Genomic DNA, 72,089 nt, shown 5'->3' on the forward strand with positions numbered 1-72,089 from the left:
CAGTAGGGTTGGCAGTGGCATTAAGAGAGAGCCTAAGGGTAGGGATTTAAGAGAGACAAAGAGAGAGGGCATGAAAAACAAATATTTGAACTTTGAGAGAGAGAGATCAGGTCTCGACTTTGAGTGTGAAAATAGACCCAAATCTTTTTTAAGTTTATTATCGGTCGGGTCAATTTCTACAAGTTTCAAATTGCTTAACCCACCACCCGAACCGAACTTTTAGTTTTTCCTAGCATATAACCCGAATCCGGCCGACCTGCTATTTGGACCCGCCTGTTGGGCTTCAGGTTGGGCGGATCCAGTCGGTTTGGTTGGGTGACTTGATCTGCTGAACAACCCTAACCCTATCGTTTCAGAATTTGGATTTTATCCCCTAAAGTTTGGGAGTGTTTGAATTTTACACTCCTAAATTATGAAACTTTAGGGTGTAAAATCCAATCTTCCCTAAACTTTAGGGAGTAAGATCCAAACATTCCTAAAATCCAAAGGGTAAAATCCAAACTCTAAAACGTCAAGGAGTAAAATCCAAACACCTCCAAACATTAAGGGACAAAATCCAAATTTTGAAATTTCAGGGTATAAAATCCAATCACCCCCAAACTTTAGAGGTGTAATTTGTAATTCACCCAAAAATCTTTAGAAACTAGAAAGTTTGTATTTTGGGAAATGTTAACAGATGCCATAAGGGCATTTGTTAGTGAACCAGTTTAGAAAAGTTCGTATAGGAAGAAAAAAAAATTAATGTTTTGACAATTTTTTCTATTTCTAATAAAAGTTGTGTCAAAACTTTTTTAAAATGGGCACCCATTAACATTAAGCATTCTTCCAACTGTTTCGGTCCCCAATAAAAATTTTGAATTCAGTATTGCTATTAATTGGACCTTTTCTATTCATGTTTCCCATGTTAATGTCCCAATTATGCTCAATTTCTTAGTAGTGGTCCTTACTTCAATGAGTCTTGGAATTGAGTGCACGGGTCCATAAGTTTCATTCTATGAATCAAGTTATATATGTAAACATATTTCTAGGAAAAATTGGAATTCAAGGTAAACGTAATGCCCCATCTCAATTTGCCTAATGAATCTTCTATTTTTTGAACTAAACTCTTATTTTATACTAGATAATGTTCCACACGAAGCGCAGACACTTTGCAATTTCATTTGCAAATAATTTTTATGTTTTCAGTTGTATATAGTATTTATGTTTTCCCAAACTATTGTTGAATGCTTTAGCTCCCTTTTCTTAATCCATATTTATAATTTTTCTTATTCTAGAAGTATTTCCAAACTATTGATTGGCTTTTGTTTACTAATATTGATATATGAGATTATAATTGTATAGTTCTTAGGCATTCCTAGGAGACCATATACACAATGTTCATATTCAAAATATTTTTAGTATTTAATATATTTATGAAGCAAGCTCCTAAGCATTCAAACATAGTATAAGGAAATTCAGCCAAAAAAAAAATCTCTCTCTATATATATATATATATAGTATAAGGAAAATTGCCAAAAAAAAAAAAAATCTAAAAGATTTCGTACGATTTTTTAAATTCATATAAAATAACTTCATGTTAACTATTAACAAATTTTCTCAAATCTATTAAATTATAAACCTCATTCATAATTTAATATACAATTCCAATAGTTCACACTAATAAGGAAAAAAAATAATTTCATTTATGCATGCGCAATACAATACATTAGAATGAAAGTAAAAGTAAAAAAAAAAGGTACAAAAAGAATATTGTAGGGAATAAGTAAAAAAAATACAAAAAGACTAACGAACATAGAGAATAGATATTAAAAAAAAATGAAATAAGGGTTGACAAAATAGTATACAATGACATATATATCTATCAAATCAAAAGTCTCAAAGCCAATAAAAGGCTTTTCATGGGTTCAGCGTATTGGCAAAAATCCAATCACAGTCATCGTAAACCCAACACAAATGCTCCAACTCCAAAAGTCTCAAACAACCAAAGGCCCATATCTAATCACAACCCTCACAAAACCCACAATGACCTCTAACCTCTACATCAAAACTACAAGTTGTTTACATCCTTCCTAGTTTGGAGAATCACATATGGGCAGGGGTATATAAAGGAGTAGAAGTGCAAGAGGTGAAAATCCAAAGAGGAAAAAATAGTCTTGAAACAATGTACCTAAGAAAATAGAAAGTCTTTTTTTTTTTTTTTTTAATTTGGTGTTTATTTCTTAAACAATGAGTACTTATCATGGTGAGAGATAGACGAATAGTCTTGAAACAATGAACCAAAGAAAATAAAAAGTCCATATCTTTTATTGCAAGAGAATCCTTAGGTAGAGCGCCATTTGGCAAAATCTCATACTCTCTCAAATGAGGTCTCTCCTTATATATATATATATATATATATATATTGATATTGATTTGTTGTTCCTATAAATTCTAGAATGTTCCTAGTTTGATAAAATTGCAGCACAAATGAGTACAAAAGGTTTCTCAAGACTTTATTATGTGGGAGCAGTTTTTCTAAACCCTTGGGAAAATACACTTAGTCAAATAGATGTTGATGAAGTACTTTCATATTTCCTTCTAAGATTTGTAATCATTCTCAACTGATTAGCAAGTGCATTTGAGAAAAGCTTCATTTTTTACCAACCAAGGAGTTTTCTATCGATCCAGGGATGGAACCAGGAGGGGTCAAAGTATAAAAAAAAAATGGTATAGACCAAATTTAACATAAGCTTGTTTGATTGCATTGTGTTAATTAACATCATAATATATTCGTGCTAATTCTAGATTATTCTATAATGAACTATTACCAATTTTATATGTGGTGATTTTTCAAAATTTTATTTGATGGATTTTAGAAATTGGGACATCAAACTAGACATTGACAATACTGCATTTTCAATATGAGCTTCTAAATTATTTTGAATATTTCTTAATAAAAAAAATTCAAAATTGAACATTATTTTGCCATGATCTTAAAAAAAAAGGCCACAACAATTAATTATAAGGAATTTATCCTACATCTACCTTACCATTTAAATAATATTTTGACATAAGATTGACAAATTTCTCTCATTTCTTAAAAAGTAACACTACCAAAAAATTTATTACAGCAAACTCATTATATAATTTTTTTAATAAAAAAATAAACATTATTATTACAGCAACCACAACTAAAAACTTTTTAAAAAGTCACTTAAAAAACATAACATTAAGAGTTTCACAGTTCACACCATGTGAACTGAAAATCATACATTTGATAATGCCGAATTTGTGCTTTATTTTTGTTGTCAATATTAGTATGTCTACAAGTAATTCATGTTATTTTTGGAGCAATTGGGTTTCTTTATGTGCAAGTAAATCATATTATTTTTGGGCAATTGGGTTTCTTTAGACCAGAATTGTGCTTTATTATTATTATTATTATTATTATTATTTTTGTTATTATCCAGAGATTATTGTAATTATTATTCAAGCAACTGGGCAAAAGGGATAGCATAGAACATACACTTTTGGATTTCATGGGCCAATTTATAATTTTTTTGGAGGGAGGGGGCCAAGATTGCATATTTTGGGGCAAATTGAAAATTTTCTTTGTGTACACACATACTAAAAATTTTTTTTCCAAAGTTTTGGTTGGGTGGGGGCCATGGCTCCCTCCAGCCCAAGGCTAGGTTCGTCTTTGCATCGATCAACCAAGGAGATTTTATTGGTCCTCCTTGGTGGTTGGTAAATGTGTCATGTATGCTTCCTAGATTTCGATGATGAAGAAGTTAACTATTCTTGCTTAACTTTGGTTGATTAGTTCTAGGTATTTGAGTCCTTGCAATCACTAATAAGTTTAGGAAACGAAACCTTCATATAGAAGTCAATTACAAAATTTGCATTATTGTTTTTTTCACTTGCAAGATTTTCAAAATATTTCATAAGATAATCACGTTAAAGATATTTCGGTAAATTTTCATCTTAATATGGTTTTAGCATTGCTTATGTGTTTGAATTCTTTCTATTTCCATGAGATTGAAAAATTCCCCATGCAATAAGCTAACCTTATTTGAATGCTTTTCTTATTAGACACTGGTTAGCTCAGAATTTTCAACGTGTTATTTCAAGTTAGCACAGTTAAATTTTTTTTTTTTTTTTTTTTTCCATTTTTCTTTCATACATTAATAACTTGATAATAGATGATCATATTATGTTTCATCCATACTAATGCCAGGTTACCCTTTTTTGCAGATTAGAGACAAGAGCAACAAATATCATCTCATACCACTGTGAACTCCACCACCTTACAGGACTTGTGCTTTTGTGCAATAGAGTGGAAAATAAGGGTAACTAGATATAGTTAAATAACACATCAATTTTGGTTTCTTTTTAGATGACCACGTCTACATAACTTGCAACTTGTCTTATTAGCTGCTAGTTCTTGTGGATGTAGACATATTGTATTGTTTTACTCTTCCTTTTTCTCTCTATGTCCATAAAATTGTGTAAACAAAATATTTAACACTCCTATTTTACTGAGCCCACTGAAATATCATAAATTATCAATAATCATGCAGCTGACTATTGTTCAAGAAAAATAAAGATAACAGAATAGAAGATACAACATCAAAACTATTATTACTTAAAAAATACACACACACCAAGATTGGGAGGGATGTTCTAAATTTAAGAATCCAAGTGCCAATGATAGAGGATGATAAAGATTACAAAATGATCTCTTCTACCCATCATTTTTCTGCTAGACCTCATTTAGAAAGGTTTTGTTCCAAATTTTTGGTTATTTTAACAGGGAAATGAAATTGCAAATTTGATTTTGTTTCTCTCTTCTTAAATTTTTTTCCCATTTCTTTGGTTGTATTTTGCAATTCTAGGTATGTTCAATGTTGTTGTGACCTATACCATGAGTATTTCTTAAGTTAGTTATTGATAAGTTATTGATTCTCTCAAAAGATTAAACTTTTCAGAAATGTTAAATTTAACGCTCTTCTTTCACATGTAGGTCACTTAAGCTGTCATTGTTCAGTGGGGTGCAAAATGTGAATTTTTTTTAATGAAAGGTAAGGTGAAGATAGAGAATTGAACTCAAAACTTCCTACTCTAATACTATAATAAATCACTAATTCTCCCCAAAATTTAAGTTTTTATGAAATCATGAAATGTGAATTTGACGGTAATAATATATTCTTTAGTTTAAAGTGTCCATAAATACTTTTTTTTGGGTACATTAATTGTTATAAACTTGATTGACAAGAATGTGTAAATCAAGCTTCATGTGGGGGAAGTTTTATGAAAATAATGATCCAATCTCTGCAAATTACAGATTTATGCATTTGATAATATGGCTTGTGAAAAAACTGGAGATCAATATCTTGCCCGCTTACCTGTTACTAGTTAGCTCCACTTTACTCAAACAATTTAGGTGCATCTCCTTATGATTAAAAATTGTACTTAGATATCTGCTAATTGACAGCTTCTATTTGTTCATACCCATTTCTATTCAGCCAAGAAGCGCAATATTTGTGCCTCAAAAGGTTTCATTATATTAAGGAGGACCGTTATAATGTTGATAATTGCTGATTAGTTCCATTTTTTATTTTTTTTTTTTTTTGAGGAACATGATTAGTTCAAGCTCTATATATAAGGACGATTAGCAACAACCAAAAAAAAAAAAGCTCTATATAAGGACGTATTTTTTGGTGTCATGAGTCATCATAGCATGTTGTTTGTACTATTCTTGTACGTGTGGGCTAGTGGGCTTGATGGGAATGGGTCTCAACTTATTAGATGAGTTTGATAAGTTTGGGGCTTTGGGTTTGTTTTTAATTGGATCAGGTCAGCTAAAGAAGGGCTTTGGGTTGGATTGTGGGTTATTAATAAAGAGACTGAGTTAAGGGCTTGGTTATTTCCAGATGGGATGGACTTTTTTTTTTTTTTTGAGAAACCAGACTCACAGGTCTGATATATTGAACGAAAACAGAGCCTACAAAACGTCATTAGAAACCAGAGGAGCTATTTCGCTAGGAACGGATTCAATCCAGACCTTAAGCTCATTACCAGACTTAGACATTCTAGCAAGATAATGGGCAACTAAATTGCCTAAACGTTTTACATGCACAAAGTTACAAGAGCGGAAACTGCGAGCCAGAAGCAGGGAGTCCGACAAAACAAGGCCGAACTCGGGATGATTCGTTTCACCTCCACACAGAGCCGATGTCACAATCAAAGAGTCTCCCTCAAAAGTAGCGTCGAAAATGCTCAGTTCCAAAGCAAACAGGGCAGCTCTTCTGCATGCAAGAGCTTCAACCGTGGCAACAGTAAGGGGAAGGGGAATTCTCTCTGCAAGGGCCCCGATTACATTACCTTGAGCATCCCGGATGACCACACCCAACCCAGCCGCCCCAATTTCTTTGAAGATCGCTCCGTCGTAGTTCACTTTGTAGCACGGGGAGATGGGAGGGCGCCACCTGACACGCCCCACAGACACGGCAGGGGAATGGGAATTGTGCAGAACCTGAGCAGCCGAGAAGTCATGAAGGAACCGGATGGCCTTGGGTCTGACTTCGTGATAGCCAAACGAGTTATTCTGCAGGCGATCAGCATTTCTTTTCTCCCAGATCAGCCAGAAAATCACAGCAAGAAGATCCAGATTGGCACTACCACGGACCGAGAAAAACAGCTCAAGGAGGTCTGCAAATTTTGAAAGCTTATGCTTAAGCAAATTTTTACTTAGGCCATCAGCTTCCCAGATAATCCTTAGAGCAGGGCAGCCCCACAGAGCATGAATAGTATCCTCACAATCAGATTTGCAGCCTGGACAAGAAACCGATTGGACCACATGCCTTCTCCAAAGATTGAATAGGGTAGGGATTGCCTCATTGGCTGCCTTCCACAGTAGATGCTTGACCTTGTGCGGGACATGAAGGGACCAAATACCATTCCACATTTGACTACCCCTTGCTGAGTCCGAACAATTAGGAAGAGTAAGTCTCTCAGTTGAAGAAAGGAGCCTATAAGCACTGCGGGTTGAGAACACGCCCTGGTTTGATGGGAGCCAAACTTGTTTATCCGAGGAATTGTGAATGCTCAGCGGAATGCCCAAGATGATTTCAGATTCATGGGTTAGGAATTCATTCTTAATCAGATCCACGTTCCAGGTGTGGGAATCTTCGTCAATCAAGGCACTCACTGTAGAGGAAGGGCAAAGGGACGAGATAGGGGACACAATACAGCTGCTGTGCAAGCTTGGTAACCATTTATCACCCCTGATTTTTATGGACTTACCATCTCCCACACGCCAAACCGAGCCCAACTCAATAACCCGACGAGCTTGAGCAATGCTTTTCCAGGCGTAGGACCCTTTGCTTGAGCTGTTGGCCTCCATAATTGAGCAGTTCGGGAAGAATTTAGCCTTGAAGACCCTATGAAACAAAGAATCCTCATTGTTTATGAGTCGCCACACTTGTTTAGCAAGGAGAGAGTCATTAAATCTGCTGAGCTCCCTGAAACCCATCCCTCCCTCCTTCTTAGGAAGGCATAACTTCTCCCAACTGATCCAGTGGATTCTTTTCTGCTCACCCCGGTAGCCCCACCAAAATTTTCTGATCAAGCATTCGATTTCATAGATAAGACCTTTCGGCATTTTGAAACATGACATGGTATAAGTGGGGATCGCCTGGATTACCGCCTTGACTAAGATCTCCCGTCCCGCTTGGGACAATAATTTTTCTTTCCAACCCTTAAGCTTCTTCCAAATCCTTTCTTTAATCATACTGAACGATTTCTTTTTTTCCCGGCCAACCAAGGAAGGAAGACCAAGATATTGCTCATATCGCTGGACAGCGGGAATAGCCAACAGAGTTATGATCTCAGTCTGCATTTGGGCGGGAGTGTTGGAGCTGAAAAACAGGTTGGTTTTTCCCCGATTAATGTTTTGACCAGAAGCCCTTTCATACTTTAGAAGAATATCTTGAATAGTCCTGCAGTCAGCAATGGAGGCACGACAAAAAATGAGACTATCGTCCGCAAAAAGAAGGTGTGAAATCCGGGGGCCAGCCGGGCAAAGGGATACGCCTCTCAATCTGCCCAAATCTTCAGCTACTCGCAAGAGGCCATGCAGCCCTTCAGTGATTAACAAAAAAAGGTAAGGCGATAGCGGGTCGCCTTGACGGAGGCCCCTCTGAGGAGAAATAAGCCCCTGCGGTTGACCATTTAGCAGAATAGAGTAGGAAACAGATCTAATACACATAGAAATGAGAGCAATCCACCTACTGCTAAAGCCCATTTTAGCCATGATTTTATCCAAGAAATCCCATTCGACCCGGTCGTAGGCTTTGCTCATATCGAGCTTCAGAGCCATCAGCCCTTGCTTACCGGAGTGCTTGGACTTTAGGTAATGGAGAGTCTCATGAGCTATTAGAATATTATCAGTTATGAGGCGGCCTGATAAGAAGGCGCTCTGAGATTCCGAAATCAGCTGAGGGAGAAACTTTTTTAGGCGGTTAGCAAGCACCTTTGAAATAAGTTTATACAGAGTATTGCACAGGCTAATGGGCCTAAAATCCGTTACACGCCTAGGACATTTAATTTTAGGAATAAGAGTAAGGAAAGTGTGGTTAAGGGCATTTGGAAGGTTACCTGAGTTCAGCACACCCAAGACAGCATCGGACACATCAGGGCCAATTTTTGACCAGTATTGTTTGTAGAAAAGGGGTGGGAGTCCGTCTGGGCCAGGGGCTGTGTTCGCTTTCATTTGCCCAAGAGCGGTCTGGACTTCAGAAGCCATAAAAGGACGGAGGAGGTCCGCATTCATTTCCAGGGTGACCCGGGACTCCACACCTTGAAGAACCTCATTGAACTCAGTAGGATAGGACGAGGAAAACAGAGAGGAGTAGAACTCATTAAGAAGCTCACCCACATTGTTCTCACCCTCCACCCAAATACCTTGGTCGTCTTCAAGACCAGAAATGAAATTTTTCTTGTTCCTCTCAGTAGCCCGGCAATGAAAATATTTCGAATTTTGATCGCCATACCTGAGCCAATCAGTTTTGGCTCTCTGAGCCCACATGCACTCTTCTAATTCCAGCAAGTTGTTAATTTCCTCTCTGAGGACTTTGACCTGGCAAGTACCCTGGCCAGAAATAGCTTCTACTTCCGCCTTAGCCAACAACTTTCTTTTGTGGATTAGGGACCCCTTAATATTGCCAAACACATTTTTATTCCATGAAAGCAGTTGAGTTTGACAGTTACTAACCTTCTGAAGCACTTGACTCATGGGATCACCGACTAAGCACACATCCCAGGCAGCGTGGACCACATTTTCACATCTCTCATCCTTCGTCCACATCTCTTCGAAACGGAAGGGCCTTTGAGGGCGGTAGAAACGACAATGCACATCATCGGAGCATAACCAGATAGGTTTATGGTCGGAAGAATAACCGGATAAATGATGTAGCCGAACAGAAGGGAACAAGATCAACCACTCAGCTGAAGCCACAGCTCTGTCTAACCGGACCCAAACCAGAGGACCATCGAACCTATTATTGCACCAGGTGAAGGGCAACCCAGAAAACCCAATGTCTTTGAAACCACAAAAATCAAGGCAATCTCTAAAGCCCTGCATCTGTTTATCCGATCTTAAGGGCCCCCCAGACTTCTCATCCAGCCTTGTGATTTCGTTGAAATCACCGATACAAACCCAGGGAAGACTAGTTTGGGTGCTGAGGTGGCGAAGCAGGGACCAAGAATCTTCCCGGTTGACTGTCTCCGGGGCTCCGTAGAATCCCGTAAACCGCCAGGCGTCATCAATTCTTGGATTTACCACTGCATCAATGTGATGAGGGGAGAAGGTGCGAATATGAAGGTCAAGCTCATTCATCCAAAACAGGGCTAAACCGCCACTGAGGTTCCTCCTAGGAACAAGGAACATATTATCAAATTTTAGACGGCAACGAAGCTTCTCCATGTACAGCTTATTTTTTTTGGTTTCCATCAGGAAAACTAGGGTGGGGCCTTTTGCTCTCACAATGTCAGAAAGCTCTCGAACTCGCCGCCGGATCCCAAGCCCGCGGCAGTTCCAACTTAGACAATTCATGATGACTGGCGTGGCTGAGCATCAGCCAACGCCAAAGGAGATTTTGTTTCATTAGAGACCACTGGAAGGGACGCTCTGCGTTTTTTTGCATGGGGTTCAGACTCTTCAGAAACGGGCCTCACCCTATTTGAATCACCCATATTCTCATCTAAAGAATTATTATTGGGCTGCCTAATTAAACGAGTCCACGTACCTTGACTTGGAGACTTAGGCTTGCTCTTAGGTCCAATAACATTAGAGACGTCCTGGAGTGGGGGTCTTAAGCAACCAGTAGAAGAAGTAAAAGTGTTGTTCGGCCCATCTTCCCTCTTCGGCCCACAATCACGGTCCAATATAATGCAAGCAGAGGGACTATGCTTGGCATCTTCACACGCGGGAAAGTTCAAGGGGGAAATTTTTCCTACATTAATTACAGCCTCTGAGTGTTTCTCACACGGGGACACAAGATCCGCAGCCAATCCCAGTTCTCTGTCAATCAACAGTAAAGTCTTTTCAAAACTTTCCGGGTTACTCTGCAGAGGCTTAACGTGTACACTACTTTCAGGCGCCACAACCATGCTAGCCTTTTTGGGGTGGGTGGTCTCGGTAGGTGCAACCTCGACTGCCGTGCCAGAAGGCAGAGGAGTAGGACTTTTCAAAGTTGGTGGAGCTATACTTTGATGAGGAGGCGAAACATCTCCACGTTCCGGCACCGATGGAGAGTTCCATGGCTTACGGCCAGCAAGGTTCACTTCAGCTCTCATCCATGGGCCAAACTGACCTTTCTCAAGTGAGGACTTGTTCCTTTTGCTGAGCCACAAGTCACACTCCCTGTCTTCGTGCAGCAAGCTACCACACCAGTAGCAAAAGTTAGGGAGTCTTTCGTACCGGAAGGAAGCCCAGCCAACTTCAACGCCCTTATCCCAAAGTTTCCTCCCCCTGCTCAACGGCTTAGTCACGTTTATGGAAACACGAACACGTAGGGAACGACCAATCGAGGCATTCTCATTAGTTTCAGAAACACAAAGAACTCTGCCTAAGGATTTGCCTATGGACATTCCAAGTTCAGGAGTCATGCTTTTGATGGGGAGATTATGTATCTGGATCCAAAAAGCACACTCATTGAAAGAGAGGGACGAGATAGTTGTGGAGTCTTCAATCCTTTGAAAAAGAACCAAGTGCTTATCAAAGGTCCATGGTTCGTACTCCATGACCCTTTCCAGATCAACATCATTTTCAAATTCAAACACCAATTTATTATCACCCATCTCATGGGTTCGAAACGGTTTTCGAGTGCGCCACAACGGCCTGAAGGTTCTGATCACCGCCTCTTTGTTTATCGAACGGTGCGTTAGGAATTTACCGGCTAGCAGCGAGCTTGAAATCCCAGGTGACTTGGGAACCTCAAACCCCTGTTCCTCTTCCTCCGACAGAGAAAGTTTCTTCCACATGCTTTCCACTTCCTCCATATGGGAAACAACAAAGCACAGAACCAGACGGATTAATACGGACCAGGACCACCCTACCACTACCCCGGAGAGATGGGAGAGCAGAGGATACACAATCACCTAAACAGAGAAAGGGACGCACTATTCTACAGGTTCTAGAGAGAGCGCCGCTCAAACCCTATCACGAGAGAAACCTATACCTCTCAGATGGGATGGACTTGGTTATTAATAAAGAAGAAAGAACCATACTCGGCCTAAAAACTACTTCCTAAGAAAAAATGAATTGAAACCTAAATCTTTAGCTTGAGAAATTAGATATGAGATAAAAATAATAATAAAAAAAACTAATTAAAGACTACAACTTTTTTCTATATAAGAAAGAAAAAAAAAAAAGACTACAACTTTGGTAATATTCACTTATTATAGTGTAACGAGACCCATTACTTCACATGTAGGGTACTAGTTGAGGTCCACATGATTTTTTTAGACTTTCACTTCTTCTTCTTTTTTATTATAAATAATTTAATAATTAAGGTGAGAAATATTGTATGGTCTGGTTCAAATCTCAGATCCATGTATGGTCACTTGTTTAAGGATGTTTTCTCACTTGTAAACTCTTTTCAGAGTATCTCTTTCTATCACTGTTATAGGCAAGGTAATGCGGTTGCAAATGCCTTAGCTAAGAGAGATAGATTTTCATTTTCATTTTTAGTTTGAATGGAGTGTGTTCCCTCCAATGTAGTTCAATTTGTGCTAGCTAATTGTCCAGCTCATTGATTAATAAAGTTTTTGAGGTATTCCTTCTCCAAAAATAAAAAATAAATAAAAAATAAAATAAAATAAAATAAAAGAAGAAGAAGAAGGTGAGAAATAGGAACTCTAGATGTCTTCATTACAAATAATATAATATCAAGAAGTAACTTGCTATTTAACTACAAAACCCTTTGGTTAGACTTTCACTTTAGTGATTTGTGTGCTTTTGATGCATGCTACCTTATTTTGAACTTTAGTGGTTTTATCTATTCCTTTATTCCTTCCTTCAATCTATGTTTTCTTTATTTTGATGTGGCTTTTAAAGACGAAAGAAAGCGTTGTAGTTGGATTCTTAACCCCACAATTGCTTTTGCTTTGCATAAATTTGAAGTAATAATTTTAAAGGAGAACAAATGTAATGGCAACGTGAATGTGAAGGGGAGAACAAGCTAACAAGTGAACATGAAGGAGCATATTTTGTTCACAAGAAAAGAATCAGATTCAGAAATGTGAGGGATTTTCACAATTTGCTCCAATACCAATGAGCTTGGTCTGCGATCGAATGCTATAAAAGATTTGTGCCCCCTCATCTTTCACCAATTGATCGTTGGATGGATAGATAAGGCACATAGTCAAAAAAGTGGTATCAGAGCCCGGTCATAGGTTCGAGTCATTGGAGCCACATTGTGAGGGAGGGATTGTGAGGGATTTTCACAATTTGCTACAATACCAATGAACTTGGTCTACGATTGAATGCTATAAAAGATTTGTGCCCCCTCATCCTTCACCAATTGGTCGTTGGATGAATCGATAAGGCACACGGTCCGACAAGACATAAGAAGCCAAGACTTGTAAAAGTGAGGAAGAGCATATTTTGTTGATTGTTGAAGGGGAGAACAACCTGACAAGTGAACATGAAGGAGCATATTTTTTTCACAAGAAAAGAATCAGATTTAGACATAAGAAGCCAAGGCTTGTAAAAAGGAGAGCATATATTGTTGTCATTGTTGAAGGGGAGAACAAGCTGACAACTGAACATGAAGGGGCATATTTTGTTCACAAGAAAAGACTCAGATTCAGACATAAGAAGCCGAGACTTGTAAAACTGAAGGAGAGCATATTGTTGTAATTGTTGAAGGGAAGAACAAGCTGACAAGTGAACATGAAGGAGCAAATTTTGTTCACAAGAAAAGAATCAAATTCAGACATAAGAAGCCAAGACTTGTAGAAGTGAAGGAGAGCATATTTTGTTGATTGTTGAAGGGGAGAACAAGCTAACAAGTGAACATGAAGGAGCATATTTTGTTCACAAGAAAAGAATCAGATTCAGATATAAGAAGCCAAGACTTGTAAAAGTGAAGGAGACTAGGAGAGCATATTTTGTTGATTGTTGAAGGGGAGAACAACCTGACAAGTGAACATGAAGGAGCATATTTTTTTCACAAGAAAAGAACCAGATTTAGACAAAAGAGGCCAAGACTTGTAAAAGTGAAGGAGAGCATATATTGTTGTCATTGTTGAAGGGGAGAACAAGCTGACAAGTGAACATGAAGGAGCATATTTTGTTCACAAGAAAAGAATCAGATTCAGACATAAGAAACCGAGACTTGTAAAACTGAAGGAGAGCATATTTTGTTGTCATTGTTGAAGGGAAGAACAAGCTGACAAGTGAACATGAAGGAGCATATTTTGTTCACAAGAAAAGGATCAGATTCAGACATAAGAAGCCAAGACTTGCAGAAGTGAAGGAGAGCATATTTTGTTGATTGTTGAAGTGGAGAACAAGCTGACAAGTGAACATGAAGGAGCATATTTTGTTCACAAGAAAAGAATCAGATTCAGACATAAGAAGGCGAGACTTGTAAAACTGAAAGAGAGCATATTTTGTTGTCATTGTTTACACACAAAGAATACGTATGTTATTATCATGCAAACACTAAATCGCAGAGTAATATATACTCGTCCCTCTGCCTAGCTAGTACGTTCTCTTCAAAGATATCACTCTCATCTTGCCCTTCTCATAGTTTCTCCAAAAAAAAAAAAAAATCTTACCCTTCTCACAAAGATAGTGTTCATTCAATTCACAGTCAGGACAACTGAATTATGAAAACAACTAGTACAATCGCCTAAGGCCCCTAAATAAAATAAGGCCCCGCTTGTATAAATCTATATATATGTATAATATTTATCTATAAATTTTAATTAAGGAAAAAAAATTAAGTCCATTTATTGGTCAATAAAATGTATTAAAAAGACCTTATTATATCCTAAACTGCACTACACACAACCAATAGCATATTATTACTATAGCACATCACAACCACATGGCCCACTACTTGCTCACTCGCAAGTGTAGGAGATCGTAGTAATATAATTTTCTGAGTACCGAGATCAAACCACAAGGAGCGGGGTAAATTCAAAAACAATATAATTAAAAAAAAAATTGGGTGATAAAGAAAAGTACTTTTGCTTGGTGATTGTTAATAAGAATAATAATAAAAACTAATTTAAGTCAATAATGTAAATACTATGGCATCGATGTGAAATTCTTTGTGATTTAAGAAAATATATATTTCATAATTGATTATTCTTATACAATTAAAAACTTATGATTCGGTTGAATTGAGACAATTCAGGAATGCATAATAACCTAGATTAATAATGCGGTTAGAATAGTTTTCAGAAAAACCCATTCACTTTAAAATGTGATTTCTATTTGAAACTATTAGAAATTCATCTAAACAATAAGAAAAACATGATTGAACTTATTGAAAGCATGAAAGAACTAATACATCAAAAGAAATATAATTGAACAATCAAATATGTTATTGTCTAAAATCTTAGAGAGAATCACATTGAATATTCATACTGTATAGAAGAAACATAACCCCTAGCCCTAACAAAGAGTTTAGACTACCATTAGAGAAAGAAAAATACAAGGTTTTCTCCCTAAAATTCGTTCTCCACAGCTTCCATTCAAAACCCTCACGTCAAAGTGTCCAAAGAAAATAAAACTTTTACTATTTTAATTTTCGTCCAGATTTATAGCAGTAATTTGTGAGTTAATTTCAGCCTTCAAAAATTGTGAATTTTGAAAAATTCAAAACTGGAAAGTTGTAGATATTTAAGTCACAGTTCCAACCCATCTAACCTTGTGTCAATTGGATTTTTGAGGAGAGAGATACGCCCAAAATACTGATCAATACTCAAATTTGATTTTTCCTTTTCAGATTCTACCTCTTTGATTTCTTTCCTTATTTGAAACTTTCAAACATGGTAGAAGACCCAAGCACTCTAGCTGCACCTCCTTAGACATTTAAACATGGTCCTTTAGCTCTACTTTAATTCCAGTTTGGCCTCCATTCTCTCACAAACTCCTATAAACTCATATTTTTCACATGATTTCCTGAAAGTAGAAAATTACACGCAATGAATGACATCTTATTCAAGAAATTATGTAAAGAGATAATGCCCATATAAATATATAACAAGTATACATGGTAAGGCGTTATCACACCACCACCCCCCCCCCCCCCCCCCCCACAACTTAAATCTTGCTAGTCCCTAGCAATCCACGAAGCACCCATGTCTACTGAAAGTGAAAAATTAAAACTAAAATACAAGCCATTTTCATAGGCTACACGACTGCACTTCCCATGTGCAATAAGTCTTTAAACCCCTAGGTCACCCTAGTGGACGAGTTTACTCTCGTGAGGGTTTCCAATGACTCTACCCACAAAAGTCAAAGGTTTCCTGAAAAGTCCTGCAGCAAATATTAGTCTGCTTTATTATTATATCATACAAATGAACTTTTAATTTTTGAGTTGGGATACTATTCATCATATTAAAGAGTTTTCACTAGTTTCACTTTTGGAGTGTATGCGTGCATAGCCCATCCAAGTAAACCGGCTTTTTCAAACATGCATAGACCAAGAATAATCTAGATTAGAACCTCTACTCTAAAACCTCTCTAAAGTCATCGACACTCTAAAAGAACACACATAGAAGTAATGGCTTTTTTTTTTCTCTTCAAATCACATGTGAACAAAAAGGAAAGAATAAATTTTAAGAATATCACATGTGTATACAAAAACAATAGCTAAAACAACAGTAAAAGATCTCTTGGAAAGGATGTTGAATTCTTGGAAACATGAGGTTAACACCATTCTCATCCCTAGTTTTCATCCCAAACACATACCAGCCATGCACCTTTAGGATCGATCAAGTAGGACTTTAAGCTCAGTGGTAGTATAATCTTATGGCTAGGCAAAGGCAAACTGCTCTCTTTGAAAGATAAGGTATATGAATCAAATGCAGAAAATTCAAGCCAAACCCAACTCATAGTAGTAACAACCAACTTGAATCAAAATAACCTTTACTCAACCATATAACCCTTCTAAAATATATGAAAGATGTGTAGGACACCAATGATTTATCGATTGATTATGTATGTCTTCTCTTTCTTTCTTTTTTTCTTTTTTTTTTTTTCTTGGAAGAAAAGAGAGAAAATAGTGGTATCTAAATGCTTCAATAGCTCAAAACTTGAACCCCCAAGAGAACATCCATAATTAAAATTTTTTTTTGGTATTGTAGAAATATTTCTCATGGCTCAAATGATAGTGACAATGGTTATTGTCAAGGTAGGCTGAATATTTGTTTAGCTGGTGACAAAAGATTAATGGTCTCAGGCTCTCATCACCTAAAATTTCATATAAACCAACATGCCTAAAGACCAAAATAAGTAGAATTATGGTATATCTCCCCATAATGTTTCCAGTAGTCAACCAAAAAAATATAGGGATCTTTTACAAAAATTGAAGCATATGAGAGAAATTTAAGAGTTCAAACAAAGATATACTCTCACAAAGAAAAGTAAGGCTCAAGAACTCTCTAGATGAGTTCAGTTTCAGCTTATATCTATCTTGTTCATGATCCATGCATATCCATCATCCTACCGTCTACTAACCCGGCTATTGTGCTCAAAAGTTTCCAATTTTGCTCCTCATGAAAGAGTCTTAATATAGCAAATTATATAACCAACTCAGCATTATTCATTCCATCACATGATATAAAAATAAAACTTATAACTCTTCTACATTCAAATTCAAGATTTTTTTTTTTAAAGAATTGAAAAGTTGCAATAAAAAAAGAAAAAAAAAATCATGCAAGGTGCAGCAAAATGTGTAGACCTCTCCCCCCATCTAAAATATTGCATTGTGCTCAATGTATCAAAGCCAAAATAAATTCAAGTATAAAGGGAAGAAGTTACCTTAAGCATTTATTTATTTTTTTTTTTATTTTTTTTTTGAAATTTCTTTCACACCTGCAAATGTTAGCTCACAAAAAAAAAAAAAAAAAAAACAAAAAACAAAAAACAAAAGGCAAAAATAAAAAAGGAAACAAAAAGAAAAGAAAATTAAAACAAATGCGATACAACTTCAGAAGGCTCTATGAGAGTTTACTTTGCATCCCAATAGACGGGGATCTCAAGTGATATAGTTTCCTCCTCTGGTATAACTCCCCCTAAGTATGGTTTTAACCTTTGTTCATTTAATTTCAAAATCCTACCATCCCTAAGGTCCTCAACTACTACAGCTCCATATTTAAACATTTCCCTTACAATGTAAGGGCCATCCCACCTAGGTTTTAACTTACCTGGGCCCAAATATGCATATTTAAGACCATCAGCAGCGGCTTAAGCTCCAGTTGTGGTGTCTCTTCACTTGAATGCACGAAATTATTTTCATTCTTTGGTAGCTCCTCAAAGCAAGATTTCCATCCTTCATTAATTGCCATCATTCGTTGTTCTTCCAAAACTTGTGAGGAATCCAACAAAGAAAAATTTTTAGATACAAGAATATCACATTCTACATCATAAGAACCAACGGAATTATTAAGAAGAGTTTCAAGAGGATCTAAAAAAAAAATTCTTATTAAACTCTTCTTGAACCACCGCCCCAATGAAGTTCACATAAGCACATTCATCATCCTTATGTGGTTGTTTAGCCACATGAAATATGTTTAGCTCCAAAATCATGTAACCAAAAGTAAGTTGCATTCTTCCATTCTTGCAATTAATTAAAGTATTAGTTGTGGCAAGAAAAAGTCTACCCAAAATAATAGGGGTATGAACACTAGGATGTAAAACAGGTTGGTCATCTAGAACAATAAAATCAACTAGATAATAAAATTGTTCAATTTTCACCAGCACATCCTCAACAATCCCCCTCAGCTCCCTTACAAAGCGGTCAGCCAGCTATAAAGTTATTGAAGTAGGTTTTAACTCACAAAGTCCAAGTTTTTGATATACACTGAAAGGGATCAAATTAACACTTGCCCCAAGATCTAGCAATGCATGCTCCATGATGTAATCTCCAATAGTACAAGAGATTGTAGGACAACCTGGATCCTTACACTTTGGTGGGGTCTTATGTTCGATAACTACACTAACTTGTTCTATTAGGAATGCGGTCTTCTTCACATGATGTTTTCTCTTGATGGTGCATAGGTCCTTAATTACCTTAGCATATGCAGGCACTTGCTTGATAACATGCAATAATGGCAAATTTATCTTAACTTGATGCAAATGCTCTAATATCTCAGATGTGGTGTCCAATTTCCTAATTTTAAGGCTTGAGGAAATGGTGGAGGGATGGGGCATTGTTCAATGTCATCAAGCCCAAGTGACTCAGTTTTATCATTCTCTTTTTCAATTGGGGTCTCCTTAGATTTCTTAGTTACTAAAGGAGAACTTTTATCAATCTCTCTACCACTCCTCAAAGTGGTTACAGCTTTTACTTCCTCATGTTTATCCTTAGAGCCAATTTTTAGATTTTGTTTGATGGGATTAGGTTGAGTTTGGGAAGGAGGCTTCCCCCTCTCTATCCCACTCAATGAATTTGTAAGCCTCGTTATATTACTCTTGGTCTCTCTTACCTCTTCATCTAGCCTAGTGAGCATGGATTCAAATTTTTAATTTTTCTCACTTTGCCTTTGAATGAAAGTACTTAGTGCATCATCCAAGGAAAGTCTAGATGATGATGATGCATTTGGTGAATTAAAATTCCTTGGAGCAGGAGGATTAAACACTGTAGCGAAATAATTTTTCAATGTGTAAATAGTGCTGTGGGACCCATTTTTAATAAAAAAAAGTTACTAAAAAGTGTAATTTGTGGGTCTATGAACAGTGCATTTGAGCACTGTTCATGGAAAATCTGGTCAACAACTGCGGCTTGGGAAAAATAAATAAATAAAAAAGGAAAACGAAGAAATAGTGAACGTGGACACACAAACGCGCAATCCAAACACAGTCTAAAACTAATGCTAAAATATTTCCATTTCATTTGAGTCATTTAACCAACGTTGTTGACTTCAGCAGTCCCAAAATTTATTATTATTTTTATCTGAGCATTCCCAAAATGTATTAGTGCTGTTCGATCTCATTTGGCTCAATGAATTAGTCTCGGATCAATACTTGGTGACTTTGACTGGAAATTATAAAGTAATAAGATGCCAGAGTGTTTGTGTTTGTGTTATCTAAAGCATCTAACCATGTGCTTCTGTCGATTCTCAAGCATCATTTTAAAGCATATGAGGTTTTGGGGAAAAACTTAGGTGTTTCACTCCCTCACACACGTGGCTCCCACCATGAGGCCCACCCTTTATGTGAGAGAAAAAAATATTACTTCCAAAGCATGTAAGAATTACCCAAGGTTTTGGCGATGAATGATTGTTGTGATTATGTCAATCTCAGCTTGAATGACAAACTAAATTTAAATTGGTCTGCAACTGTTTCGAATTGTTGGATTTGCAAAATTAAGGTCAATGACTAAGGTGTGAACCAGTGAGATGCGCATATTACTTACGAGGATAACATCATTGTTATTTATCGCTTAAAATATATTATAAATATGAACCGTTAATTGTAGAAACCAAAAAGAGAAAAAAAGATTTATCTTTGAAAACTAAGTAATTAATTGATTAATGAATGGACAATGGGACATTGGTGCAGAAAAATTTAGGCACAATTTAGAATTATGAATAGTTTTTTTAAAAAGTTAAAAGATAGAAATTTTATTGATTGGTGAAAATATAACAAAATAAGAACCCTAAAACACCTTTAATCATTAATGAGATGATGGTAGGAAATAAATTGAAAAGGATTTTAGACACTAGAATAAAAGTTCAAAAATTGTGGAGATTCATTAAAGTGAAAAATGATCCAAAATATAACAAACAAAAATATATATATATATATATATTTTTCCCTATATTATTACATAACTGAGGTTTATTATTATTATTATTTACATCACTTAAATTAAAAGTATCGATAATATCAAACTTTTTGTTTCTATTTGCAAGTGAATATTGACATACAAAAGAAACAACAGAGTGTAGATTATAATTATAATATAAAAAATACATTAACAAGAAATAGATAAAATAAATTTACAGAAAAAAAAAAAAAAAAAAAAAAAAAAAAAAAAAAAAAAACCACGGAACTTCAAATTAAAATATGGGTTAGGTGAGTTGGGACTTGTGCTAGTGAGACTAGTGACATGGGAGGAGGAGGTGGGCAAAATTGTAAGAATATTGAAGTATGAATATTCAATGAGTGTACAAAACACTATGAACGTTTAGACTTTTAATTAACAAATTACCAATTCAACCTTAATATCAAACAATTAATGGACGGAATATGAACATAAGCTTAATACAGAATTGATAAGCAATGTAAACTAAATAAAATCACATCCACAGCAGAAATTAAATGGCAAAGATTAAGGGAAGAAAGATGCAAATACAAGAATAACACAATGATGTGTTATCGAAGAGGAAACCAAAGCCCTCGGCGTAAAACCTCTCCGCCACCCTCTAAGCGGTAAATAATCCACTAAAGAATGTAGTTAGGATACATGAATAGCAGAAAACCTTCCAAGCCTAATCTACCCAATTTACCTAAGTCCTCCAAACTCCTACTCCAACGAGGTTACGTCGAACCTATTTCTTCTTTAGCTTACCGGATTCCGCTACTGACCATAGTATCAACCAATGTGAATTGGTCCCTTCCTAACTGCTTCCCAAAACCAAAAAACCTTCTCACAGATATGGATATAGTGAGAAAATGATTTGGCTAAGAACCTCTCAAGGATGTAACAATGGAGAGGAAGAGAGTAGAGGAATTTGAAAAGTCTCTATGTGAAGATTGTGGATAAGTCAATCTTGTTTTTCTCTAGGGTTTTTTTCTCAAAATTCTCTCTGGAAGCTCTACTCATTTTGTGGGTATAAGGGATATATATACTAGGGTGAGAGTGGAATGCGAAGAGTCAGTTTTTTTAAAACAGAGCTGGCTGGCGGCTTGGCTTCACGACTTGACTAAGCAGCGAGTTCCATGCGCGAGGTAATTAAATGGCCAGACTGGACTTTTTGTCCTATAGTGCTACAACTGTCATGACGGTTCAGCTTATCTGCATGCTTGGCACGTGTGTAACTTCTGGAGGCTTGCAAGCTGCGAGCTACTTGCGAAGGGGGGCATATGTGGCTTACTCCCAGAGCGTGACCTAATAGGGGCACCCCTCGTTAGGGAATGTTGGATTGAGTCATAACTACTATGACCGGGGTGTCACAGACCTCACTGTAACACCCCAAGAAAGTCGGTGGATGAGGCGCAATGCATGCTAGGAACCCACCCCCCACATGGTACCCGCCACAACTTGAACAAGGGACCTTATGCATGCACGTGGGATCTCACATCGACTTGAATACTTATATATAACAAGTACCAAAATCAATAATCATATTTTAAGAAAATAATAATAATAAATAAAACAGCTTTTAGACATAACGGTGAGATTTAGATGTCCAATTTTTTTGGGTGTGGAGAGATAGGCTACGCCCATTTCGTTTCACATGGGTTGTCGACTTCAGCATTCCCAAAATTTATTGGTGCTTTCTCTCATTTGGGTCAATTAACTACGGTTAAGTGGTAATTTTAAGACAATTATTAATAGACCAATTTTAAAGAATTTTGATATTATTTTCTTGGAAAAAATATAAAAATTTATTTTAAAAAAGCAAATTTTTTTTTCTTTTCTCTTAAAAAGTCTATAAAGAATAAAGTTTGGCAACAAACATGATCTTAGATTAATATTTTTTAGACAAAATTTAGCTATAAAATTAATTGTAACCTAAGATTACAACTTTACTCAATATCAGTAATATCACTATATATTTTGAAAATCTAACCATTGAATTGCATATCCTTTATGCTCTTAATGCACATGTCAAATTTTGTACTAATCGGATATTATTTACTATATGATCTATAAGATTATATTTTTACCCATAATTTTAAACTACCAAAACTTGTAATTTAAACAATTTATTGATGATATAGTTATTAGTTTTTAATTTTCTAGAAATTTTACAAGCATAGAGGATATAAGAAGAAAATATAATCCAATAGTGGATTTGACAAAATTTACCTCAAATAAGAATGTACTGAATAAGGTTATAACCTTATGTTGAACAAATTTTGTAGCTAAATTTTGTCCATATTTTTTATTGATTGTGAATTTTGACAAATCCACTATAGGATTATATTTTCTTATTATATTTTCAATACTTGAAATTTTTCAGAAAATAAAAAATCAATAGTTATGTTATCAATCAATTATTTAAATTTCAAAGTTTTTATAGGCTAAATATGCATAAAAAAATAAATTTATAAATGGAATAGTAAATAATATCTGCTTAGCACGAAATTCGACATGTATGTTGGTAAATATAAAGAATATGTAATTTAACTGTAAGATTTTCAAAATATGTAGTTTTGTTAATTTTTTTTTTTTAATAGGAGTTGTAGCCCTAGACTATATACAACCAAGTTTGTATCTAATTTTATCCTTCTAAAAATACTCCCTAAACTAATGTCTTTATTTCTTTTTTTGAAAGAGTTTCAACTTATGGTGTCCGCTCCTAGTAATAGTTCTTTATCATTAGACCAAGACACCAATCAGTTCTTGGTGTAAGCGGAGATTGAATTTCAGATCTCTTACACAACCATTAGAGATTTTACCAGTTAAGCTAACTGGAACCCACAAACTAATGTCTTTATTTCAATCTTTGTTAACTCTTACCTTTTACAATTAATTCAAGTTATTTTTTATCCAATAGACCTAACACAATAAAACAATGACAGTCTCGAATCATATAAAATTAACTCATTTAGCACAAAATTTAAAAAAAAAAATTAAATAGGACATGTGGCACAAAATTAGAACTCAATTTTAGAACTTAATTAAATTTTCTCTCGGTTTTGGTTTTAAATATATTTATAAATATAGATGTATGATTCTTCTGTTCCTTTCTTTTGTCATATTAAGACTTTTAGGACCCTTTATCAATCTTATTTTAACTTTTCATTCTAAATGTGTAATTAAATTTGAAAACATCCAAAGCGAATGCCACCTTAATTCGGCAATACTATAATTTGATATAATAAGGGTTTTGTATATAGGGTGTGTATGAATACTACTTATTTTACTAAAACTGAAAATTTATTACTAAAAGTATTGTAGATAAAGGTAAAAATTAGTTGAAATAGTACAAAAGAGCTCATAAAACAAAAAGTGTAGTGGGGCTCATAAATAGTACCAAAAAATGAATAGTATTGTGAGACCCACCATTTTTTCAGCAAAACACCAAAAATTTTCATCCTGAAATCCAAACGCACGCATAACAGTAATTTTCATAAGACTCGAAGATAAAAGGCATCTATAATGCACTGAAAGCGCCTGGTAACCAAAAGCTACCTTTAAATAATCATGACATAGCCACCACAAAAGGAAAAATGTAGCTGTTACAAATTTGAAAGTAGCTTGAGAGTTTTTTTTTTTAGAGAACAAGTAGTATGAGAGTTGGTTAAATGACTAAGGCTAAAACTCAACTTAATATTTTTTGGACAAAGTTTAACTTTACTCGATATCATTAACATTATTACATATTTGAAAATCTAACTGTTAGATTGCATGTTCTTTACGCTCTTAATACACATGTCAAATTTTGTATTAATCAAATATTATTTACTATATGATTTTATAAGATTATATTTTTATGCATAATTTTAAACGACCAAAACTTGCAATTTAAACAATTTATTGATGACATAACTATTGATTTCTAACTTTTTATAAATTTTACAATGATGGATGATATAATAAGAAAATATAATCTAATAGAGAATTTGTCAAAATTCACTTCTAATAAAAATATTGGAATGATTTTTGTGAAGAGAACGGAAGAAAATGGGCTTTTGCCCTTTTTTTTTTTTTTTTTTTTAAAATCCAGTATTTTGCCCTATTTTTCAAACTAATTAGGGAAATGCCCCTGTTTTGAAACTCGATTTTCTAAAAATTGAGTTTCAATTTAAAACTCGATTTTTGGACAATCAAGTTATAACAAACTGAAAATTAAAAAAAAAAAAAAAAATTGGAACTTGAGCTCCATGAACTCAAGTTCCATGCAAGTTTTTTTTTTTTTTTTTTTTTTAAGTTTGATCGCCCCATACCTATAGCTGTGTTCAGGGAGCTCTATAGTGGCGTTTTAAATGGAACTTAAGCTCCATGAACTCGAGTTCTATGCAAGTTTTTTTTTTTTTTTTTAAGTTTGATCACCCGATACCCATTACTGTGTTCAGGGAGCCCTATAGTGGCATTTTTAATGGAACTCGAGCTCCATGAACTTGAGTTCCATGCAAGTTATAACAAACTGAAAATTAAAAAAAAAAAAAATGGAACTCGAGCTCCATGAACTCAAGTTCCATGCAAGTTTTTTTTTTTTTTTTTTTTTTTTTTTTTTAAGTTTGATCGCCCCATACCTATAGCTGTGTTCAGGGAGCTCTATAATGGCGTTTTAAATGGAACTTAAGCTCCATGAACTTGAGTTCTATGCAAGTTTTTTTTTTTCCTTAAGTTTGATCGTCCCATACCTATAGTTGCGTTTAGGAAGCTCTATAGTAGCGTTTTAAATGGTAGTCGAGCTCCATGAACTCGAGTTCCATGCAAGTTTTTTTTTTTTCCTTAAGTTTGATTGCCCTATACTCGATTTTCTACAAATCAAGTTTTACATTGAAACTCGATTTTCTCAAATAAGGGCATTTTCCTAATTAGTTTAGGAAATGGGGCAAAATGCTAATTTTTTGCGCAAAAGGGGCAAAGGCCAATTTTCTCCCTAGATTCATTATAACAATGTATATATGTATATATTCATCAGTACTTCTTACTTCCATCAAAGCCACCCCAAAGTCTAAACCGCATTGACATTAGCTTAATTGAAATAGTGTAAGAATTCAAATATGCCTACATTGGATTAATCACCCACCATTAGACAAAATAATACTTTCATATTTTTCTAGGTTTTAATTTGCACCTACAATATCTAATGATTTCTGTTTTTGGTCAGAATATCTAAGATTAAATAAATAAATATCGAAGTCATAATTTTTTTTGGTTTGATAATTAAGTAATTGGGGAAAAAAATTTTGAATTATGAACATTTTCGTTAAAAATACAAAAAACTATCAGTCAAAGGTATGTTTGGATACCGCTTATTTTGCTGAAACTAAAAAATTATTGCTGAAAGTACTGTAAATAAAGGTAAAAATGAGTTGAAATAGTACAGTAGGACTCATAAATAGTGCCAAAAAGTGCAGTGGGGCCCATGAATAGTAGCAAAAATAAACTAAGTAGTGAAATAATTTTCATTTTTTATTTCCACCCAAACGCATACTAAGGGTCTGTTTGGATATAGCTTATTTTGTTAAAAACTAAAAACTAAAAACATTGTAGCAAAATAATTTTTAAATGTGTGAACAGTGCTGTGGGATCCATTTTTAATGAGAGTTTTGATGAAAAAATGTTTGTAAGTTCCGTAAACAGTGCACAGGACCCACTGAAAAAGCTGAAATACGCTTTTCAAAATAAAAAATAAAAAAAAAGGAAGACATAGATGCACAAATGCAGAGACTTTCATCCATAGCCAAATGGATACTAAGCCTTCATTTGGATTGCATTGAAAAGAAATTTCAGTTTGATTTGGCATTTTTATGTGAGTTTTGTGCACTGTTCATAGGACCTATAAGTACAAAAAAAACACATATTTTATTTTAAAACTGGGTCCCATAGTACAATTTACATATTTAAAAATTATTTTGTTACAGTATTTCAGTTTTTAGTTTTCAATTTTCAGTTTTTAATAATAAATGATATCTAAACAGACCCTAAGATACAAAAATGAATACTGATTAACGAGATCACGCGTTAATTTACAACATCGGTAAAGTAGGACCAAATTGAATCTATCACTATAGTTGGAGACCAAATTTGAAATTTGACTTAAAAAACGGGAAAAAAAGAAGAGAAATTATCAGAAGAGGGCCTTCAAAAGTTGATAGGCTGAATGGTCATAGAATTATTGAGCACTTTAAAAGCAGGATTCTTGTACATGGTAATCACTCTGGCTAAACTATCTTCCTCACAATTCACAAACAATCTTTCTCGTTTCTAATTCTACGGCTAGCTTTTAACTGTTTAAGCATTCGTTCGAAATGGCAGAAGGAACAATTATCGAAGTTTTTGAGGTAGTCATTGGCAAATCGGGCAACCTAGCTGATCAGATTGGACTGTCCTCGCGTGTCAAAAATGAGCTTGAAAAGATTAGGGAGACGGTTTCAATATTCGGAGATGTGATTCAAAAAGCAGAGGAGAGTGTATGGCTGAGAGAGCTGAAAGATGCAGTTTATGAAGCAGACAACTTGTTGGAGGAGTTCTCCAATGAAGTTTCACGACGGGACCTGATGGCTCAAAATAAGGAGGCGAAAAAGGTATGCATCTCCTTTCCCAACCTGAACCAGCTTGCATTTGATCTTAAAATGGGTCATAACATTAAGGCTATTAGGAAGAGGCTAGTTGCTATCGCAAGGGATAGGACTGTGTTCTACTTAAAGAGAAGTCTTGAGGAAAGTCTTTGGGAGACACAAGTCGAGGATTGGGAGAGAGGGACCATTATTTTGTACGTAGTGAAGAAGTTATTGGGAGAGAGAATGATAAGAAGGCAATAATTGGAATTCCTTTGGATCTCAATGTTGAAGAGAATGTTTCAGTCCTTCCGATTGTTGGGTCAGGAGGATTAGGGAAGACCACATTAGCTAAACTAGTATTTAATGATGAAGAAATTGGAAACCATTTTGAGATAAGATTATGGGTGTGTGTCTCCGATGGTTTTGATATAAAAAGAACTGTTCAGAAAATCCTAAACTCTGCAAAAGGGGAAAGAAAAGAAGCCCTTGAAATGAACACATTGATAAATGATCTTCATCAAGAAATTGATGGAAGGAGATACTTACTTGTGTTAGATGATGTGTGGAATGAGGATTATGAAAAATGGAACAGCTTAAAGGGTGTTTTACAGCGTGCTGCAAGAGGTAGTAGAATGTTGGTGACTACACGGTTGCACATGGTTGCAAGGATCACACAAACTATTCAACCATACGTTTTAGGGGAATTAAGTCCACATGATTCTTGGCTTTTATTTGAGAGATATGCATTCAAAGAAGGAGAAGAACCAGATTTTGGAATTAAGGAAATTGGAATGAAAATTGTTGAAAAGTGTAGAGGAGTGCCTCTTGCCATAAAAATTGTGGGAGACATATTGCGCAGTAAATGTGATGTTAGAGAATGGTTTTTCTTTTTGGATAGTGAGCATTCAGGAGTAACACAAGAGGAGAATGGTATCCTATCAACACTAAAGTTGATTTATAATCATCTCCCATCACATTTGAAACAGTGCTGTGCATATTGTAGTTTATTTCCAAAGGATTACAATATTAACAAACAAACATTGATTAGGCTATGGATGGCACAAGGGTTCATTAAGTCATCACATCCAGATCTAGAAGATGTCGGTCATCAGTATTTTTTGGAATTAATATGGAGATCATTTTTTAAAGTAGTTGCAGAAGATAAGCTGGGCAATACATCATTCAAAATACATCACCTCATACATGACCTTCTAACATCAGTAGCAGGTCAAGAAAGCGCCATTATTGGCACAGATGGGGAACACATTGCTGATGCTGAGAGAACTCGTCATTTGGCATTTGGATTTCATTTAGGCTCATCATCTCTGACCAACACATTATTTCAAACAAGCAATTTAAGAACATTTCTGTTGTGTGGTCAACAATTGGGTGAACATGAAAATGGATTAAATGAGTCAACTTGTGATGCAATTTTTTCATGTTTTAAGTTCTTACGTGTGCTGGATTTGCATGGAACAGGGATTAACACAGTTCCAAGTTCAATTAGTAAGCTGAACCATGTAAGATGTCTTGATCTATCTGATAACAGGCTGATCGAGATGCTTCCTCAATCCCTTTCTAGGTTGCAGAATTTGCAGACGCTTAAACTCTCTAGGTGTGTACAGCTTAAAGAATTGCCAAGGGATATTAGCAGATTAGTTAACCTCAGGATTCTTGAGATTGATGGCTGTTGGGATTTGATTCATATGCCACATGGATTGGGGCAATTGACTAATCTTCAAACATTATCACAATTTGTGATTAGTAAAGATACCAGTTCAGTCTCTAGGAATAATGGTGAATTGGAGGAACTTGACCGACTAAATGGTGAATTGAAAGAACTTAACACACTAAACAACCTGAGAGGAACTTTAGAGATTGTAAATTTGAGACGTGGGAAAGACGCTGAAGCTGAATCTAAGGCTACCAATTTGAGAGGGATGGAGCACCTTCAAGGCTTGAAATTACGTTGGATTGAAGACGAAGTTGACAAGGTGGATGTTGTTTTTGATGAGACGTCACTTGAAGCCTTGCAACCCCACCCAAATCTTAAATTATTATCTTTGTATAGGTACATGGGAGTGGGATTTCCAAATTGGCTTTCTTCGCTTACAAATCTTGTTGAATTCACATTATTTGGATGTAAGAAATGTCAACAACTGTTACTATTGTATCAGTTTCCTTCACTTAAGGCTCTTGAACTTGATTCATTGTCTGCTTTGGAGTACATATCTCATAGTGAGGAGTTCTCTAATTCTTCACTCCTCTCATCTCTGGAGGAACTCAAAATCAAGTATTGCCCTAATCTAAAGGGATGGAAGCAGAGGGGGGATTCCATTGATGATGATAACTCCACTGAAATTGCCACAACTACAACAGCGATGGCAGGGAATCATATGCCACCTTCATTCTCAAGGCTTTCCAAATTATGTATCCAGGCATGTCCTCAACTGGTTTCCATGCCTTTGTTTCCATTTCTTGAAAATCTGGAGCTGTATTACTGCAGTTTCAAGCCATTGGAGCAGACAACAAGGATTGCAGCAGCAGAAGCAACAGTTGTGGCATCAGCATCTTCTTCTACACGTGCCGCCTCCTCTTTTGCCCCTCTGTCGAAATTGAAGTCTATGGAAATTGGACGAATGGAGAAGCCTTTGCCAGAGGAGTGCATGCAGAATCTTATTTCTCTCGATCGTCTATGGATATATGAATGTCGTGGTCCGCTCCTTCAAGGTATGCGACATCTCACTGCGCTTAACCAACTGGAAATTTGTTCTTCCGAGCTGTTCGATTTATCCAATTATGGGATGGAATGGAAAGGCCTTAGGAGCCTCGACTCTCTATGGCTCTTTCGACTTCTGAAATTGGAGTTTCTCCCAGAGGGTATTCAACACGTCACCTCTTTGAGAAAGCTTACGATTGATTATTGTCCATGTTTGACGGCACTATCGGAGTGGATTTTTAGTCTTACATCTCTTGAAATACTTGAAATCCTGCAATGCCCAAAATTGTGATCACTGCCAGTGGAGATTAGCCGCCTTACCTATTTGCGCACGCTGAAAATTCGTTATTGTCCCATCTTATCGATGCAAAAAGGAAATAGGTAATGATTGGCCTCAGATTGCTCACATCCGAAACTTGGATTTGGAGCCAGGAAATTTAGGTATACATCTTACTATTTATCCCAATCCTTCATAGAATTCCAATTTTGTTTGCTTCAACTTGTTCATTATTTTTTCCAAGCATTTCACTTATATTTTTTTGTGATAAAATTTCAGATGGAGAACCAAATGCACAGCAGAAGAAATTTGATCTTTTAAGAATCAGAACTTAATCAAATCTTCTGGCAGCTGTAATTGTTCAACAAGTCAAAAATCACATGTATTATCTCGTTTGTTTCTTATTTTTCCACCTTTTTTTCTGCGTATTGGATTTTCGTTCTAAAAGAAATTTTATCATCACATATTAGGAAAAATAAGTTGTGAATTTTCCATCATCTATTTCGTCATTTTATTCAATGTATCTCAAACTGAGGTATGTAGTGATGTACTTGTGGCGCTTCATTTCTCATTGTGTTATCAGATTAAAATTTGGCATGCGGTGACATTGGGTTACTATTGTAGGAAGAGTTGAATCTGGCAGTATTGTTAGAAAAATTGAATCTAGCAACCACACTGCAGGAATCAGCTTCATTGTGCAGGTATTCTGTTGGTTAAACGCATTTTTCTACATATGCTTCCAACTTGCTATTATCTGCAAATGATAATAATTCAAATTTTGTATTTGAAATAATTTTCTAAGGGCTCATATTTTTTTGTTAACAACAGAGAAATTTAGTGTTTCCTCCTAATTTTGTCCAGTAGCCTGGCCCTGGTTTTCATTGAAAACACAGATTGATATTTTGAGTTTAGAAGTGCATAATTTCATGGATTGATTTCATTTTGTGCTCTACCTGGCTTCGATTTCTCATTTTTAAGTCAATCAACAGTTTTAGTAAAATGGACATTGTTCTTATGCTTTATCAAACATCACAGTATTGTCATTTTCTTACTTTCTCAATTTTAAGATTGTATATTGGCTGGATTTATACTTTAAGTTGATCTTAATTCTTAATGCTCAGAGTAGTATCGCAAAAGAACTTTTCAATTACTGTGCACTCCTATGTTTAGATATAGGCTGTTAATCAAATAATAGTGTTCTATTATCATTCTCTGTTGGTGTATGCTTTATAACACTTAATTAGTTTATTAGAAAACTAGAAATCCAGTTGCTGTTGATTACTGTTATTATCAATTCTGACTAATTACAATCAGCCACATTTTTTTTTTAATGAAGCTATTCTTTCTAAAGCAAATAACAGAACCTGATAAATTTGTGCTTCAGGCTGTGATCATGTTCTTTTATGTAGGCAGCTTTCAATTTCAATTTCTGCCTTATAAATTTTAGTGAATTTGATATGGTGAGGTTCCCCAGTTATTGGAATAAAGAGGCAAGCGACCTTATTAAATATCAAGTACTAAGTAGCATGACTGTTGGATTAAAATGTGAAATTTGGAAGAAGTTTCAATTTCTTGGCTTGAATAATCCATGGAGGTAACTCACATATGGTATTATAATCTCCCTTTCTAGAGTACTTCTTGTCTTTTTTTCCTTTGTCTCTTCCTTCACTTCTTTGGGACTTGATTCTTATTGACACTAGATTGTGTGAAATACATGTATCCTGGTGCTACTTGCATACGTACTAATTCTAAATTCTCATCTAATTGTGCTTCTGATGCATTGCTTCAGGACAAGAAGTGGAGAGTAGATGACAATCCAATATATAAATTGATATTTGGGGGTGCTTCTGATGGCATAATTATGTTGATATATGTTGATGACTGCTTTTATAAATAGCGGAAGGATCTCAGGTGATTTTGAAGAATTCTGTATCCGATTTTAGATTTCTAAGGGCTAATGTTACTTTGTCAAAAACAGAGTGATTTGAGTGTTTCCTCCAATTTTTTTCCAGTAGTCTGGTTTTCATTGAAAATACAGCTTGATATTTAGAGTTTTAGATCTGCATAATTTCATGGGTTGATTTCACTTTGTGCTCCACTTGGACTAGATTTCTCATCACAGTACCATCTTTTTCTTACTTTCTCATCACACATTGGCCTCAAATTTTAAATCGGGCTGTCAATCTTGGATTTAATTCTTTGGACTTCATTTTGGTATGAATATTCTTCATAATTCCACCATGTTTTCATTATAACCCCGATTTATAATGAGATTGCACACTTTTCCATCAATGTTGCAAGTAGAATAGAAAATGCTGGTTTTCAACCAATCTTTCTTGCTTTCTTTATTCAGCACAAAGATAGTCTTCTTCATTAAGTGTTAGACCTTCATTATCTTCAAATTCTTCTCTGATTTCTTCATGTAAGGGCTGATAACCAGGTTCCTTACTTTCTTGTTTTATCTATCATACATTGGCATAAGAGATTCTCTCCTGTCATAATTGCAAGGCCCTCTTCTTCTTCATAGTCTTCAACAATTTCTTTACACAGCGGATTAGTGCAGGTAGGGGCTTCGGATTGTTGATCAAATTCCTGTAGTCCATCACAAAGAGTGCTTTTCCATCATCGTTTTGTGTTGCTAATCATTTGCAGTTTATCTGTGGGAAGAATCAAATATGGCAACCACACTGCAGGAATTAGCTTGTTGAGTAGGAATGTATTCAGTTGGTTCAATTTCCTTTTATATATGAACTTCCAGCTTGCTGTTATATCCACAGATGTCCTTTTTTGCTAAGTACAGTTTCGTCTAAAGATAATGACAGACAGTTTGGTATTTGAGTTTAGAATAATATCTGTATTTCCCAATTTTTTCTAGTAGCTTAGTCTTCATTGAAATCACTTCTTGATATTTAAAGCAATTAACAATTTCAAATTACATGGATCCTATATACTATTGAAGCAACAATGTACCATATTTTTTTGGTAAGTAACAACAAAGTACCATATTTTCTCACTTCGATTTTCAAATTTTAGGTTGGCATGGGTTAGGAAAAAAAGGGGGGGGGGGGGGGGGGGCGGATCTCTAGCATGTGTTTCATACACTAATTATGGATTTTTATATAACTAGAGACATGTTAATTACTGTTATTTCCTTTACCTACTAAACGTTACAGTCAACACCATTCTTTTTTTGTGAAGATTATCTTTCTAGAGATTTAGCAACAGAACCTGATGTATCGTTTTAAAGTGTGTGCTTCAGGATTTGATCATGTGAATTAATATTGTCATCTTTCTACACATCTCTAGAATCCTTTCTGTCAATATTTCCTTTGGTTCTTCCTTCACATCTTCAAAACCTGATTTACATGTAGATTGTCTTTCATACTGTGTGACTTGATGCAATCCATTTCTGTACTAATATTCTAATATCAATGCTTATTTTATTGTATTTCAGTTGCATTGGCATAGGACTTGAAGCGGAGAGTTAATGAGGACCCACGTATAAGGTATGACAGAGCTTCTAAAGGCATAGTTATGTTGAGATACAGGGGTAACTGCTTTTGTATTATGAAGGTAAGGACACCTCATTTGGAGTGCCATATTCGCGTTGGACACCTGACACGTGCTAGGACACTCTTTTGCATGTGTGTCCCAGCCGTATCCTTTTAAAATAAAAAATTTCTGGACACAAGGGAACAAGAGGAATCAAATACCGTTTCACAAAACAAAGAGAGTGCATTTGAAAATTAATAAATATTCTTATTCATGTTTTGTATTCTAATTTCTAAACATCCTTTAATAATCATGAATTCACTTTATTATCTATTATTGTTCTTAAATTGATATATACTTAACATTATATGAAAAATAAATGCTTAACAATATATAGAAAATATATATAATAATTATTTAATAGATGTGTTCCGCCATGCATCAACATGGTGATGTGGTTATAAGGGGTGATCTTCCTTTAATGTGTAGAGGAGTTTTCTCCCACTACACAGTGGAGGTGGGGTCATGACAAGCAGCTTTAATTCTGGTCAGGTCTCAATTGTGCTTAATTGTAGTTTATTGTATCTAGTGAGAATTGTTCTGCTCTACTGGGTCTGTACATCTTTTAACTTGCTTGCTGCCCTTTTTTTGGGACTAGCAGAGACTTTGTTGTATCAGTCTTTTTGTGCTATATACATATTGGTCCTCCTTGTTGGTTGGTAAATGTGTCATGCTTTCTAGATTTTGTGATAAAGAAGTTATTCCAGCTTAATAATTAAAATGAAAATCGTACCTGCACTCACTGTAGGAAGCAAACGCTTCATATAGTGGTCAATTACAACATTTGTGTTTTTGTTTTCTCTGCCAACAAGATTTTCGAAAGATTTCTTAAGATAATCATGATAAAAATGTTAAGGTGTAGTTTCATCTTTTGTTTTTTAGCATTGCTTATGTGTTTGAATTGTTTCTACTTCCATGAGACTGAAAATTCACCACATGTGCAGTGAGCTGACCTTATTTGAATGAGCTTCAACCTGTTAATTGGAGTTAACATAGTTAAACAATTTCATTTGTCATTCATCCAGTAACTTGATAATAGATGATCGTATTATTTTTTGTCCTAACTAATGCTAGGTTACTCTTTTTTGCAGATTATATGACAAGACCAACTAATATCATCTCATAGCATTGTGAACTCTGCCACCTTCGAGGGACTTGTGCTTTTGTGCGATTCAGTGGAAAATAAGGGTAAGTGGTCATTATTAAATAACTTTATCAGTTTTTGTTTTGTTTCTTTTTAGATAACTGCGTCTTATGACTCACTTCTGTATCCAACAAACGTTTAGGTATCATGTTGGAGCAGATATCAAGTTGATGATGCAACCAGTTGTTTGGCTGCTAAACCAAGAAGAAAGTGAAGAACTAGCAGATGCGTGAAGCAATTGAAGGCGTTCTTGTTTGTTCCATGTTGTGGAAGACCTAACAACCAACAAGAAGTGGTGCCCTGGACTCATACATTACTGGCCTGCTGAAATATCATAATCTATCAATGATCTTGCAGTTCCCTTCTGTGCAAGAAATAAGTATAGAGAGAAGATATAGCACCAGGACTGAGATTACAAGCTCCAATGACACATGATGATAAAGATTACAAAGTAATCTGGTGGCTTGAATATGTTAGGTGTGAAAGTCAAATTTGAGTTGTATTTGGCATGGACTCGTTTTGTCGACTTTGGTTAGGACTCTGGTATTTTAATCAAGTTCCACAAACTGTACTTGGTTTAGGATTTGAATCATTTTTTTACCACACCTCTACTTTGGTAATATATATGTGGGCTCTTTGTGAAATCTCTTGAGCCTTGGCTTTTGTATTTTGCGAGAGAGAGTTCTTTGGGTGTATTTGGGGCTTGGGTCCAATCAGAGTGTTTGTGTGCCACATTTGTAATCTTCTTATTTTCTTAGTGAAACTTTCTTGACGCTACCCGTGGATGTAGGCCTAAAGCTGAACCACGTAAATCTTTGTCTTTCTCATGTTATTATTTCTTCTCTTTTCTATTTATATTTTCATAAACCCACTATTATTGGCTACAATTTCAGCATATTAGCATTAAAACTTCTGCTAAATCAATTGATCTCTTCTATTGATCTCTCTCCTACTAGTCATTCAGAAAGGTGAACTATCCTGTCGTCTTTTTTTGGTTATTTCATTGGCACAAAGAACCTACAAGCTTGATTTTGTTTCTTTTCTCACCTGTTTGGTTAGATTTTGCAATTCTAAGTATGTTCAGTGTTGCTGTGAGCTATGCCATGATTGGAAAAAGGTGGAGATTAATTTATGCACAATTTGGTCGGGAAGCACAATTTATGTACCTCAAAGTTTGCACTATATAAAGGAGAAAAGCTATAAATTTGAGCCATATAAAATAGACAATTGGTTAGCCGTAGTTCTGAAAATTACATAAACTATTTTAAAATATTGTCTCTTTGATCAACCAATCTGCATCACTATGCATAGTTGCACACATTTAAATTCCATGTCATGGCTAAGAGGAGAACCAACCAACAAGTTTGATCTAACTTGAGTTATATGAAATAAATAAAAATAAAAATAAAAGAGTACAACCAAAAAACTAAAACACATACAACATTGGAAAGAATCAAATTGTCATCCTCTAGAAACCAAATAATTAACACTTAGAAAAAATCAAGAGAGAAACACATAATAACTTAAAACCTTAGAACCCAAAAAGGTGGATGTAACATGAATATAATTTATAAGATTCAGCTTTAAAGAGTAGCTCAAACTTCAAAGCTTTTTTCTTGCAAACTATATAGAATTCAAGTAATCATATGTGAAGCACATGCTATTAGGATTGCATCCAAAGTAAGCTTTTGGCATAGATAGAAAGAGAAATAAAATAAGAACTATTTCAAAGGAATAAATAAATAAGATCTGCTTTGACAGCTCTATTATACATATAGACCCAGATCCAATATGACTATTGAGTCATCATTCAGCCACAAGCAACAAACAAGAAGTCAAAGACTATGTAGTCCAATGTTTTAAAACTAGGATTAGATACCAAGATAACTAATAAATGCAATCTACATACATGTGGATGTGGGTGCATCAAAATTTTCATAATATTAAAGTCAGAGAAGAAGAAAAAAAATTCTGGGGTCTTATCTCTTAAGATGGCCCAAAGGGCCCAAGGCCACATGCAACCCTACTTTTTCTCTTGACAGATATGGACCAGAATGAAATTTTGCTAAAACAAAATCTGGGGTTTATTAACTGGCTATGTTTTTATTTATTTATTTATTTATTTTTTTTTTTATAGAAACCTGGCTGTTTTCAACAAATCAGTCTAGGGTTCAAATCTTCACCTTATTATCTACTATTGAAAATAGAAGCAAAATTAAAATCCTATTGGTGTCACTAGTTTTGCGTACAATAATTAAGTTGGGTTTAGAATTCATTTGATTAGACAATCTTTTCATAAAATCTCAATGTTGCAGAAGTGATTGCAGATATTTTGGATCTTGTCAAGTGTTTTGATGGGTTTTCTTTTTCTTTTGTGTACAGAGGGGCAATGCTCCAACCCATCTTTTAGCTCAATGAGCTGCTTTTGTAATTTTGGTAGGACTAGTACCTATCTCTAGTATCTCTCTCCTGGTTATTCAGGGTGTGGAGAGAGATAGTTAAAAACTCTCCCTTTTTTGTACTTGTATAACTAACAATAAAGTATTTATTCAAAAAAAAAAAAAAAATCTCAATGTTGCTGAGTCATAGCATCTTTCATGGCACCATTGAATATAATGATGAAAATTGAAATTATATAATTACAAGTTAGTGAATCAAATGAGAAAACTACTTTGATTCATCCTTGCACTGACATCTCCACGTGGGACACTATTCAGTAGGTCATGATATTGTGTACCATATCTTCTTTAGGATGAAGAATATTTAAGACCATATATTTTCTTTTACAATCTTTTTAATAAATATATATATTTTTTATTTTACATGAATAAATAATAAATAAGCCACTTGGAAAATGTGAAATAGGAGCAGTATAATTACAAATGGTTATTGCAAGTTTATGCACTATTCTTCCTATATGTACCTGAAATTTAATATTGTGAAAGAGGACTCAAAAAAAAAAAAAAAAAAAAAAAAACAACAACAACAACAACAACTTGGGTAAGAGAAAAGAGATGCTATATACCCTTATTTATCTATATTATCTATAAGAGGATTCCCCTCTTTGGACTGAACTTTTATTTATTTTAAAAATACTCCTAAACCTTATGTTTAACAAAGAAAAAACTTGAGGACAACTTGGAAAAATTATATCTCTAACTTCACTTAAAATGCCTACAAAATAAAACACTTTCCTACTAATTCATATCTTCAAAAAATTTTATCAAAAAAAAAAAAAAACTTATCCAAAATTAATAATAATAATTGTAGGGGCATTGGACCCCGAAGCCCATTATTTATGTATATAATGGACCTAAGGCCCAAGTCGAGTACTAAAGGCGTCTGAGGGGGGTAAATGATGTCAAAAGAGCCCATGTTGGCAAACGGAGAAGTCAGTTTAGATCATAATGACCTAAGGGGTTGTGCTGAGGATAAGAGACTCATCGGCTAACCAAGGCCGAGGTCCGTAGAGGTGGTTTGCCTTCCAGGGGAACGTCACAGAAACACTCAGTTGATACTGTGGGAGCTCAGGACAAGGAAGTGTCCTAAAACATCTTAGGAGAAAGCTACTACATCCGCATTAAATGCACTACAGCTAACTCCATGGCTGCATTAATATGGAGGTAATACCTGAACAGTGGATTTCAGGCTTACAGTTACTGCATGAAGACTTATGGGAGGTGCTGATGGGACAAGTATCAACACCAACCATCTGGCATGCACGTAGAAGATAGGGATGAAAAGGAAAGAAAGTATAAAAGAAGGATGGGGCAACGAGATAGGGGGATCGTGAAATCAAGAAAGAAACACTGTAGCAATCTAGAACCAGACTTGTAACCATTTTTGAGAGCATTATACAAAAACCAGTCTCCTCGGACTTTGCCGAAGACATTTTTTCTTCAGTTCAAACTTGTCTATTTTCACTCTTTTGTCACCAGCCTACTTAACTTGTTGTTTGATTAATTAAAACCCAGTTTTCTAACTCATTCTCTATAAATTCATTGTTTTGGACTTTTTGGGCCTAAGTCCATTCATATTTTTGGGTTAGGAATTCAAATCTAGTCCTTACAATAATAATAATAATAAGGGATAATTACACATAACCCACCTGTGGTTTGGGCGAAAATCACTTTGCCTACCCGTGGTTTGAAAAGTATCACTTAACCCACCTGAGGTCTGTTTCCGTCACTCTCCGTAACCCACCTCGGTCTCTGCCGTTACAAAAACACCTTTTAACCCCAAAACAGAACATAACGCGAATCAAAATCCCCAAAACTCAAACACTTTTCGAGAGAGACACCCAAGGTGCAATCAGGCTTGTTCTTCGCGGTTTGGGCAAGGTATGTGTGATGTTTTTTCATCTGCATTTGGGTCTGTTCCTGATTTAGGGTTTCAGATTTTGTTCAAGTGTGAACTTACTGTGTGAAAGTCTAAATCCAGGAATCGTGGTATGTTGAGATGTCTTCATCAAGTGGTAATTTCTCGGGTTCATGTGGACATATGTGCAATGAGCAGACTTGTGTTTTGAGAACAAGTTTGAGTTTGCACAATTTTGGGAGGAGGTTCTTGGGTTGTAGCCGTTATAAGGTTGGTCCTAAGTGTCCTTTCTTTGTTTGGATTGATAACCCAACCTGTCCTCGTGGGAATGAAGCTGCACCTTTGGCTCTAGAGAAGATGTCTAGGCTTCAGACTGCTCTCCAACTTGCAAATGAGAGGGAAAGGACAGCTCTGGAAACGGCAGAAGAAGCTAGGCAAATGGCAGAAAAGGCTCTTGAAGAGGAAGCCAAAACCAAGGAGAGGGAGAGAAAGGCTCGAGCTGTCTGTGCAAAAGCTAAGGAAAAAGCCATTCTTGCTGAAGAGAAGCAAAGAATGTGGAAGTCTGCATGCATTTTGTCATGGATCTTTTTTGTTATTGTTATGTTGTTGTGTTTTGGCTCAATTGAGTTCTCTGGAGTGAAGAGACCTAGATTGTTGCCCCTGAAGTAGTTAATTGGTTAGTAGAGATAGTTATGGCAATGGTGTTAATGAATTTGCATTGTAATAGCACTAGTCTACTGATGTAATGTTTTGATGTGTCAATGAATGAAGAATTGGTCAATTCTTGAGTATTTTGTGCATATCCTAACAACCATTCAATGGAAGAAGTAATGGTCAATTATCAATTTGGCTGTGCATACCATAACAACCATTCCACAATAAAAACTTTCATACACTGTATTAGAAAAATATACTTGGACATAATTTGTAGTAGCAATAAATAAACTTCCATATAATTTGGCTGTGCATACCATAACAACCATTCCACAATAAAAACTTCCTATACACTCTATTAGAAAAATATACTTGGACACAATTTGTAGTAGCAATAAATAAACTTTCATATAATTTGGTTGTGCATACCATTCCACAATAAAAATAATATACTTGGACACAATTTGTAGTAGTAATAAATAAACTTCCATATAATCTAGTTTGGACAAATATTGTTCCATACAAACTGTAATATCACAACTTCCATATTGTACCTTAATTACAAAAAAACACATTCCAAGGCCAGCAGTGATTGTTTTTTACACTAATTGGTAATTACAAAAAAGCACATTCCAAGGCCAACAGTGACTGTTTTTTACACTAATTGATAATTACAAAAGGCCAACAGTGGTCTTCACAAAAAAAAAAAAAACCAAAAAGGCCCACATGTTCCCACTAGCTTTACTCCCAATGCTGGCATGCGTACCCACTAGCTTCATTCATTTCTTGCCTTTACTCTTTCCTCTTTCCACCCACTGGATTCATTTTTGGTGGCCTTTGTGCAGCAAGCTGTCCTCTAGTCCTCACACTACCAGTGCTCCCACTTGCATGTGAAGGCTACAAAATAAAAAATAGATCCACTTGTTAAAAAATATCCCAAGCTACACAACCATCCAGGACTAAGTTACCTGTGAAGAACTTGGTAAGGTATCCCAGGTCTCCCTAGGTGTGTGAAACTCTGGTTGTGAGGAAGAGAACCATCCTGCTCTCTTGTGAGATGGCCTAGGTTGATTTCCTTGCTGTGAGGATGAAGGCTGAGTGGCAGACATCATGTTGTAGGTCTGTGTAGGCTGCTGGGATGGTGGCTGAGGTGCAGGCTGAGGTGCAGATCTAGGTGCAGGCACCCCTTCCCTTGCCTGCAACAAAACCCAGTTTCAATACAGTGTCTATTGTAAGTTTAAAAACAAGTTTTTTTTTTTTTTTTTTTTTGCCATTTAAATCCTAATTACTTACAGCTTTTTCTCTTTGAAGTCTCTGTCTCCTCTGCCATGGTGTCTCCCCAGTGATGCCAGCCTTGCACCCTCTTGAGTTATGCCCTTCCTTTTTGCATTTCCCACATCTTACAGGTCTATTCTGTCTACTTGCTTTGTAAGGGTTCCTAGGCTCATCAGAAGCCCTCTTTCTTTGCTTGGGTGGTCTGCCTGGTGGTTTGTATATGTGAGGTGCCAGGGGAGCAGGCTGTCCAGTCTCAGCCCATTCTGACTGGCCAGGCATGGGAGGAAGTACCTCCTTGTATATCTCCATGTAAGTTTCTTTGAAGTAGCATGGGTGGGTATAGTCTTCTGGTGTCTCAATGTTTGTATAAATGGCTGTTATGGCATGTTTGCAGGGAATGCCATTTAAATCCCAAGACCTACAGCTACATGTCTTCTTCACCAAATCAACTACATGCCTCTCATACTGACTGCCTACCTCATAAAGGAAACTACCAGCTGGGGTAGCACTAAATGCCTTACTTTCAACCTTCAATTTCTCCAACCTATCTTGTATGCTTGGACACAACTTTCCAGCATACTTCTGTATCCCTTCCCTTTTTGTGTAAAGCCTAGTCATAAGTCTAACCCTAATCCACTCCAACATTGCCAAGATAGGCTTGTCCTTAGACTTCAATATCATTGCATTAAAAGACTCACTCAAATTATTTACCAAACAATCTGTTAAGGTCCTATGAGTGAAGTGTGACATTGTCCACTGTGCAGGTGCAATGTTTGCAAGATACTCATATGCCTTTTCATCCAAATCCCTTATGTACTGCATGCATCTCTCAAACTCCCTTACTGTTGTGGCAGCAGCACACCTCCACAATGCATCCTTCAGCTCCAATCCCTTGTGATCAACTTTGAAATTGTTGTAGATGTGTTTCACACAGTATCTATACTCCACGGTAGGGAATAGTGTCTCTATTGCAGGTATAAGCCCCTGTAAATAAGCAAGCAAACAAACAAACAAAACAAGTTAGTTCAGCAAACAAAGTCAACTATTCAAGTGTAACTGAACAAAACAAAACTTGCATACCTTTTGCCTATCAGAAATGAAGACCAACTGAAGCTCCTCTGGCCTCCCTATATCATCAGCAAAAATTTCCAAAAACCATATCCAAGACTCCCTGGTTTCTTGTTCCACAACAGCCATGGCTACTGGAAAAATGTTGTCATTTGCATCCTTGGCAGTGGCAGATAAGATTTGCCCACCAAATCTGTGCTTTATGTGACAACCATCTAAACCTATAAATGGCCTGCATCCACCTAAAAATCCTACCTTCTGAGCATTGAACCTAACATACATCCTCTTAAATTTTGGCTGGGAAGTCTCCTCAGCCATTTCTGTCTGCAATATAACCCTACTCCCCTTGTCTACAGTGGTTATCATTTGTGCATAGTCCCTAAGGACACCATATTGCAGTTGCTCATCTCCATTTATCAAATCCTTTGCCTTTCTCTTTGACCTATACACTTGGTTTATACTTAGGCCAACAGATAAATTTTGCATCACATGGTTGTGTACACCACTCACCTCCCAATTTGGATTTTTGCTAAAATCCTCAATGAACCTCTTAGCAACATAAGCTGATGTTGCTTGGCTGTTTTTGAAAGACTTGGGACAAGTACAGTCATCAGTCAAGGTCTTAATTTGAAATTGTAAGGTTGAATTTATTCAACCATCTAATTGGCTTTATTCCGTGCCAAATTTGCTTGTAATTCAGCATTTAGTAACCCTGTATTTAGGTGGGATTGTTGTAAGGGTAGTAAGTGAGATAGTGTGAAGATTGCTCAAGAGTGTGCAAGAAAACAGAGTGTCGCGGCTGGGACTCGCGGCTGGACTCGCGGCTTCAACCCGCCAGAAGATGCACACGTGCCAAGCATGCTGGAAGATGAACAGTCATGCTAGCTGGAGCACTACAGGACAAAACAGGACAACTGGCCATACGGTTAACTCGCGACTGGAACTCGCGACTTAGTCAAGCCGCGAGGTCAAGCCGCGAGCCACCCCTGTTTTGGAAAAACCTGACGTTTCGCATTCCACTCCACTTCAGTATAAATACCCTTTTAACCCACGATTGAAAGAGAGCTTCCAGAGAGAATTTTGAGAGAGAAACCCTAAAGAAAAACCAGATTGTTTTCACCCACAATCTCTACCTTAGAGTCTCATCAAATTCCCTCACTCTCTTCCTCTCCATTGTCAAATCCTTGAGAGGCCATTATACCAAACCTGGTTCTCACCATTATCATCTCTGTGAGACAGACGTTTGGAGTTCTGGGAAGCAGTTAGGAAGGAGCCAATATTCATTGGTTGATGCTACGGTGTAGTAGCGGAATCCGGAAAGCTAGAAAAGAAAAAGGTTCGGCGCAACCTCGTTGGAGCAAGAAGCTTGGAGGGCTTAGGTGCATTGGGTAGATTAGGCTTGGAGGGTCTATTGCTGTCCTTGTATCCCAACTGTATTTTCTAGTGGATTGATTACCGCTTGGAGGGCGGCGGAGAGGTTTTTCGCCGAGGTCTTCGGTTTCCTCTTCGATAACATATCTGGTGTTATCGCTGTGTTTGCATCTTCCTTCCTCTCTATCTCTGCCTTTACATTATCTGCTGTGGTTTATTTTGTTGTGGCTTAGATAGTTGTTTAATCAATTCCATGTTATTGCATATGTTAAGTTTCCGCACACTAGTTGTTTAACATATTGCGTGTGTTGATTAAATTGGTTTTTGGGGGTCTAAACGTTCAAAAGTGTTTTTGTACACGTTTTTGAACTTTCAATTGGTATCAGAGCGGGTACACAGCTGTTTGGTTTCATTACCATTTGTGTGATCCTAGACCCCTGAGTTGTGGTTGTTGTTTTTGTTTATACCATGCTGAATTGTAGCTCAAGTGTTTGTGAAAATGTCTCTATGCATATGACTGAAAGGTGTCTTACTGATGACCTTGTAGAGTTATTAAAAACTAAGAAACATGCTAGAGTTTTTGTTCACATGCTGAAATTTCTTGAGAATCAGAATCTTGTCTTACACAGTAGCATATCTGAATCAAAATCATTGATTAAGAAATATAAAAGAAAGAATAGAATGTTGTGTGAGATGATTGAGAATCTGAAAATGAAAAATCAATCTAAAAGTAGCATGAAACCTGATGATGAGTTTGTGTTTGAAGGTCAAGATTGTCTGTCACATGTGAACCTATTTGTGCATACCTCATTAAAGGTGTTTAATGCATGTTTGTGGTATCTTGATAGTGGGTGTTCTCGCCATATGACAGGGGATAAGTCACTGTTTAAGTCACTCAAAGAAAAGGTGGGTGACTATGTGACCTTTGGGGATGGAAGCCATGCTCAAGTCCTAGGCAAAGGAACCATCGAGATACCCGGTTTGCCTCTGTTGAAAGATGTGCTGTTCATAAAAGGGCTGAAGGCGAATTTGCTGAGCATCACTCAAATTTGTGATGACGACTTCCTGGTACAATTCTCCAAGAAAGGATGTTTGATCATCAATAAAGAGGGGATTCAGGTTTTGGAAGAAAATCGGACTACGGATAACTGTTATGGAATAGTTCCCACGGCACCAATATCATGTAGAAGTGCTCGGGTGGATATGTTGGAGCTGTGGCATCACAGATTTGGGCATGCCAACTTCAAACAAGTAGCCAAAGTCTCCAAACTTGAAGCAGTCGAGGGACTTCCTAAGTTTGGAAAAGTAAAGAAGACCATTTGTGGTGCATGTCAAATGGGGAAGCAAACTAAGGCAAGTCATCACAAGGTAAATGTGATAGCCACCTCTCGTTGTTTGGAGTTACTTCATGTTGATCTGATGGGGCCCACCAGAACTGAAAGCCTAGGGGGAAAAAGATATATTATGGTCATTGTGGACGACTACTCAAGATACACTTGGGTTGAATTCCTTAGAGAAAAATCAGAAGCTTGTGAGAGGCTGGAGATTCTGTGCAAGAAACTACAAAATGAAAAGGGGATTCCAATAGCCAAAGTTAGAAGTGATCATGGGAGAGAATTTGAGAATGCAAGATTCGAGTCCTTCTGTGAGAAGAATGGTATTAAAAGAGAGTTTTCAGCTCCCAAAACTCCACAACAAAATGGAGTGGTAGAGAGAAAAAATCGTGTGATTCAGGAGATGGCAAGAGTCATGTTGCTTAATAAGCAAATACCTCAAAATTTTTGGGGAGAAGCTGTCAACACCTCGTGTCACATTGGCAATAGGATTTTCTTTCGAGCTGGTACAAAGTGGATTTTTGGGGAGAACGTTCATGTTATAGGCACAAAGTGGATTTTTAAAAACAAAACTGATGAAGATGGAGAGATAATTCGAAACAAGTCTCGGTTGGTGGCTCAAGGCTACACACAAGTAGAAGGGGTGGATTTTGACGAATCATTTGCTCCGGTGGCAAGACTCGAATCCATTCGAATCCTCATGTCCATTGCGTGCACTTTGAAGTTCAAACTTTATCAAATGGATGTTAAGTGTGCTTTTCTGAATGGATATCTAAATGAAGAGGTTTTTGTTGAGCAACCAAAAGGATTTGAGGATCCTCATTTTCCAGATCATGTATTAAGATTGAAGAAAGCACTATATGGTTTAAAACAAGCGCCTAGAGCCTGGTACGATCGTCTTACACATTATCTTCTAGATAGAGGTTTCAAGAGAGGGTATGCTGATCGAACTCTATTTGTCAAAAATGATGAAGATTATCTCCTTGTGGCACAAGTCTATGTTGATGACATAGTGTTTGGAGCAACTATCGAAGATCGTGCTACTGAATTTTCTGAGGAGATGAAGAAGGAGTTTGAGATGAGCATGGTGGGGGAGCTCACATTCTTTTTGGGTCTTCAAGTCAAACAACAGAAGGAGGGTATATTTGTATCTCAAGAGAAGTATGCCAGAAATATCGTCAAGAAGTTTGGCCTAGACTCCAAAAAACATGCCTCCACTCCCATGAGCTCTGCCACTAAACTGAATGTGGATTCATCAGGAGTTGAAGTAAGTCCCACATTGTATAGGAGCATCATTGGAAGTTTGCTCTACCTTACAGCAAGTAGACCGGACATTGCTTTCAGTGTGGGCGTTTGTGCTAGGTACCAAGCTAATCCGAAGGAATCTCATCTGACTGCTGCTAAACGAATCATTCGATATGTGAATGGTACTGCAAACTATGGTCTGTGGTATTCAAAAGACTCAAATGCGTGTCTTGCTGGGTATTCGGATGCTGACTGGGCTGGCAGTGTAGACGATCGGAAAAGCACTTCAGGCGGCTGTTTTTATCTTGGTAACAATCTTGTTTCATGGATGAGCAAGAAGCAGAATTCAGTGTCTCTATCTACTGCAGAAGCAGAGTACATCGCTGCTGGAAGTTGCTGCACTCAGCTTCTTTGGATGAAGAAATTACTTCATGACTATGGAATTCCTCAAGAAACAATGTGTGTCTTCTGTGACAACACCAGTGCCATCAATCTTTCCAAAAATCCTATTCAGCATTCAAAATCCAAACACATAGAGATACGTTACCATTTCATTCGGGATTTGGTAGAGGAAAGAGTTGTGTGTCTTGAGTTCATACACACTGACAATCAAAAGGCGGATATCTTCACCAAGCCTCTCGATGGTCCACGGTTTGAATCACTCCGTAAGACCATTGGTGTCGGTACAATTCCTTGACTCTCTTGTGTGTTGTGTGCTTCATTGTTTTATCTGTCTGTGTTGGAGCACACACTTCTTTTTGCAACTTGTTTCTTGTTTGCTTGTTCTTTTGTGTTTACTGCTGGTTATGTTTGTGTTTTATCAAATTTTTTGTTTTTTGAGTCAAAAATCCAAAAATTACATAAAAATTTGAAAATCAAAAAGCTTGATTGACTTTGTTGAGTTTTTGTCTTAAAACTCGTTTTGCCTTGTACCTTTGTGCTAATGGCTTTGTGCATTTTCGAGCATTGCTTGTTTTTCATGCACTCGTATCACTGTGGGAAAAATCTTGAAATCTATGTGATTGTTGTAAATAGATCTTCAAGCTTGTCATGAATGATTAAGTGAATGATTATGTTGATCTTGAAACATGTGTAGACTTGTGTCTATATCTCTTCCCATTTTTTATTTTTTTTGCTAAAAAGAGCTCGCCAAATGTAAATCTCCAAATGAAAAGAGATATTGAGCTGCAAAAGCCTGTCGCACATTCTAGTATTTGAATAGGAAAAAGGGTAAGCGACCTTATATTAAAAGTGAAATTTCTTTCAAAAAGGCCAAAGGCCTGTTCTTCAAAGAAAAATGTTGTCTATCCCTCTCACAATGAGAGATGATTGCCTCAAAAGATCAAATGTTAAGGCTGAAAGTGGAGTCAAATGAAAAACTCCAAGTTATGTTATCAAGTTATGTGGGAGGTCATATATTCATATTTCTATAATTGAGATTGGTCACATGATCTAGTGCTAATTGTGTATGCCTTGGTTGAATTGATCATTGAAGCTTCACATTAGACAAAGGACTATCTCAGTGTTGATATCCACACACAACACACAAGTTTATGTTCAATAAATGCCTTATTCATTTGTGTGATTGTACTTGATAAAATGTGTTTTCACATGCTCAATCTTTGTTAATTCAAGCACAAAAAGATTTTTGAGTATTTTAGGTGTTTTTGGAAAGTGTTTTGTTGGAAAAATCTGAAAATTTCAAAAATACAGTTTTGCCCTGTTTTGGCGGCTCAGTCGCGGGTATGCCAAGTCGCGAGCCTCAGTCGCATCTTCGCTGGTCATGTTTGGCGACTTGTTCGCGAGTGGAAGGACCAGTCGCGAGATTCACTCAGAGATTTTCGCGGCTCAGCTCGCGACTCACTCGCGGGTAGACCTTCCAGTCGCGAAAAACACTTAGAAAAATTTTTCAAAATTTTGTTTTTGTGTTCTTTGGCGGCTTAATCTGGCGACTGTGTGGCGACTTACTCCAGTCGCGAAAATCGCGTGTTTTGGACATACAGGGGCAGTTTTTAAAATTTTCTGTTTTCCCTCGATCTTTTTGTGACTGTTCATTGTCTTTTTTCTTCTGCACTTTCCCTTTCTCACCGTGCCTCCATTGTCGATCTCCATTGTTTGCTTCTTCTCAGCTAAAAATCGTCGACTCACAGGTATGGTTCTTTGTCTTGCACTCTAATTTTCCTGCTGTCATGGTTTTCCCTCTGGATTATTCACTTTTGAGTGTGGGTTTTGTGATGGGTTTTGTGATGTCATCGTTAGCTTATGGTAACCTGTTCTTCTGGTTTTTGAGCTAATTTAGTTTGATTGGTTGTATTCTTCATCATGTGCTTAGCTAGGGTTAGCTATTTTTTGTCTGATCTGATGTTGCTATCATGTTTCCCTTTGATCTTGTGTGGTATCTTGTTGATGTGGTGTTGATTTTGGTCCTTTTACAGCTGTTTATGTGGTTTTATTTGATCTCTCTACTGTGTAGTTCTATTTTGGGCCTTTGGTGTCCCTCATTGTTACTTTCTGACCATACTCATCCAGCTGTTAGGGTTTCTTCATTGTTCCTACATTTTCACTAACCCACTGCTGATATAGTCTGTTGGATTGTGTTCTGTCATTTCCCTTGTTTATAATACAGACTGGTCATGTCTCCATTCAAAAAGGCTGCTGTGAAAGGAGGTTCTTCCAAAGGGAAGGAACCCGTAATTGATGTTGATGAAGACACACCTCTCCCGAAAGTGACTCGCTCTTCATCACAGCGATTCGATCCCAATAAGTTCAGATCCTATTCAGCATATCAGTCATATGAGAATTTCTTTCTTCATGCCACACCACTACTAGAGAAAGCTGTGGATCTGCCTTCACTTCATAACACTGACATTCCGATATGTTTTGCTCACAAGGATTGGAATTACCTTCTCTCGGATCCGGATATCGTGTATGAAGAGTTGGTTAAAGAATTTTATGCTAATGCAATTGTGGAAGGAGATGAACTTAAGTGCTGGGTTCGGCAAAAGAGCTTTTCTGTCTCTCCTACATACCTGGCAGAAATTCTTCACATCAACAGACCCATTTTTCGTCATTCACCGGTCTATGATGATCTATGTCCTGATGAGGAGCTTCTCAAACAAAGTCTTGGTCAAGACTTGGAATTCTCACCCAATGGAAAATCCATCAGTGTTTCCTCCCTTTCTCCGAAACTGCGAGTGCTTACAATTGTGATGTTTCACAATTTGTACCCTTTATCTAGTACAGGGTATATGAATCTCGGACGTGCTTTGTTTCTTCATGATCTGGTCTCTGATGAAGAAATTGACATTTGTGCTCACATCTTTCATGTTCTGCGCAAAACGGTTCTTCGCAGTGAGTCTCGGATATGCATTCCTTTCTGTAGTCTCATTTCACGGATCTTGAAGCTCAAGGGAATTTATCCAACGGCTGATGAGTCTCCTATCCCCAAACCAAGTCCGATCAACATGCGCCCATACAATGCAAGTGTTGGACATAGTCGGAAGAGAGCCAAACCAGAAACTTCTGCACCTCACAGTGACTCTCAGTTCAGCAATCTCTCCCTCGATGAGAAACTTGATTGCATTGTCTCCTCTGTCCACGAGTTGAATACAAAGATGTCTGGACTCACTGCTTCTCTACACCATCAAAGCAACCGATGGGATATGAAGTTTACTTCTCTTCAGACTCAGTTGGATCAAATTCAGAGAAAACTAGAAGAAGATGACTAGCCTATTCCATGACAAAAAGGGGGAGTGATAGGCACAATCAGAGGGGGAGGATATTACCCTAAGGGGGAGTGTCACTATCTAAGGGGGAGTGTCTTTATTTTTTTTGTTTCCTTCTTCTCTTTAAGTTGATATATTATGTTTTGTAAAACAGTTATTCAGGTATTTGTTGGTTTGTACCCATATGCTTTTGTAAGCTTTCAGGGTTTATGTTTTATGCATAGTTTGTAGGCCTTGTGGTATGTACCATGCTTAAGTGCAGCCTTTATGCTATGTTGAAATCAGTACTTTAATCTAAATGTTCTGCATTGTGATTGTTGTACTGTCACTCTTGTGCCCTTGTAGGATTGTTCCTAGATGCATATGCCTTGTGTGCTATGCATTGGTTGAGTGTTGAACATACAAGTGTCTTGCCTTGTGCTTGTTAACTTGTATGTCCTTGTGTTCATTCCAAGTGTGAATGAGCACTGTGATCACTACCTTGTGGTGTTCACTTGGTTGATCAAGCCATGGTTTGTTTATTAACTCCATCTTTGCTTGATCTCATATTGCCTGTTTCATATGCATTAATAATTTTCTGCTTACAATGATCATGGTGTATTGTTGTGTTTCAAGAGTTTATGTTCATATGATTCAAGTGCTTCACAGCTTCTAGAGTTAGGTGTGAGTGAGTTTTGTTCAACTGTTCCCAACTCACATGTTAAGTCTAGAGTCTGTTTTAGGGTTTTGTCACGGAATAGCCAAAGGGGGAGATTGTAAGGTTGAATTTATTCAACCATCTAATTGGCTTTATTCCGTGCCAAATTTGCTTGTAATTCAGCATTTAGTAACCCTGTATTTAGGTGGGATTGTTGTAAGGGTAGTAAGTGAGATAGTGTGAAGATTGCTCAAGAGTGTGCAAGAAAACAGAGTGTCGCGGCTGGGACTCGCAGCTGGACTCGCGGCTTCAACCCGCCAGAAGATGCACACGTGCCAAGCATGCTGGAAGATGAACAGTCATGCTAGCTGGAGCACTACAGGACAAAACAGGACAACTGGCCATACGGTTAACTCGCGACTGGAACTCGCGACTTAGTCAAGCCGCGAGGTCAAGCCGCGAGCCACCCCTGTTTTGGAAAAACCTGACGTTTCGCATTCCACTCCACTTCAGTATAAATACCCTTTTAACCCACGATTGAAAGAGAGCTTCCAGAGAGAATTTTGAGAGAGAAACCCTAAAGAAAAACCAGATTGTTTTCACCCACAATCTCTACCTTAGAGTCTCATCAAATTCCCTCACTCTCTTCCTCTCCATTGTCAAATCCTTGAGAGGCCATTATACCAAACCTGGTTCTCACCATTATCATCTCTGTGAGACAGACGTTTGGAGTTCTGGGAAGCAGTTAGGAAGGAGCCAATATTCATTGGTTGATGCTACGGTGTAGTAGCGGAATCCGGAAAGCTAGAAAAGAAAAAGGTTCGGCGCAACCTCGTTGGAGCAAGAAGCTTGGAGGGCTTAGGTGCATTGGGTAGATTAGGCTTGGAGGGTCTATTGCTGTCCTTGTATCCCAACTGTATTTTCTAGTGGATTGATTACCGCTTGGAGGGCGGCGGAGAGGTTTTTCGCCGAGGTCTTCGGTTTCCTCTTCGATAACATATCTGGTGTTATCGCTGTGTTTGCATCTTCCTTCCTCTCTATCTCTGCCTTTACATTATCTGCTGTGGTTTATTTTGTTGTGGCTTAGATAGTTGTTTAATCAATTCCATGTTATTGCATATGTTAAGTTTCCGCACACTAGTTGTTTAACATATTGCGTGTGTTGATTAAATTGGTTTTTGGGGGTCTAAACGTTCAAAAGTGTTTTTGTACACGTTTTTGAACTTTCAGAAATGTTAGCTCTCCACTTATTTGAGATGCATAACATCTCCACCCACACCCATTCTTGCAGTGAACTGATATCTTGGTCTTCTCATTAAGCTTGAATTTGATGTCAATAGGTTTTTTGATTGCATACTCCCTCAAAGCAGCTTTGAACACCTTTGCATTAGGGAACTTCATCTCCTTCTTCAGTACAACATTTCTCATGTCACTCTTAGCATTAAACTCCACTTGCTCAGGTACCTGCTCATCATTAGACCCATCCATGCTTACCAGGTCATCCTCAAGGGCTGGCTCAGCCCACTCAGGGTCTGTGTGGGGTGCATTGCTTGATTCTGGGGCTGTGTGGGGTGCATTGCTTGATTCTGGGTTTGTATTGGGAGCAGAACCTTGTGGAGCTGAGTTTTGAGCAGCAAATACATCATCACCAAAGCCATCCCCCTCTAGGCCTTCATTTAGCCAATCATCATCATCTCCTTCAACATTCTGTTCTTCATCTCTTGCATCAATGTCAACATCCTCAACATCTTCTTCATCATCACTCTCATCATCATTCTCATCATTTTCATCATCATCACTATCCAATTCTATTTCAACCCTTGCTGCATCACCACTTACATCACCACCTGCATGACCACCTACACCATCTGCCACTCCCCCTGCATCACCACCTACACCACCTGCCACTCCCCCTGCCACTCCCCCTGCATCACCACCTACGCCACCATCTGCCACTCCCCCTGCATCAGGATACTCAACTGCCAATGGCTCCACATCTATGTCAGTATAGATTATGATTTTTTCAGCATACCATGCCTTATGAAGGTTAGTCATGTTTACGACATCTGTATCTGTTTCTATGTCTCTTAAATCATGCTGTAGATCACCATCAGGAATTAAATACTTATATCTACTGTGTTCCTTAGGAGCACCAACTAGATGGCATAAATCCCAAATTTCAAAGTAACTCAACTTGTCAGGGTCAATCTCTGTCAGTAAACGTACAGACCCACCCACATATTGTATGGTTGGCTCCTCCACAAAACATCCCCCAACATGAATTTCAAGGTCAAATGTGACATCATCCATCTGCAATTAAAATAAGTATTTTGTTTACACACACTGACATGCAGAAAGTGAGAAGAAGCCAAAAGAGACAACAAGGCAACAAATTGACAACAACACACGGACAAAGGACCACATAAAGCACATGCAAAACCAGACTCCCAACAAATTCATAGGGACCACACTACCCACACTTCACAAACAAGTGCAATCATTGACAAATAAACTTGATTCCTTCAGGTATATGCATTATAGAAACAACAATAGCAAAATGCATATCCTAAGCGATTCTACACATAAATAGCAAAATGCTAATTTAACATACAAAAAAAATTTTACTGTGCAGATGAACAGCAAAACCTAACTACGTGGGTGGGTCACCATAAAAAAATGACATCAAGAACCCAAATGCAGATGAAAAAACATCACACATACCTTGCCCAGGTTCGATGATGCAAAACAAGTGCTTTCTCCCTCTCCACACGCTCCAAACCGCGAAGAACAAGCCTGATTGCACCTTGGGTGTCTCTCTCGAAAAGTGTTTGAGTTTTGGGGGTTTTGATTCGCGTTATGTTCTGTTTTGGGGCTAAAAGGTATTTTTGTAACGGCAGAGACCGAGGTGGGTTACGGAGAGTGACGGAAACAGACCTCAGGTGGGTTAAGTGATACTTTTCAAACCACGGGTAGGCAAAGTGATTTTCGCCCAAACCACAGGTGGGTTATGTGTAATTATCCCTAATAATAATGACACTAGACCAAAAAAAAAGAAAAAGATAAAACTTAACTTTGAGAATAGGTGGACTTTTCAAGTATTCATGGTATTTAAAAAAAGTTTGATACAATTTTAAAGATAACTTCACAACTTCCATTACACACACACACACACACACACACACACACACACACACACACACAAAAACCTTCATAACATGAAAGCCTATCCTATTAAAAAAAAAAAAAAAATTAATGCTATTTAATATTTGGGGTAAGGAAATTTCAATCAATTGAGTTACAAGTAAAATACTAGCATCTGAGCATGCGCTTATGTGCGTGCTCAAAGGCTCTTCTAAGTTTTGGGTAAAATTTAATAACTTGCATCCATTGTAATTTGGGATTATTACATTTTTTAATCACAAAAAAAACCTAGAGGTGTGATTAGTATTATGCAATTGTGATGAGTATTATGTATTTTCAATCACAAATGCATAATACTCATCACACCCCTAGTTTTTTTTTTTTTTTTTTTTTTTTTTTTTTTTTTTGGTGATTGAAAAATATAGTAATCCCAAATTACAATAAATGCTCTAAATTAACCCTTACCCAAAAAAATAGAAGAGCCTCTAAGCACACGCATGAGCTCTTCTATTTTTTGGGTAAAATTTAATAATTTGCATCCATTGTAATTTGAGATTATTAAATTTTCTAACTACCAAAAAAATTTAGAGGTGTGATGAGTATTATGCATTTGTGATTAAAAATGCATAATACTTGTCACAAATGCATAATACTCATCGGTTTTTTTGTGATTAAAAAATGTAATAATCCCAAATTATAATGGATGCAAATTATTAAATTTTATCCAAAAAATAGAAAAGGCATACTTAGATGCTAGTATTTTACTTGTAACTCAATTGATTGAAATTTCCCTACCCCAAATATTAAATAGCATTTTTTTTTTAAAATAGGATAGGCTCTCATGTTATGAAGGTTTTTTTTGTGTGTGTGTGTGTGTGTGTTTAATGGAAGTTGTGAAGTTATCTTTAAAATTGTATCAAACTTTTTTAAATACCATGAATACTTGAAAAGTCCACCTATTCTCAAAGTTAAAATCAAGTTACATAAATTTTTATTTTTTATTTTTTTGTATTTTGGTGCATCTACTATTTTTTTGAACGCAGGCCTAGAAGGTTTTTTTTTTTTTTTTTTTTTTTTTTTTTTTTTTTTTTTTTTTTTTTTCTTATAAACCGCCACAATTCTAAAGCAAGAGTGTTAATTGCCTAAAAATAATAATAAAAAATTTAAAAGTATTAATTTTTTAAAACACCAAGAATCTCATTTGAGAAGGCCACCTATTCTCAAAGTTTAATATCAAGCCATATGCTCAGAGGCTTTTCTATTTTTTGGGTAAGAGTTAATTTAGAATATTTATTATAATTTGGGATCACTACATTTTTCAATCGCAAAAAAACCTAGAGGTGTGATTAGTATTATGTGTGGTGAAATAATTTTTCATCACACCCCTAGGTTTTTTTTATGATTGGAAAATGTAATAATCCCAAATTATGATAAATGCTCCAAATTAACCCTTACCCAAAAAATGTAAAAGCCTCTGAGCATGCGCGTGAGGCTAGTCTATATTACTAATAACATGATTCTTTATTTGGGTTTTATCATTTTGCGTACCAAAATACCTTAAAATTCATATGTTTAAAAACATTATATAATAAGGTTAGATATGTAAAAGTACTAATTTAAACACTCTTGAATTTTAGATACTTATCCATCTCTCCTTATTCCTTCTTACACAAGATTTGATAGAATAAGTATTTCATTTTGCAATGACATATTTTCAAGTTTAATAGAATAGGTATCATAAGAGTTTCCCATGCTATTGATGTAGCAAAATAGTAATTTATATCACCTGAATATGCAATTTGTAAAAATGCAGTTTTATTCAGGATAAATATGTGAGAATTATCACCTAAAGCTACAGAATTATATTAAGGACAAAAAGGAAATTACAAAATTATTTGTGGGTACATAATCTATATCACCTAAAGTTCCAAAATTATCACCACCAAATGTATGTGGATTACATAAAATAGATTATTGTTAATGCCTAGTTATATGTTCCCAAATCGTCCAAGGTTTGTTCTTTTTCTTGGCCTGCATACTTTGAACTTGAATCTCCAGCACTTGCAGCAGCAGCTATTGAATCTCCAGCACTTGTAGCAGGACCCTAGCAATTTATTTAATTGTTAGGTTTGATTAAAATTGATTGGTAGCTAATTTTGAGTCTAATATCAATGTCTCACAAAGCTGGAAATAGGATTAAGGCTTGGTTGATATAATAGAAAATTTAAATAGTATTAATTTCTTACAACACCAAGAATATTGTTTGAGAAGTGCACCTATTCTCTAAGTTTAATATCAAGCGATGTAATTTTTTTTTTGGTGCATCTATTATTTTTTTTAACCCAAGCCCAAAAGTTATGGATTTGTTCAAAAGCATATTGCTTTTTTTTTTTTTTTGAACCCAAGCCCAAATGTTTATCTTCAGTTTAGTTATCTTTATCACAATAAATTTAAAGATACCATAAACTTCATTTGAAGTACGCATAAACCGCATTCAGCAAAAAAAAAACCAAAAGTGATTCAGCAAAAAAAGAAGTATGCATAAACCGCAAATTAAAATTAATGAAATTTTCAACATTAAAAAAGAAAAAGAAAAATAAAAAGACTACTCTTCTAGAGCATCTACGCATAAATATTAGACATGAAAAACATTGCACAGGTTGTAGTAGCCTTCAACCACTACAACTTAGTATTTTCTACAAAATTAAGATAATTTTACAAATACCACAACCAAGATCCATAGGACCATAGTAAAAAAATACCAAATACGGAGTATATGCTAATGTATCACTTTTGCTCCAAGCCATGGATCCTTAAACTCTCTAAGGCACTCTTCCTCTTCATTGGGGTTGTCTTAAATTTTGAATTCCAAAACTTAGCTACATCATTCCATTAAATTGACTACTTGTATGTGTTCACTAAAGAGTACCAAATTGCAAACTCAATATCACATACAACATCAATTAACAAAATATACTAAGCAAAAAAAAAAAAAAAAAAAAAAAGTTAAATTATAGAAGTAAGAAAATGTGAATAGCACGATTGATTATTTAATCCCTAAACCAAAATGGCTATGGAAACATCTATTTGAGATCCTTCAATGCTAGTCTGCCAGGTCTAAGCTTCTCCTTTTTGACACAACTTGGGCCCAAATTACTTGGATTGGCCCATTAGCAAATATACTCCCTTTCCTGTAAAGTGATCCGACGGTTCCGAATATGTACATATTTTTTTAGGGTAAATTACATATATAAAAATCCAAAATTTATATCATATTTTAGATTTCACCTCCAAATAAAAAAAAAAAAAAAAATCATGTTTTAGATTAGGTTTTAGGTTTTAAATTTTGTCAATTATTATCCCAAATCAGCGAAATTGTCTGAATAATGTAAATAAATAATAAGGATGGATAGATTCCTTGAAACGTTATTAATAAACCATATAAAGTAAGAATTCATTAATTAAACATTGTGTTTCACATAGGTCTTATTCATAAATCAATTTAATGGTCATTGAACAAAGAAGGTAAAGAGATGCCCTATTTTGAGAGAGAAAGTTTAGGTTAGAGTGTGACAGTGATTATATAACAGTGATTATTTTGCTCTACAATTGTACATAACAAGGTAAATAAATAATGAATATAGGTAGAGACTTCCAAATGAAATAGTTTCATAAGTTTTTTTTTTTTTGGAAGTGGAATGAATTTCATTAAACATTAGCCAAGTCCAAATACAAAGCTTCTAGAGCAGGGGGAGGGGTCTCCTCCATCCATACAATCTCATCAACCAACCCTTTAGCAAACTTTGCTAAATATTGAGCCACATCATTGGCTGTACGGCTTACCCACCCAACAGACACAGCCCGAAGGCCTGTGCATAAACACTGGATATCCCTATACAAGTGTCCCAGACATGAACTATTTGGCTATGAGCATGAAATGGTCCTCATGACTGACACATTATCACCCTCTATAAGAAGCTCGACAAGACCTGCATCCACGGCAAACTCCAAGGCTTTGCGGCAAGCTAGCACCTCTGCCTCCTCACAATCCGAAACAGGCGGTCCCCTCGCTGCCAAGGCTGCCATCACTTCGCCCTTCTCATTGCGAATAACTGCACCGAACCCTGTCGCATTTAAATCCTTGAAAATGGCTGCATCAAAGTTTTAGCTTATATCCATTTTTCGGCGGTGGGCTGCATTGGGCTTCTCTAGCATTGGAAGTTGGACCGCCAAGTGTTGTTGGGCTTCCCTAAATTCCTCTAGAAATTCTGTTGCTCTCTTATTTAGCCGAGACGGGTCTTGCATGCTTCCTCCATGGATGATAGTATTTTGTTGGCTTCAAATCAACCAGGCCTAGACAAAAAATAGTTCGAGCTCCTCGATTGTTAACTTTTTCAATAGCTCTTCCACTAGTTACAACACATCAAGCTGACCTCCCATCGATTTTTGCAACCATCTCGCATCACCCGCCCACACATCCTGAGCCACACCACACTCCCATATGGCATGAATTGCCGTTTCCACATCTCTTTTGCATAGGAGGCATGTGTCATCCTCCATAATGCATCGTCAAGCAAGCTTCACTCAAGTGGGCAGAATGTCATGGCAAGCACGCCATGCAAAGATGCAGACCTTGTTTGGAATATGGAGTTTCCATATCTTGCCCCACACCATACTGCTTCCCAACGACAAAGAGCCTTCACCCATAACATCAGTTTCTTTCTTTAACTCTCTGGCCAGATGGTGCCTTGTTTTAATCGACCCCTATGTAGGCTGCAACCAAAACAGAGTATCATTTGTTTGTCAGCGACTCAGTGGAATCCGAGAGATTGCATCTGCATCTTCACGGTGAAACTTCAGATCAAGTAACTGCCTATCCCAAAGCTTGGCAGACCAGTCAATTAGCTCTGACACCCTCCATTCCCACTCTTCCTCCACCAATGGGTGCAACACCTTATTAGTAGGATAGTTCGGAATCCATTTGTCTTTAAGTACCTGGATTTCAGACCCATCTCCCACCCTCCAGCAACTACTTTTCTTCAGGATCAATTGAGTCGCAATAATACACTTCCATACATAGGAATTGTTGGGTACATCCTCTGCCTCGAAGAAATTGCACCGTGGAAAGTACTTTGCTTTGAAACATTTTTAGAGCAACATATCCTTTTTTTGCAGCAACCTCCAATCTTGCTTGGCTAGCATTGCCAGATTAAAACAACGGATATCCCTAAAGCCCATACCACCCTCCTTCTTGGGTTTAGATAGTGAGTCCCAACTCTTCCAATGAATTTTCCTCTCATTTCTCAGCTGCCCCCAACAAAATCTTGCGCATATAGCATTGAGCTCATCGCAAAGCTTCACGGAGAGTTGAAACACCCCCATAGTATATGTTGGAAGAGATTGAGCAACGGCCTTTATCAACACCTCCTTTCTGGCTCTAGATAGCATTATCCCCTTCCATTCTTGTAGCTTTTTCCACACTTTATCCTTGAGGAAGGTGAAAGCTTGATATTTTGAGCGTTCAATCAGTGTTGGCAAGCCCAGGTAGGATTCGAACTGGTCCACTTCCTTAACATTTAGCTTAGTTTTTATCCAATCTCGCTGCCTACCATCTGTGTTACTGCTGAAATATATTGAGGATTTCTCAAAATTTATTAACTGCCCAGAAGCCTTGGCATAGAGCTGCAAAATATCCATTATTACTTGAACCTCATCTTGAGTGGCTCGGCAAAAGAAAAGGAAATCATCTGCAAACAGTAAGTGAGATATTCTTAGATCTCTCCTACATATAGACACTCCATGCAATCTGTTTGCCACCTTAGCTCTTGCTAATAGTGATGAGAAACCCTCTACACATAAAAGAAACAAATAAGGAGATAACGGGTCTCCTTGTCGGAGCCCTTTAGATGGAATAATGTTACCATAGGATTTTCCATTGATACAGATAGAAAACGAGAGAGTAGATACACAACACATGACCCGCTCAATCCACACCTTTGGAAAGCCTAGTTTAGTCATGATACCCATTTGGAAGGCCCACTCAACTTGATTATATGCTTTACTAACATCTAGTTTTAAAGCAAGGGGACCTTTCTACCTTTTTTGCGACAATGCATGGCATGTAAGGACTCATATGCTACAAGAAAGTTATCAGTAATAAGATGGCCAGGTACAAAAGCACTTTGAGTGGTAGTAATCAACTGGGGGAGGATTTGCTTCAATTTATTTGCCAGGACCTTTGAGATGATTTTGTAAATAACGTTATAGAGGCTAATGGGTCTGTAATCAATAATTTTTTCCAATGATTTTATTTTAGGAATAAGAATAATATGCATATAATTAACATCAGGTTCCATAATTCCATTATTCATAAAATCCAACACTACATTAATCACATCATCTCCAACAATATGCCAAAATTTTTGGTAAAAGAGAGCATTCATACCGTCAGGTCTAGGAGCCTTTGTTGGTCTCATTTGGAACAATGCTGCTTTAATTTCCTCCGAACTGTATTCACTAGACAACATATCCCGCATATCAAGAGACACCTTAGGATGAATTGTAGCTAGGCACTCCTCCAATTTGTCATGTTCACTGGCTTTGAAAATATCCTCAAAATACCTTGAAAATATCCTCAAAATACCTGGTAGCCACACCTGCTATCTTTTCCACTTCCTCCACCCATATATCATCATGATTCTTTATCCTTTGACTGAAATTTCTCCGTCTTCATTGCATGAAAGAATTTTGTATTCTTATCTCCATGTTTAAGCTGAGAGATTTGAGAACGTTGTGCCTAAAAAATCTCCTGTTTAAGCAAGAGATCGTCCAACTCCTTACTAACTATTAGAAACTTAGCTTTATTTCCTTTAGTGCACTCACCCATATTCAACACCTCTATCTTCCTTCGAAGTGCCTTCATTTTTCGGTGTCAAGATGTGTTTTTAATGCACCCCATGCATGCAACTCCCTACCACACCTTTCAATCCTCTCTTTCACGTTGGTCATAGCTGAACCCGTGCCTCCCATTTTATTCCAACCTTCTTGAACCACCGCTTCGCAATCCACCCATAAAAACCAAGCTTCTTCAAACTTAATCCCATATTGCTCCTTAAGAGGCGATACTTGAAGGTCTTGGTCTGGAGAATGATTGGCAAATGGTTTGATGCGTGAGAAGACAAATGTGTGACCGTGCTCTTTGGAAGCTTTGCTCTCCATTCTACAATGGCAACAGCTCGGTCAAGGCACTCTTTTGTGTTGGCAGGTGCAGGTCTCTTATTATTCCATGTGTAGGGGTAGCTAAGAAAGCCCAGGTTTGATAAGGAGCATTGTTCCAACACCTCACGGAACTCATCCACCTGCTTGTATGAAGGCGGCTGATGGCTAAGCTTCTCAGCAGAGTTCAATATCGCATTGAAGTCTCCAATGCACAGCCACGGACCATCCACGAAAGAAGACAAGTGTGATAACAAAGCCCATGACTTAACTTTCTGACTAGATTCTGGCCAACCATAAAAGCATGTGAGATACCAAACAAATCCATCCTCTTCAACCACCTTTGCTAAAATGTGATTCTCAGTAAAGTTAATAACATCCATTGATACAGCCTTCTTCCACAACAGAGCCAACGCACCCCCTGAATCATGCTTCTTAACTATCAACTTGTTAGGAAAATTAACCTCCTTGCAATGCTTGTCAAAACCTTTTTTTATCAAGTCTTGTTTCCATTAAAAAACAAACCATGGGCGCTTGATCCTTCAAAAGCTTCTGAAGGCTACAAATTGTCCAAGGGTTCCCAAGTCCTTGGCAGTTCCAACACAAAAGCCTCATTGTGACTGGCAAGGGTGTTTTGACACCCCTGCCTCTGCAAAAACTTCTAAGTCATCTTGTGTTTTCCCACACTTGGAGCCATGCATCCCCATACTGTCTGCGTTATCTTCCTCCAAAATGGCTGAAGCTCTTCTTTTTCCCAGAGACGTGGCTAAATCTCCCTTAGTTTCCTCAACAGGCCCACATTCCATGCGAAATAGCCTATTCCATTTGGGCGTGGCTTAATAGGCCCATTTTGTGAATTACCCATCCCGTGTTCCCCACTTGCCTTCATTACCTCACTTACTTCAGCTCCACTTGGCCCCACCAAATTCCTTTCCATGCATATTGAAGCCATAAATTCTGTGACAGTTACATTCCCCTTAATCATGCATGCATTAATTCCTTGAAAATCCGGACCGGTTTTTGAAATCTCGCCACCCTCATTATTGCTTGAAGCATTGCCATTCTTGTCTGTTGTAACGTCTTCCTCTGCAGCCATCGTGGTTTACTGCTTCCTATTTCGGTAAGGCACCTCCTCCGTCGCTTCAACTCTGTGTGTGGATCGGCCATGTCCACCTTAGGTGGAGACCATGAACGTGTGCCCCCATAGACTTCAGCCATTCACCATACTGATAGTCCACCTCGCCCTCATTCTTCGACGCTACAAAGAAGCCAGCGCAACGACGAACATCATGTCCCAGCAAGCCACAGTAATGGCAGAACATCGAAAGCTGCTCGTACTTGTAGGTAACCCAAGTACGGCCACCCTTCAAACCTACTATAAATCCACCTCTCCGGATCGGTTTTGCTATTGGGAGCGCAACCTTAACCTTCATAAAGAGGTTCTGATGCTCCTGCTTTTGCTTCTTCTCCACTTCCTCTACAACCCTTAGCTCCTTCCCACCTCTGCCGCCACCTTGGGAGATATCATATCAAATGGGCCCCCCAGATTTGAACCCATAAGGAAACAGACACAAATTTCACATTTTTGGCCGTCATACCTTTTTGCCACCTACGTAACATTAGGACTTGGTTATCAAAGGACCACGAACCCCCTTTGAGCAACCTCTCCATGTCAAACTCCGTTTGAAATTTGAATTGGAAAAGGTTTGGACCAACTTCCATAATTTGAACACCATCATGTAAGCCCCACGCCTTCTTAATAGTATTGTAAGCTGCCCTCTATGGGTTTACACATAAGGAAATTTCTGATTAAACTCTATTCGCAACTCTCAATTTCATCCTTTCTTTAAAACCACAATAACTTCTTCCTCCTCCGTCGTAAGTTTCATGTTCTCCAATCTATCAATCACTTCGTCCGCCATCATGCCCAACAAAAGAAAAGACAGTTTTAAATTTTCATCAACCATTTTTATACCAACAATAATATAAAAGCATCTTTCTTGCAGATGGATTTGATTTTGTTTCCTTGAAATTAAGGATGGCAATTTTGCCCCGTCCCACTTGACCCGCCCCTTCTCGCTTCGCCCCAAGCAGGTTTTTCCCGCCCCATAAAAGTAGTGAGGCGAGGATGGGGCGAGATTTTAGCCCTGCACCACGGGGCTGGGTAGGGATGGGTTTAGACTTTTTAGACCCTACCTGTCCCGTATTGATAAGGGTTAAATTTTAAATTTTTCATACCCTAAAACCATACTTTTTAAACAAACATATCTCTAGCTTATTTTATTCTACCCAATAAGGCTTTCTGCCTCCTTTTTTTTTTTCCCCTCTCTCTCTGTCTAGCAAGGTTGGAAATAAGATACCAATTTTAACATTTCTTTTGTCTTTATTATAAACAAATTTATATACTATTGAATCATTGATTTTATATTATGAGATTTTTGTTTTTGTTGTGATATTGTCTTGTTAAACACTATAATAATACTATTTAATTTTTGCTAAAAATTAGTTTGATTTAAGGAGATAAATTTATTTGTAATTTCAAATATATTTTTATTAACGAAACATGTTTTATTAAAAACATTTGTAATAGTTGTGGGGAAATTAACGAGAAGTAGAGTTTTACGGGGTGTGGTGGGGCTTTGCAGGGCCCAGGGGATGGGGATGGAGCAAGAAAATTTTTCCCGTCATGCAGGGTGGGGTGGGGATGGGGTAAGACAAAATCATGAGCGAGAGCGAAAACCCCATCCTTTGAACCCACCTCGCCCCATTGCCATCCCTACCTGAAATGTTGCTAATCCTTTTTCTTAGCAAAATTATTTAGTTGGATATAATATAATTTATGAACTTGTGATTAGGCTTTGAGGAGTTTATTTATGGAGAAAGTTACAAATGAGACATACTTTCCCTAAAATGGATTAATGCAGGTTTAAAAAGTATTTGGGTTTGGATTATATTTACTATTTAGTGCTATTGTACATTAAACGCCCTATCCCATTTTAGTGCACATGAACACTGAACGAAGTCTTAGTCAAAATCTTTTATAAGTCTATTGAGCCCTACTTTAATAATTTACAATATCTATAGGCCTGAGCACTAGTATCAAGTGTGTCAAATGCCGAATATTTGGCATTTGGCACACCAAACACCAAAAAAACTCTCTCATAAGATATTTTAAATTCTTAAACTTTTATGTTATGTTTGGAAGTTTGGACGAAGAGGAGAGTAGAGGGGAATGGTTATCTTCTACTTTGTTTGGATGTTTTTAAAATTAAGTAAGGGTGAGGGGAATAATTAGCATTTTCATAGTTTATAATTTTGTTAATATGGTAAGGGTAAATTTGGTAATTCATTTGGTCAGATAGTTCTATGCTTTACTCTCCCTCCAAATTTCTCCAATTTGGGGGAATAAAAAATGAAGGGTTAGAAATAATTAGAACCTTTCCAAATCCCTCCCCCTCCTTCCTTAAAAAACATCCAAATAAGATAATTTAACTTACTCTTCCTCTCTCTACTCTACTACCCTTCCATTCAAACAAGCTTTTAGCATGGTTGAACAATACCATTTCAAATTTGGAATAATACCATTCAAAAATTGTAAAATGTTATTGTTTTTTTATTATACTCTCTCTCCTCTCCTAACTTACTATTCACAAAAAGTACAATTTTTATTATTTTGTTATTGGAATGAATTTTAAGTAAATATTATTTTAATGTGTTGCATATATTATTTTAATGTATAAAATTGAAGAATAACATATAATATAGAATGTATAGTGAAATAATATACTAAAATAATAAAACAGACTTTTTCACGTGTGAAATAATTTAACTTACTTTTCCCCTCTTTACTCTACTACCCCTCCATTCAAACAAGCTTTTAGCATGGCTGAACAATACCATTTCAAATTTGGAACAATACTATTCACAAATTGTAAAATGTTATTGTTTTTTATTATACTCTCTCTCCTCACCTAACTTACTATTCACAAAAAGTACAATTTTTATTATTTTGTTATTGGAATGAATTTTAAGGAAGTATTATTTTAATGTGTTGTATATATTATTTTAATGTATAAAATTGAAGAATAGCATATTTATAGTGAAATAATATACTAAAATAATAATAAAGACTTTTTCACGTGTTAAAAAGAAATTATTTTGTAACAGCTTTTCCTCAAAAAAAAAAAAAAAAAATTGTAACAGCTGATGCCAGCTAATGCTCCTGTGAAATTGTGGATCTGTAATTAATATTTAACTAATTTGGATCCTTACGGTTTCTTGACTTTACCATCTTATTACAGTAACTAGTTGGTACGAAGAAGACTTGACCTTTACCTATTTTGATAATTAATAGATATTGGATAAACACTAAAAAGAAAATTAGGATTGATTGAGGAATCCTTGACCTCTACAGATTACTTTGCATAAATAATTCTTATCTGATGATTTTATTCAAATAAACTACTGCTCCTTTTATAGAAGATAAACCCTGCATTTTAGGAACAAACTATCCTAATAAAACTCAACCACTAGCTTCACTAGCCGTTACCCCCCAAATACTTGATAAACAAATTCCCTTATCCTACTAAAATGCAAATACAAATGCAATTAATCCTGATATTATGCAACAACTTATTCTGATCCTAAAATTAAGCAAACATCCAAATATTCTGCAGCAAGCATAACATTAAAATCTGTAACAGAAACTCCACTTCTTTTGCACATAACACTAGTGAAAGTCTTTCTCGGTCTCTCTAGTCTCTACTCATCACAACTCAATCACTACACGCTGGTTGGGAACACAGTTCTTATTCACTAAAACTACACCGTAGATATTCAGAGCTTGAGTTCGTGAAAACCCATTCAAGATTTGAAGCATCCTCACTCACTCATAGGTAAATTTTTTATTTTTTATTTTTTTTTTCATTTGAAAACAATTTGTGTCTGAGGAATCTGGGTTTTATTTTTATTTGTCTCTTACATTGTCTCTCTTGATTTCTTATTTATGTGTTTTATTTTTTATAGATCAACATCATAGCTAATTTGCATGAAAATATGTTCCTAATTTATTTTTTAATTCTCTCAATATAATCAATAACTTTTTTCCCTTATGGTTAACTTAGACTTATAAAATGGTATATTATTACAACAACCCATTACCAATCTGCAAATTTTATTTGATGCTGTTGTTTTTATTTTATTATTCTTTCACAATGACAATGTTTTATACTTTTTACGTTTTATTTTTATTTTTATTTTTTGGGCAATAACCCTGCATCTTTTGAATTGATTGAAATGAAAGCTAAGGAAAAAAGAATAATCATTGATACTTTTAAGTTAATTTAAAAAATAAAAAACATAAAAGAATTTCAAGGTTATTAACATACTTTTGAAATTTCTAGGTTAATTTATTTTTCATTTTACTGTAATCAAATGACTTATTTGAATATCGTATATTTAGGTTAATCTTATTAACTTAATCTAATAAAGAGAGTATATTGATTATTTTTATTTGTCTTTTACTTGTTTGAAATATATACTTCTATTGTCACCTTAGAATTTGAAGTATCTTCAGGATGAGTGGATGACAATAATTATACTAAGACATGAAAAAAAAAAAAAAAAAAAAAAATTACACACACGTGTGTGTGTGTGTGTAATTAACACTTTGGTTTGATTAATTAATTTTACTTTCATTAATGGAAATTCTTGGAATTGCTTTGTCCTCAACTAAAGCTTGGCCATGGTGCTACTATGATTGTGATTTGTGAATTGTGAAGTTAGTATCTTAAATGTGCCAGTATATTCAGGGATAGTTCTCTGCTCTCTTATCACATCCATTTTTCAATTTCACTTTGTACAGTTAGCTATGTCTTCACCTGTAGACCCCTCTCCACAAACCAATTCTAATGAAGTCTTGACCATTGAGAACGTCATCGCCACCTTATCCACCTTGCTAGCTCGTCTCCCTAATTACAAGGACTCTGTCCCTCAGTGCAGCAGCAGTAACAACAACAACAATAGTGGCAGTAGTGATCTCAACAACAACACCAACACCACCACTACTGACAACAATAGTGGCAGCAGTTATCTCAACAACAACATCAACAACAGTCATTCACTTGACAATTAGTATCGCATTACATGCAGTCAATTTGATAAGTTACAGAAAGATCTTGGTCAAATTAAAGATGCTTTCAGCAAACTCAAGAATTTTGAACATGATGCTGATGGACCAGGTGGACCAAGTGGACCAATCAAGAAGCTTAAATGCTGCCTTGATGACATCTCCAAGGTAGTTGTAGAAGCTCCTAATGATTCCTTCCCCAACAAGCAAGTTCAAGACAAACTTAGTGTAATCATGAAAGATGCCTTGAAGTTGAAGGTGAAGTAAAACTTTCCATTGTGGCGACCCAAAAAGTTTTCTACAAATTCTGATGGCCATCGATATTCTTTGCCAGCTAATGGGTCTAATGGTGAAGTTGATGAATTGCATGGCCTTCACGTGAGTCATAAGTTTCTAAGTACCTCAGTCTTCACTGAATTTCAGGAAGTTTTTAAGGACCTTGATACTAGGTTAAAGCTTTGCTTCTTGTCATTTGCTGTACTTCCAGCGAATACGGTAGTAAAGAGGAGGCTTTTGATAAATTGGTGGGTCGGAGAGCGTTTAGTGGATCCTCCAGTTACTGGAGAAAAGACAGCTGAATATATTTCCGATGAGAATCTTACAGAACTTGAGGTGAAGGGCTTTATTGAGCCAGTTAAAGAAAGGCACAAACTGATTGCAGACAGGTTTAAGATGCAGCATCTGGTGCACTGTGTGGTTATTATGCTCGCCCAGGAGGCTCAGCTCCTTCATTATGATTCTAATAGGAATCCAACCGTAAAATCTTTGCGGAGTAACAGGGCATGTTTAGTGAAGGCTGAAAACGGAACTTCAAAGCAAGAATTAGCTCCTAAATTAGATCTAGAAACACTACATACTATATTCAATGTTAATGAGCCTTTTCCTGATCTCAGATTTGAGTGGTCTGCAAAGATGAAAAATGACAGCATTGTGGATTGGTTTTCAAAGATGAAAAATATCAATGTTCTTTATTTGGGAAGGTGGAAAAGCTCAGATCAGCATAGCAATGAAGAGCAAAGCTCGGATCAGCATCACATTGTAAGGGAAGGCTCACTAGAGAATCACATTGAAGTAGCAAGCATTGAGTTCTTACAAGGGTTGAAGAATATGAAATGTTTAAGGCTTTTAAGCCTACAAGGAATTTCTAGAATGAATGAGCTTCCCAATTCCATAGGCAAGCTAACAAATTTGAAAATTTTAGATCTCAAAACCTGTCACAATCTGGAGGCACTTCCAGATGGGATAGCCTTACTCAAGAAGCTGTCACACTTGGATATTTCAGAATGTTACTTGCTAGATGGCATGCCCAGGGGGCTAGCCTCTCTCTCAGAACTCCAAGTCCTCAAGGGGTTTGTAATTGGTAATATGGAAAGCGACAGAGATGATGATCATCAGGGCCTGCCACAGCAATTTCTTGGGGGAATGTGTTTCCCTCAAAAGAGAGACTCATGTACTCTTGAGGATTTGATAGGATTAAAGAAGATAAGAAAGTTGAGCATCAATACAAGCTGTATGGATTTCCCTACAAGCAAAGAGCTACAGGATCTAAATAAGTTGGAGGAGCTACAGAAGCTAGCAATAGCATGGCGTGACAGTGGAGCAGCCACCATAACACCAGGACAACTTAACCGCATGCTAGCAATGAAGAGAAACAATGATCCACTGGAGCTTTCTACAAAACTAGATAAACTCGAACTTCTGTGTTTTCCTCACACAAGAACACCTGATTGGCTGATACCCGGAAAACTGCAGAGCCTAAAGAAACTGTACATTAGAGGAGGAAAACTAAACAATTTAAGGCAAATGCAAGAGGGAAGTGATATATGGACAGTTGAGATTTTACGTTTGAAGTACTTGAATATGTTTAATATGGACTGGAATGAACTGCAGACATCATTTCCAAAGTTGATTTTCTTGGAGAATGTCAAATGCCCTAATCTCACTTCTTCACCATGCAATAAGTTTGGAGTGTGGTCGAAGCATTGAGCAATGTCAGCAATACATTATCAATTAACCTGGTTGTTTCTTTAAAAGATTACAATATCAAAATATTGTATATTTCTTGTTAATTCTCATTCAGTTTGTTCCTACACAATCATGTCTGTATTTTCATGGAGTTTACTGAACCATTAATTTCTTGCATAGCCTTAACATTAAAGTGTACTACATCTAGAATGATCTATATAGTTTGGGTGGTGTTTATTACACACCCTATTATACACAGGTTTATCCATTCTAACCCGCGACCCAAACCACCCGCCCACACCATCCAACTTGGATCGAAAACTGCTCGACCTACTGCTAGCAATGCTCAGGCGATGGATTTCCATTTTTAGAAATCGAATCTAGTGGGTCGGTTGGCGAGTCTTTGCATGACAAACCGAATCCAATCAACCCAACAGAACTCTTATCTGAAAGTCACTGGTCATTGCTCTCCCCCTTTCTCTCAGGCGCAAATCTGGATGAGATTTGTCGAGATCTGGCCAAATCTCCACAAGATTTGTTTGTCAAGATCCGTCCAAATCTGTTGAGATCTGGCCAGTTCTTGACGAGATCCAGCCAGATCTTGACGAGATCTCAGCGCCGCTGTTGCTCCATCCGATTTCGATTGAAATTGACGTCGTCCACCCAAAACGAAACCGAGCCAAACTGTGCTTTCCGACGGTCGGCGGCTAGTCAATCTCCCTGTCACCCAAAGTTGTCAAGTCGGTTCCGAGTTGGGCACAAACCTAACCTGGACCAACCCGTGGACAAACCTAATACACACACTTAAAACGCATAGAAATCATGACTAGTGTGTACATAGTGGTAGCTCCACCTCTAAGCCAGGGCATAGTCACTGGATCACCCAGACTTGCAAAAATATGTATATATATTTGCTATAAAAAAAATTATATACTAAATTAACCTATTGTGACCACTTAATAAAAATGTTGAACACCCTCATTTGAAAATCACAAGAATTTGAGTTTAACAAAAATAAGAGTAATGCTACATCTACAACAATTTGACAATAATTTCACAACAAATCCTATGTAGTACGTAGTCATTGATTCTAATTTGGGCCCAATATTGATATCACTTTTAAACCTACCAATAGCAGCTTGTCATGTAATATTTATTGTGAAAATGTTATCGACAAAGCATTATTCCAAAACTAATTTTGGCCCCAAAGCATAATCTTTAACTCCTTAAATCCAAAAAAAGAAAAAAGAAAAGCTTAATAACAACAATAAAAATTAGCCAAAATAACCAAATAAAAAAATCCAAATAAAAACAAGCTAAGCCAAACAAAAAGTGAACAAATTATTCCACAAAAAAACCTATTTGAAAAAAAAAAATCCTTAATCATTCAAATTTATAACTTATTCAATCCATTATATTAAAATAATCTATAATTTCATTTTTTTTTTCCTGTTAAAAAACAGTACCAAGAAAGATACAATAGTTGTGAATTCTCCTGAGTAACTGCCCTAAAAAGAATTCCTAAAGCAGCCACTATGTGTACAGTAATGTTTGTGAAGTAGCTTTTACCCTTATATAAAATGATATATTATTACTACATCCCACTCTCAATTTGCAAATTTTATTTGTTGATATATATATATATATATATATATTTTTTTTTTTTTTTTTTGGGGTCGGCGCGGGGTGGAGGGGGGGGGGGGGGGGAATAACCCACCATTTGAATAATTGGAAATTAAAGTTAAGGTAAAAAGAATAATCATAGGCACTTTTAAGTTAATTTAAAAAGTAAAAAAATTATACAATCTCTTTAAACATCATGGTACCGGTATGCAATTTTGACACCCTATTTTGCAACCTGTATTTAACCTCATATGGAGGGTAAACGGGTAATTTCATCTTGAAAATAGACATCTTAATTGTAGCATCCTTAATTTCATTTCATCACAATGATCTTGATGTTGTAACGATTAAATTGACTAGTCAAAAGCTCTAATCAGATCATCAGATTGAAAGTTATCATCAAATCAAGTTTTAATTGCCGAGATGCACTATTACAAATTGAGTTTGACTATATGTGACTATGAACAATTGATTCTAATTGATTATAATTATAATCAATTTGAGATTAATGATGTGTTATAATTTGATTGACTAGGACTACATCTTATGGTAAGGTTGCACAGACTTAATTAATTAGATAATCAAGCATTAATTATTCAATGAGTAATTTGTGGAATTATCTTTTTAATTAGGTTAAATTTGGAACTAATTAAGTCTGAAATGGAAGTGATTGGAGCCTATTAAAGTTAATTGGAAACTAATTTGGGGACTATTAATGTTAATTATGCTGAAATTATTTTCCAACAAATGACCTTTGCTCACAATTTCGTTGATCTTTCTCAAAATATTTTTACTCTGTGACTAAGGTTAATTATTCTAGAAACTAGACATCTATGGCTTCAATTTGAGCACAAGAATGAGATAATTCCATTCAGAATTGAGCAAGATATGATTTTTTGAATTTTGCTCTGCAGGCTATTACATGAGCTATGGGAAAAACCAAATTCTTAGTCATTATGCTTGCTCATCACTCCCACCAACCCCTAAATTTAATGCACCAGCTTTCCCCAAAGTATGAAATAAGGTTTAGGTTCATGATTCTATTTGCTCCTTTGTCAACTCTCATTAAATGTCATTCTATTCATATATTCTCCACCACTACTACATAAATTCATCATCTCTTCCATTCCAAAGTACACAGAAACACTCTCTCTTCTCCTCTCTTAAGTTCAAGTGAAGTAGAGTAGTCTTGTCATATTTTAGTTTTCCTGAAATTCAACGTATTGAGTGAGACTCATTCTCCCTCTCCTAGTTCTTCTTTTCCACTCCACCCTTCAGGACCTCCACCAAGAGCCTCCTCCTTCATCATGTGGATCTTGCATGCAAGTATAATCCATTTCTCTAACTTGTTTTAAATGTTGCTATGATGATAATTTAAGAATAAATCATACTAGTGAATATTTAAATTCCTTGAATATGTTTGAATGTTCTTAAATGTTCATATGCATCCTTCACATGTTCTTGGTTGTTCATCACATGTTCATGTATGACACTAGTTTTGATCTTAAATCCATATGTAAAATATGAAAAACATGTTAATTTCATAATTCTTTCAAATCCTTGAATC

The 72,089-nt window shown here is 36.4% G+C and overlaps 5 protein-coding genes across 5 annotated transcripts; 2 read left to right on the forward strand and 3 right to left on the reverse strand.

Moving 5' to 3' along the window:
* Positions 1-5,968: 5,968 nt before the first annotated feature.
* On the reverse strand, positions 5,969-11,709 carry LOC126723953 (uncharacterized). Its single transcript, XM_050427973.1, has one exon. The coding sequence runs from the start codon at positions 10,091-10,093 to the stop codon at positions 5,984-5,986; it is 4,110 nt and encodes a 1,369-aa protein (XP_050283930.1). The 5' UTR covers positions 10,094-11,709; the 3' UTR covers positions 5,969-5,983.
* Positions 11,710-26,881: 15,172 nt separating this feature from the next.
* Positions 26,882-35,209, forward strand: LOC126722761 (putative disease resistance protein RGA4). Its single transcript, XM_050425910.1, has 8 exons — positions 26,882-27,157; positions 27,298-30,293; positions 30,409-30,511; positions 30,754-30,830; positions 31,919-32,040; positions 33,584-33,635; positions 34,773-34,869; positions 34,968-35,209. The coding sequence occupies exons 1-2, from the start codon at positions 26,882-26,884 to the stop codon at positions 30,142-30,144; spliced, it is 3,123 nt and encodes a 1,040-aa protein (XP_050281867.1). The 3' UTR covers positions 30,145-30,293; positions 30,409-30,511; positions 30,754-30,830; positions 31,919-32,040; positions 33,584-33,635; positions 34,773-34,869; positions 34,968-35,209.
* Positions 35,210-40,755: 5,546 nt separating this feature from the next.
* LOC126723954 (uncharacterized) lies at positions 40,756-41,729 on the reverse strand. Its single transcript, XM_050427974.1, has 2 exons — positions 41,090-41,729; positions 40,756-40,992 (listed from the first exon to the last, which is right to left on the reverse strand). The coding sequence occupies exons 1-2, from the start codon at positions 41,714-41,716 to the stop codon at positions 40,756-40,758; spliced, it is 864 nt and encodes a 287-aa protein (XP_050283931.1). The 5' UTR covers positions 41,717-41,729.
* Positions 41,730-41,735: 6 nt separating this feature from the next.
* LOC126722762 (uncharacterized) lies at positions 41,736-42,765 on the reverse strand. The gene is made up of 3 exons (XM_050425911.1): positions 42,152-42,765; positions 41,788-42,055; positions 41,736-41,740 (listed from the first exon to the last, which is right to left on the reverse strand). The coding sequence occupies exons 1-3, from the start codon at positions 42,623-42,625 to the stop codon at positions 41,736-41,738; spliced, it is 747 nt and encodes a 248-aa protein (XP_050281868.1). The 5' UTR covers positions 42,626-42,765.
* A 23,911-nt stretch (positions 42,766-66,676) lies between these two features.
* LOC126722764 (disease resistance RPP13-like protein 4) lies at positions 66,677-68,920 on the forward strand. The gene is made up of 3 exons (XM_050425912.1): positions 66,677-66,920; positions 67,047-67,192; positions 67,358-68,920. The coding sequence occupies exons 1-3, from the start codon at positions 66,677-66,679 to the stop codon at positions 68,918-68,920; spliced, it is 1,953 nt and encodes a 650-aa protein (XP_050281869.1).
* Positions 68,921-72,089: the final 3,169 nt, after the last annotated feature.

This window comes from Quercus robur, chromosome 4, assembly GCF_932294415.1.
Source record: "Quercus robur chromosome 4, dhQueRobu3.1, whole genome shotgun sequence".
Taxonomy (NCBI): domain Eukaryota; kingdom Viridiplantae; phylum Streptophyta; class Magnoliopsida; order Fagales; family Fagaceae; genus Quercus; species Quercus robur.

Coding starts and splice junctions, on each gene's coding strand:
- LOC126722761 (XM_050425910.1), top strand. CDS start 26,882: ATGGCAGAAGGAACAATTATCGAAGTTTTTGAGGTAGTCATTGGCAAA. Junction 27,158..27,297: donor AAAATAAGGAGGCGAAAAAG/GTATGCATCTCC, acceptor TCTTGAGGAAAG/TCTTTGGGAGACACAAGTCG.
- LOC126722764 (XM_050425912.1), top strand. CDS start 66,677: ATGTCTTCACCTGTAGACCCCTCTCCACAAACCAATTCTAATGAAGTC. Junction 66,921..67,046: donor CAACAACAACATCAACAACA/GTCATTCACTTG, acceptor CTGATGGACCAG/GTGGACCAAGTGGACCAATC. Junction 67,193..67,357: donor AAGATGCCTTGAAGTTGAAG/GTGAAGTAAAAC, acceptor ACTGAATTTCAG/GAAGTTTTTAAGGACCTTGA.
- LOC126723953 (XM_050427973.1), bottom strand. CDS start 10,093: ATGAATTGTCTAAGTTGGAACTGCCGCGGGCTTGGGATCCGGCGGCGA.
- LOC126723954 (XM_050427974.1), bottom strand. CDS start 41,716: ATGTTGGAGTGGATTAGGGTTAGACTTATGACTAGGCTTTACACAAAA. Junction 40,993..41,089: donor GACTTCAAAGAGAAAAAGCT/GTAAGTAATTAG, acceptor GTTTTGTTGCAG/GCAAGGGAAGGGGTGCCTGC.
- LOC126722762 (XM_050425911.1), bottom strand. CDS start 42,625: ATGCAAAATTTATCTGTTGGCCTAAGTATAAACCAAGTGTATAGGTCA. Junction 42,056..42,151: donor TCATTTCTGATAGGCAAAAG/GTATGCAAGTTT, acceptor GCTTATTTACAG/GGGCTTATACCTGCAATAGA.